Genomic DNA, 72089 nt, shown 5'->3' on the forward strand with positions numbered 1-72089 from the left:
GGTCTTGGTATACCTGTTGGGTTCATCTCCAGCCTAGGTACGGCAAGTCTTGAGTCATTTGGTGCAGGGAGTGCCAATTAGGCTCCCCTCCCAAAGAAATTGGGTGGTTTATTACCTAAGTACGGAGGATTGTACTGCTGTGCATATGGGAATCTCCTCGGCATCCTACAATGCAATGCATCATGCCCGAATCTACCACAATTTGAGCATGGCCTAGATCTAGGATCTTGGCATTCAGATGGGAGGTGATTGCCGCCATAGTATATACAATGTACATGCGATCGTACAGGCTTCCTTATCAGTTCCTGCGGTCCTGCAATCTCCATTCTCATCTCCACCATCTCCTGGCCTTGGTCCATACCCTTTCCCTTTTCCTGCACACTAGCGGTTGCTTTTTCTCCCAAAATAGTTTATCTCCCTAGATCCCTCTGATTTGCACTTTCTCGACTGGTAGTCCTCATGCTTCGTTCCCTAACCTGATCATCTACACGTATTGCCTCTTCGAAAACTCTAGCTAGCACGTCTCGTTGCAAGGTAGAGTTACTGGCCAAAGCCTTGTAGAGCTCCTCACTCCGAATTCTGTTCATGAATACTGTAGACAGTGTCCTCTCAGTAGGTCGTTCATTGGCAGGGATCCTTTTGAAGAGGCTACGCACATGAGTGACATAGTCCCTGACGTCTTCCTTCTCCCTTTGGCTGATATTTATCAACCGGACGATGACGTTGTCAGAATACCCTGCCTCCGAGAATCTCTTGATGAAGAGGCCCTTAAGGCAAGCAAAGTTTGTACGTTCTGCATCATCGAGGCTAGAATACCAGATTCTCCCCTTATCGCCTAAGCACAGGCCAAAAGCTTGAGAGTGTTGCGCAAGGTCAGTAAGACCATTTGCTTCGCATACTTGCTCGAACTGCTCCATGAAGCTGTATGGGTCACTGCTAGGCTCCTACTTCGCTAGCTGTTTTGCTACGATAGGGATTCTAGCCTGCCCTTTAGCCCCTTGCGTGACTCCCAATCCCGAGAGTAGTGTGGTGACTAGGGCTGTAGCACTCTACTCAACGGACGCATTGTCCATGAGTCGCTTGGCTACAAGTTCGCTCAATGTCATGTCAGCCTCTGCTGCCCGTTCCCTCTCTTCATTCGGTCCAGATTTGGCTGCCCCAGCTAGGTCTAGCACCCTTCTAGCCTCATACATATCTACGTCTTGCTGTAGCTTTCTAGCCCTTTGCTCATGGTTGTAGGCAATTATGCCTTCTAACGCTCTCCTGATTGCTCTTCTCTCTTCTTCGAGGCTTGCTACCACTTCTTCTACACGTCTGCCCTGGATCACGGTCCTAGTAAGTAAATCGTAGTCATGGACTAGTTCCTGTACTGAGACTAGGAATTCTCCTAGGTCTAGCCGGTCCTCTCCTCGGTCGCCTCTTGATCCTGACATTATTTCTGCCTCCAATTCCACAAGGCCGTCGATCAGTTCGAGTAGTTCTAGCAGCGCCCGATCCTCTATGTTGTCGTCTTCTGGATCCTCGCGTCCACTTAACGTCCTCCTGGGTCCTAACCCTGTTTCTCTGTTAAGTCTTGGGATTCACTCCTATTGGTGGGTTCCTTGAATGATTATGTTCGAGTGTATTCCTTGTTATTATAACCAACCCTCAAATTATGTACACTTAGTGTGGTGTCTGTGCGTTCGGTGCGAAATCAGGCTTTCTGCTCTTTCAGTGCACAACCAATGTGGCCTACTGTGTGTGCGGGATTACGGCACTCAAGTGCGATGCCAATGCTACCTTCAGCTCTTGGACACTGGGTATGAGGTCAGTACATGCCTTCCTGGTTAAAATCTGGGTCTCTGCTGCGTCTCTCAGGTATGTGGGGGTCTGATGTCTCGTCTGCTGTTGCGACTAGGCTGCGACAACACACTCTACTAGGTTTCCTAGCCACACAGCCAAGTTTTCTATGATTTTCTCGCACCTGCAGGGCGCACTAGTGTCGACAACACGGGTCTGGGCTTAAATTATTAAAGTAATATCAAAAAATGCATTTGGCCAAAATTGGCCCGAATGGCAAGGTCCGAATCCCAGAATCGGCGTCCGAACCGCCAAGTTCGAATGTCTCGTTCGGCTGGGCAGAATGCCGAATGGCCGAGTCCAAGGGCCGAAGCCTGAATGGCTGAGTCCGAGGGCCTTGGGCCAAATGGCCGGGTTCGGGCGGGCCGATTCGGCTGTCCGAACACCGAATGGCCGAATCCCGAATTCGGAGGGGCCGAACCGCCGAAGCCCGAATGATAAGGTCCGAATGGCTAGATGGCCCGAAGGCCGAACTTCGAAGCCCGAAGGCCTTCGTTCGGGCGGCCGAAGCCCGAAGCCCGAACGACACGTGGCCGAATGCCCGAAGCCCGAATGCCAAACCCTAGGTTCGGGGCAGCCAATTGCCCCATTCTGGGGTTCGAACGTCCGAACGCGTCAGGGTCGACGCACTTCTGATAATGAAAATGGTGACGAATCTAGTGTTATGTTGATGATTAGCTATTCTAGGCTGTTAAATACACACAGGGGCATGCCGGGGAAGAGATTTGTATACCTGTAGCACCCCGGAAGTGTGATCAAAGGGCGTCCGCTCCTATCCTGTGCCTGTAGCTCTCTCACTCTCTCTTGCTCTCTCTCAACTAAGTCAGAATGCAGATGAGCTATTTTCCCCTTACCCCAGCCTTACATAGCATTGCCCAACCACTCTCTAACCTTAGAGCCTTTCCCCGTTGCGATTTCCCCCTTAAAAACACGATTTTTGCCTTCTTTTTCTGATTGCAACCAGATTTACAGCAACAAAAACCCTACCTTGATCCCATGGGAAAGGTGGGTGTCCATGTATCTCGAACGAACAATAAATCCATCATCTGTAGTATGGAGGAAATGCTGGCGGTAGAAAGCCATCTTTGTCCCTAGCTCCTACCCTAGCATCAACCATGTCCTAATGTCCAACTGGGTAAGATCCATATCCTGATGATCTTGCGAATCTCAGACCTACTCAGATCAAAAGACGGTGCATCGAGGGAGTACTGGAAGGGGGGTAACTTGTCCATGTAGCTCAAACCCGGGCGACATCTGTGCATATCAACATGAAGTATCACCCTCTCTGGAAAGCTACCTAGAGGACTCAAGGGCCAACCATGCATATCTGTGCTTGGGTAAGTCCCATAGGCTATGTATGTATGCTATCGATCGGGTGAGGGCCTCTACCACAATCGATGTAGCTGCTAGCTCGGCTTTGATGATCTCATGTGGCACTGAGGCCTTACATCTGATCATCCTGGATATCACGGACACTAGGGGTTTCTCCATCGAACTCCATCCGTCATAAGTGCGCCCTGATCTGCTATGGTGGCCAAGACTAGGCCCCCATATCTGTACTCCATAAAGTAGTGTGGATGTGACCAGTGTATCGAAGAGCCATAGCTTGGTGCGGGGCTCTTGAGCACATCCTCTCCAAACCACCTAGTGCTGTGTATCCACAAGTTAGTCTAGTGTCTGCTGCCTCTCGCATAGAAAAGGTGGGCTTGTGAATAAGACTCCCAGGTATGTATAAGAATCCACATACTCCACTCCTTAGATCCATATGTGAATTTAGGTGTTGATCTCTTGACCCATTGTGGTGTAGTATTAAATACCATCACCTTGGTTTTACGGAGGTTCACTAAAAGCCCACTGTCCAAAGTATAGGAGTGTAATGCATCCAAGTGTCTCTGTAGACCCTCTAGAGAGTCAGCTATCAATACAATGTCATCTACATACAATAGGAGAGGTATCCAAGTGCCAGTAGTGGAGCTCTTCTATCTCCTTCCTGTGAAATATAATCAGCAATCCCATCAATGCACAGGCCAAATAATGTCGGAGAGAGGGGGCATCCCTGCTTCACCCCAATGGTGGAGTAAATAGGTGCCAAAAGGCCCTCAGGTGTCCGGACTCTGCCCACAACTCTCTCATATAGTGCCAAAATGTCCCAATTGAGCTCTTTTGGTACTTCCATGGCACGCAATCTGTGTATCAGCATGTCTCTCGGTACTATGTCAAAAGCTTTGCAGAAGTCCACAAAGCAGCAGTAGGTCTATCGACCATGGGCCCTTCCCTTCTCAATGATCGCTCTAAGTGTGAGGATGTGGTCCAATGTGAAGAAGCCTCTCCTAAAGCCAACCTGCCCCTGTGCTCTAAAACCCCACATATCTGCCCACCTGCTTAACTCATGCTCAAGGATGGAAGCATATAACTTAGCCAATGTATGCCCAACCATGATAGTCTGATATTTACTGGGTAGAGTAGGGTCCCTTGACTTGAGGATAGGCACAATAGTGTTTGTGCTCCAGCTTTCTGGTAGGCCTTCACACATGGCTCTGTTAAACATGTAAGCTAGGAATCATGCCACCAAATCTCTAGCATGGATCAAGTGCTCGGCTACTAATCCATCATGATCTTGTGCCTTTCCTCTGCTAAGTCTGTTAATGGCCTCTCAAACCCTACTTTTTGTAAAGAAAGTGGTGGTCTCTAGACGAGGCTCAAGTGGGTCAGGAAGAGGTGGGTGACCCTCCATAGTATAAAGACTAGCTGCATACTCCTCCCATACAGCAGTGGACGTAATAGGTGTGGTCGGGCAATGCTCTCTGAAAAGCCTCCAAGCCTCTCTAGAGTCCTCGCTCAACAATAACTGATATAGGTCTCACTCTAGCTGGGTTAAGAATGTTCTCTTATTCCACCATGTGAGGCGTCTAAAGAGTATCTGTCCATGTCTATGGGTAGTGGACCCCAGTGCTATCTCTCTCTGTAGCCATGCTCTGGTCTCACGACACTCATCATCATACTAGCTATTCTGAGGTGTCACCCTAGTGGAGGCTCTGTGTGTGGGTCATGAGTGTGGGAAGGCTACACCTACAATGATGTGTAGGGACTCACTGAATTGCTGAGTCAGCTCCTGTAATGGAATGTCGAGGTCTCCATCGTGTAACAATCTAAGGATCTCTGCCTCATAGATATCCTATGTCTCTTTGGAAAAGAGGTATCTTAGGTGTCGGTGAGCTGCATGATGGGTCTGCGTGTCAGTGAATTGGAGGTCAATGGTGAATGATAGGTAGGCATGATCCACTGCAACTCCGAGGAGGCGTGGGGATATTGAGAGGTCCTGGAAGTGAGATATCAGCATCGGTGGGGCTAGAACATAGTCTATTGTGTTGGCACCATGTCAATGAGGATAACATGTGAAGGTGTTGGATAGGGGGTATCTAGCCAGGCCATTGAGAATGGCCAACCTGTGTGTTGTGCCCATCTCCACAAGGTATCTCCCATATTCGGTGACTTCCCCCATATCCTGAGATGTCCTCTCTAGCTGTAGCTCTAACACATCCTGCTCATGTAGCATCTCCTCAGATACATCAAAGAAAGACACCTGATGGGAGGCTATCTTGGCATTAAAGTCTCCTAGTAAGATAACCTCTCCCTCCTTTGAGAACTCCCAAATATCCTCATCCAAAGTCACATTTGGTGATTGCCCCTTGGGTGGGGCATATTGGGACGTCATAGGGGAGACATAGCATATGGCAACATACAAAGTGCATTCCTCACCATGCAGTCTCACCAACATGTATCTGGCTTGCTCATCTCTAAGGACTACCTGGATCATCTGTTGTAGCTCCTCCTTGAATAACACTACCACTCCTCCCGATGTGCGATTACTGTGGTATGTGCGTGTCTCCTTCCTGCAAGCTAACTCCCACCTGTAGCCTGTCACCCGTGGAAGTGTAGTATGTGTTCCCTGATGTGTCTCAGATTAGAACACTATATCTCTCCCTCTGAATGTCTCCTCAAAAGCTCCCACATCTAATCAGAGGGCTCCATTACAGTTCCAAATTGCCACTGCAAGGCTGGTCCCATAGGTCTCACACCGTCATTTGTGGCGCCTCTCCATGACTACCACTCTCCCTGCTTTGTAGAAGGTGAGTCTGCCGTCCTCCCTGGCTACCTTAATATTTGGCATGCACTCTCTCATGTGGGCTAGTTGGGTTGGTGTGAGATCGTCATCCAAAAAACACACCGGTCCCCTTCAATGTACGGTGTTGAGCTAGGAAGTCTCTCCTAGCCTCCGTGGTGGGGAAGCGGAGAATGAGTGCATGCTCTTTTGAGCTCTCCCCTTCTGTGCTTTTCTTGCTCACTCTCCAAGCGGAGACATGCATGTCTTTCTTAATATTCATTAACGTGTATAGCACCTTGGTGTCCTCATCCACTTTTTCATGCATCTTCAGCCTCGTCACCCAAACATGGAGTGCTCTCATTTTCCTTTTTTGTTCCTCCTCCAATGTGTCATTGATTATGGTTGTTGTAGGTGCGTGTGCTAGGTGTTTCCCCTTCTTTGCAATTTGAATCCATTGCTTCGCCTCCTCTACTTACTGTTGGGTTTTCTTGAGCATCTCTACCCAAGAAAAACCCTCCGTTGTCTCCTCCTCCTTTTTTTTGGAGTTGTTGTACTTCCTCTTTGATGTGGGTGAGCTCCTTGGTCATGCTAGGTTGAATTTCTCCTTCCTCTAGCTTAGGGCTGAGTTGAATGTCAGTCAGTAGCTACCTAAGTGATTGAATCTCCCCATTTTGGGCTTCTATCTTCAATTCCAGCTTTTTAATCTTATCGTTCAGCCTGCCTATTCACTATGCTCAGTCTATTGTCATACTCCTTCTTGATAGCGATGCATGGCTATTTCATATTAATAGTTGCTAGTGTATAGTGTGATCTTCTTGCAATGGATGATTGTGAGTAGGTGGACAAAATATAGCACAAGGTACTTCTGTATGGGTCAATGCAAAATTTTAGTTGGAGAAGCACAGTTTATTAGATTTTAACAGAAGAGTGCGCTTTGATTTTTCGGTAGGGGGATCAAGACTATCTTTATGCTAAAGATGCAACTTGAAATCATGGTTTGTTGAAATCTTTAGGAAGAGCACTCAAAATTTCTTACAAGTGGAGTAAAATTGTCTATCTTGCGAGTAGGTCATGTATGATCAATTGATAACCCCCTAAATGCAGATGTCTTTGAATGAACAAAGGCAAAGATTTGATCAAATCCAACAACTAACCCATTTGATTGCGTGCCATATTTATGCGTGTGTGTGTTTCATAAGCTTGAGATAAATCAAACCAACAACTTTTATCCTACCTTGTCTTCATTGTCTCTATTTCACAAGCTTCAAATCATTCCAATCAACTATCTCTTTCCTACCTTCTCTTCCCTTTGTTCATGTAAGTCAGATTGCTCTCCTTCAGAGGGCACTTGTGTGCTTCCTTGTCATGCCCTTTCCTCCCTCTAGACATCTTGTACACCTTTCTCCCTCTACTGACTCATCTAGCACACAGACCCAACCTTTAACAACAGGCTCTGTCATAACAATCTATGTTCATATAGACCAACAACTTGGCGCATTTGGGCATGGTTGCAACAATGTATCCACACACAGATAAAATTGGAGATGAATTAAACCCTACCCAAACCTTAGGTCTTTGAAATCATGTTTTGTGAAATCATCATGCCATGAGGAGACTTCCACATCATGGCTAAATTTCTCAATGTCCTCATTTTCTTGCAACTAATTTTCCTTATAATCATCACCTCAGATTAATTTATGTTTTCATGCATCAATATATAACAATATCTTAAATTGGTTCAAAATTTACATGGCATTGCGCAACACAATAAACATTGCCTAAAGCCACTTAACCCATTTTTCAGTTCGATTTCCTCATTATTTGCTACAAGTTTCTATCTAATCACTTGTTTGTGAAGGCTTTTACAATGAGAGCAAGTTGTGCTTCAACAATCTTTGTTGGCATCTCTCTTGGCTTGAAGTCACATTAATCACTCCTCACCTGGAATGTTCGCTGGAGTGCTATTCACCAAACATTTCCTCTATATATCACGTGTATATGACAAGTATATTTATTTCTCATCTTCCCCTATGGTCCACTTGCTTCTATTCTCTTTTGTGTTATGTTCATATTTAATGATCTTGCAAGCATGATCATGTATATTGGATCTATTTCTTAACGCTTGCACTTACTAGCATAGGCTTCTTCCTTGTTATGGACTAGATGAAGCAATGGCATCCCATAAGGTTGGTTTGTCTACCCTCCTCTCGAAGTTTTGTTATTGCCTTATGGTATGTAGTATAACATAAACATCTTACATGGGCTTATTATCAAATACTTGCCATGAGATGCCTTCGAAGATTTCACTCTTAAGAAAACCTAAGTGCATTCAAAAGATCATAAAAGACACATTTTTCTGTAAAATTGAGTTTAATAAAATGACCTCTTTGCTTTAGAAGCTTATGTTTGAAAAAAAAAGTGCTTAAAAAATCCCATTGTGAAAGCGTATGCCTTTTTTATAAATTTTTCTCAAATTGTTGATTTAATAAACCTCTCTTACTGAACTCTCATAGAGTACTTACATACCTCTTGGTGATCTCCGCCAAGAGCTTGCCTGCCCCTGCAAGTGCACCAAGAAAGCAAAAGAGGAGGTAGGCTAAGAAGAGGAAGAGATGTAGCCAACACATGCTCTAATGTGACTACCATGGCTTGCATTGTTGCCATCAAGGGGCACTATTGTTAATAAAGGGAATCGTAGCACTGAGGAAGAAGAAGAATATGCCATTTCAAGAAATGTAAACATGTCAAAAAGGGATAACCATACGGGTTATTGCATGGCCACATGCCATAGGTCAAAGTCCTAGCAAATGATTTTGAAATGGTGTGATTTTGGCAGAGGTACCATCTTATGAGCATTGCCCTAACTGGCAATATCAACAAACATGTCCTTAGGGGCAATTCTAATAAGGAGTGTTCGTGAAAAACATTTTTGGTAGTAGAACTCAAAGTTTGGAAGGATTTTTGAACAAGATACACAATTTGCCATTTTCATGACTAATTTTTAAATAAACCCTTGTTTTTTTAAAAGTTTAGGTTTTTTTTGGGAAATTATTACAATTAACGTTACATCAAAGCTTTCTTGTTTTTGTGAACTAATACGTTACAAGGTATTCGAGTTTTGGCAATTTCCACTTACAGAAAAGAGAATTCCGGTAATTTTCTGCGAAGACGCAATGCCAGAGTTGATTGGTTCCATTAATCAGCAGCAAGCAGCAACAACACAGTTTCAAGTGCAACTGTCAAAGAAGCGAACAAAGCCATGGAGCTGCAGAGAAAGGAGAGTTACACGGGGACATAAAGCCGCTGCAGAGACAGCAGGATTACACGGGACTAATTCATCGAGCTGCAGGTGTGAATCATATAATCAAAAGCTGAACTGAGTGCAAAAAACCACGATTCTTTTTATGCAGGTAGGTTGCTGTTTATCCATGATTACAAGTATGGTTGCGATTAGGATCTGCAGGCCATAGGTTGCAAACCTGAAAGTCCTATCTAGGTCCTCATCATCATCATCATCATCATCATCATCATCAAAATTCCTCTCTAGGTCCTCATCATCATCACCTAAATTCACTTAATATATGCAGGTTAGTTGCTGTTCATTCATGACTAGATGGAGGCCATTGGAGCAAACCTGAAAGTCTTTCTCAAGATCCTCATCATTTTCACCTAATTCACTCATTCATTAGATGTAAGGTTGCATAGGATATGGATGCCATTGGTGCAAACCTGAAAGTCCTCTCAAGATCCTCACCATTTTCACCTAATCCAGTCACTGAGCCTTCCTCCTCCTCCTCCTCCTCCTCCTCCTCAGCATCTTCCACTCCTTTGTCTTCTGCATCTCTCCCCTTCACGCCTCCATCATCGAATTTCAATTTCCCCCCGCCTTCACCTCCCCCCCCTCATAGCATTCCTCCTCCTCCTCCCCCTTCCCCTTCCCCATCTCTACTGTCTTCCTCTCTTCTCAGTTCGTCCATTCCTGCAAGAACATTCCCAGCTAGCAATCCCATTCCTGCCAGCACAAAGGTCACTATCCTCACTTCTTCTGCATCATCATTGCCACCGACCTCGCCTGGCACTTCTTTGTCAAGCCTCCCGTTAAATGTCCCTACTTCTGATGCTACTTACACCGTGGCCACCTCTGGTGGTCAAGGGCATGGAATGTTATCTGGAACAGAGACATCTGTGAACACTGCTGCTTCTAAGGGAGTGGTGGTCGTGGGAGTGGTTGGGCGATCAGAGGAGGATGTTTCCCAGCTTTTGAATCGTATTCTTGATGCCCAAGTATTCGGATCCTCATGTGCACTGAGTCAGGAGTACCCGGAGGTCAGGGATTCCAAGCAACTTGGTACTGATTCAAGCGTTTCTGATACTCACAAGCTTTCAAGACACATGGAATGGATCAAAAAACAGTTCAAGTGTCATCATGATGAAGATAAAGGTGTAGTGTATGTTCAATTTGCATGGGGATCTTTGCCCAAGCAGTTGCTGAACCAGGATCCTGGTACGGAGGGGTTGCATTCTTTGCTGGAAGAATCTGAAGGATTGTCTTTGCGGGGCCTCTTGTTCATGTTCTCAGTAAGATCAAATCTTTGCTTAGATTTCAATAATTAGGCATGTCCCTCATGTGCACGTTTTACAAAATCTGGCACAAGTGTATCTTGATCGGAAAGCATGTAGTATTCTGCTGATTTTTATGGTGTTAACAGGTTTGTCATATTGTCCTGCTTGTTCAAGAAAGCGCACGAGTTGACACACACCTGTTAAGGACCTTGCGCCTTTTGCAGAATGCAAAACATCTTCTGGCTCCATTTGTGAAAACACATGTTCTTCCTGGTTTGTACCCTACTCCAACTGCTATAGGCAGGGGTCCTGTGAGACCTCCATCTCGCTCAACAGGTCACTCCCCTGGAAGAAGTGGGCCAGGAGGAAGAACTGCTTCCACCATAGGGCTGATGTCTGGTTCAGCTCCATCTCTATTTCCAGGACAGTGCACGCCTGTGCTTCTTTTTGTGTTTCTTGAAGACTTCTTGGATATAACAGCAAGTTCTGTTCATGCCGCTGCTCAGAACAATGATAACAGCGAGCCCCATACTTCTGGAACTTCTCAGACAATGGGACCATTAATTACATCAAGACAAGCCCCTCAAGGAAAGGCATCAAATGCTGTAGTGATGCTGGCTAGATCAACCAACAGGTCGGAAGGAGGTCTGCGCAAGAAGCTGCATTCATCACTTGAGGCTCAGATTCGTTACCTGGTGAAAAAGTGCAAAGTTTTAGCAGGTTCTGGTGATAACATATCTGGCACAGGCTCAAATATGGGACCAAGGCTTCCAGGAAGTAGCATGGGTTCTGTGTCGGGTGTAGTAGGGGGCTCGGCACTTTTCGTATTGGATACCATGCGGGTAGCTTGTTTGCTGGACAAGGGTTCAAATCTAAACGGAGAAGCATTAGAAGCTGCATTAGTAGTGATGAATGATATACTTAGGGGAAAAGAAGTAGCAGAGAATGCCCTTACAGAGTTAACAAGTAACCTGGGGGAAGATGTACAGGTGATAAGAGATTTTCTCTGGAGGCAAGCAGAAATTTTAAGAGGGCGTGGTGGAGTTTTGAGCAATTCAACTGGTGGTTCCATGGGGGTTGGGATGGTTGCAGCTGCAGCAGCTGCTGCAGCCGCTTCAGCTGCAGCCGGAGCATTTGCAGGTTCAGGTGGACAGTTGAAACCTTTAGGCAACCCCCCCGAGCTTCCAAGCATTTCAAACTGGACTTCTGCTTGTCAGATAATGCTCGAGGCGCTTGTGGCTGGTGGAGGTCATCTGTATGGTGATGCCAGCAAACTTCCCGTAAAGGCTGTCCAAAATTCTCGAAGCTCACGTAAGGGAGCTTTGCAGCCTGCTGATGTCTCTACTCAAGGTAAAGATGCATTGGCAATGACACTGGCAATGTTACAGCACGGCATGGGACTTGAAATGAAGTTTTCAGCTGATTGGTGCAAGCGTACACTTCCAGTGGCAATTGCTGCTTATTCAAAGGGCTTACCTGCTTGTTATCCAACTGTTGTTCATCTAACTCACCTGGAGAAGGCATTGAGCATTTTCCAATCAATGGTCAGGGGTCCAGCAGTAGCTTTGTATACAGGGAAGCTCAAAGATGAGTGTATGGCCATTTGGAAGTCTGGAAGGCAGCTCTGTGATGCCATAAGCCTTACTGGAAAACACTGTATTCATAAAGTCCATGATGATGTGCGAAAAGACCAATCAGAAACAACTGGTGACAGTGATGCAAAGACACATTCAAGTGGCATGGTTTTTTTGCATGCTTGTGCATGTGGAAGAACGAGAAAGTTACGGGATGATCCTTTTGATTATGAGAGTGCTAATGTGACATTCTTTAGATTTCCGAACTGTGAAGACCTCTTGCCCTCACTTGAAATCCCTGATTGTGAAGGTAACAAGCCTCTTGGTGGTTCAGCCTGGAGTTTGGTGCGATTAGGTGGTGCAAAGTATTATCAACCTAGTACAGGTTTGCTCCAAAGTGGATTTGTTCACAGTAAGAAGTTCCTCTCCCCATGGAATATTCCTTACATCTGTGATTATCAAGCACAAGCTACTAGTGCCCGTGAACAACAAGCTAATGAACTTCCAAAAGCTTCACATTCATTGGTCAGGACCATGAGCTTTTTGGATGCTCTAGAACACGGCAAGATGATTGCCTCCAATGAAACTGATATTTATTCGTGTGTAGATGGGAAGAGTGTGACAACTGACAAGAAAAACAAATCATTGGTAAAGCCTCAAACAAACGAAAGGAAGCAGGTGTTACTGGCTGGTTCTACTTTGCAGGGAGATGAAAGAAGGCTTTTTGCAGATGTTGTGGCGAGAACTATACATGATGAAGACTTGGCCTTTCCTCCACTGCAGCAAAAGCAGATGCATTATTTTGGCCAAAGAAATGTTTGGCAGGATGGGCTTAAGGAGAAGAAAGTTAGTACACAATCTGTGCAACCAGGGCCTCGCATTTTGAGAAAAGATGGGCAGATGGCTTCTTTTGAGGGTAGTGAAGCTGTTTCAGAATTTAAGCCTAGAACAACTATCCCTGTTGCTTTTGGTGAAAATTCTTTATCTCACAGTATGAGTGAAAAAAGGGAAGATCTTGGTGTTGAAGAAGCAATTAGTTATATTGGATTTGAGCATGAGTGCCCTCGTGGCCATCGCTTTTTGTTATCTCTATCTCAGGTAGAAGCATTGGGCTTACCAGCAGGTGGAGATCCCTTGTCTGCAAAGTTGCAGAAAAGCAAAGACTTAGAAGCAAATGCAAAAGGTCCAAAGCACCAGGAGACTGAAGTTTCAAATGTGCACAATGGAGTGCCCTTAGAACATAGCTATCTGAAAAAATCTACTGGCACTCCAGGTTTTAATCTCGAAGCGCTCCATAAGACCCATTTCCGAGTTTTGAATGGTGGGACTGGGGAGGGTTACACGTTGCTCAATATGAATCTGCCTCTCTACATGACTTGCCCACACTGTAGCAAAACACCTGAGAAAAAGAAGAAAAATGCACCAACTTTTGCAGGAAACATTTCACAGCTGCAACGTGTATTCATGGTAATATCTTGACACATTCTGAATTGGTTTTCCATATGTCAGAATTATGACTAATGTTTTTCTTTGGGAATTTTCTCAGGTGACTCCAAAACTTCCTCTGTTGATTTCCACTTGTCCAACTGTCCAATTTGACAAGTCATGTATTCCTTCAGCATTTCAGCAACCAGGAGTGGAGTTCAGCTTAGGATGCAGTGTAGTGCTCCCCCCTGAGAGTTTTGTGGTTCTTCGGTTACCTTTTGTATACTTTCTAGAAATGGATGATGGGTCTAGATATCCTCTTAAATGTAAAGAATTTCAACCTGAGAGTTCTGCATGGCTGTTGAAAGGAAGCACTTTCAAAATCATATCAAATGATGAAGGCGGTATAAATGTGTGATTGTGAAACTTATCACTTCCGTCTCATGTTGAAAGAGGGATGCCTGTCCAAGGTTCCTCACAAGAATGGAGCAGGAGCATGCTAAACACAGCTTCTTGACTACTTCTCATAAGGTATTGTTACACTGCTTGGGTTCCTCTGCTTAATGTCTGAACTGGTTGAGATTGTTTTGAATAAATTTAGAATACAGATTTCAGATATTAATTCTTGTTTGGGCCTGTCTCATTTTACCAGTTTCTTTTTACATAACGTGACTGCAATGTTTTGCGTCAAATCAAGGCTTTCATTTGCACAGCATATAGACGAGCAGAAAACAAGGATACGGCACTTATAAATTCAATCATGTCTTCTATGTTACGGAATAGCATCTGTGAGGATACACTAGGGTTTACCGAGAAAACACAGACTGTACGAACACAATTAACACAATGAACTCAGACAAAATGCAAATCAAGAAGATGTGAAGAATGAATGCTGAATAAATGAGGTAAAGGTACAACTGTATGCTCAAGGAGCAGAGGCTGTCCAACAGCCACTCTTTTGTGGAAGCAGGTTAAGGGAGATTGTCAAACAATGCCATCCTCCTTGATAGCTTCCAAGTGTAGCAAACCACTACTTGTGATGTAGAAATCTGTAGACGATGAGTATCATTACATCCTTGGACATTTTGATGGGTGCTAGTAGCAATGGTCATAGTGGTTATTGTCAGGGCGGCCGAATCCTATGTATAGGACTCGAGGCCCTATTGTGCACACCATTGTGTGATCACCACTCTTGGACTCTTGGCCCATCGACAGACGCATCCGTAGATTGGGATGTTGTGGACTGGTGGTATGGGACATGAGCTCTTGGGATGTCGTTGTAACTCGGTTGCAATGGCCTCACAATGGTTATTAAAGTGACCTAGTGCAAGTGCACTAGGGGTACTCTATGGTTAGTATAGCCAAATCCTATTTATAGGACTAAAGGCCCTATTGTGCATATCATTGTGTGATCACTACTCTTGGACTCTTGGACTATGACCGATGCACCCATAGATTGGGATGGTGTGGGCTAGTGATATGGGACACCGGCTCTTGGGATGTGGTAATGACCCGGTTGTAGTTGGATCCTAGGCTTGAAAGTGATATGGGACACCGGCTCTTGGGACGTGGTTATGATTTGGTTGTAGTTGGATCCTAGGCTTGAAGGTGAGCTCGTTTGGCTCTATGGTTGGGAGATGAGTCTAATCTCCATTCCTTTTATATTCTTTGTAGTGGGTATGGCTTGTATCATGTCTTGTGTGGAGGTTGGATCCTAGGGGAATGTTTTATTTGTATGTAGTCCATAGTCGACTTTTTGCATGATATGGAGGAGATGATGAGGATTATAAGGGAAAGCATTAAAACGGCCCAGGATTATGCTACGTTCTATGCTAACTATACTTGTACTCCTTGAGAGCTCTAGGAGGGCATGCGGTTTTACTTTAAAGTCCCAAAGGACTCTGATTCAATAACACTATCGACAAGTGCTACATGTTATCTTCAAGGTATTGTGGTCCTTTCTAGATTACCAAGAAGATAAGTAGCATGTCTTGCAAGTTGGATTTATCATTGAATATCTAAGTTCACCCAGTGTCCCATGTGAGTCGTTTGAAAGAATGATTGGGGCAAGATGAATTGATATTGTGGATTGAGGAAGTTTTTCAACTCGAGGACACAACTCGTTATATTCAGACTTTGTTGGGTTTCACTCACGCTTGCTCTCACAGAGGAGTGTCGGTGATCAGTAGGACACAGGGGCACTTTTTACTCTCGGTACGAGAGGTTTTTTCCCCTAGACTTAGTCTTCTTTCGTATGTGCTTATGTCACACACTTATGTTCACTTATCGTGTTCGGGTGTGAGCACCTCCTATAACCCTAAGGTTTAAGGGTTGTACTTTGTACTTTCAGCTTACACTCTTTCAATCTATTGCATTGGGTGTCGTGCTTCACTCTCCACACTGTCTATTGCACTCTCAGCTGAGCTTCGATCCTCTCACCCTCTCACATTTGGTATCAGAGCTGAGTACAGCTGTCTGCTCTTTGTGTTCAGCTCAGACTGCACTTCCTTTGCTCAATAATAACCAGCAGCCTGTCTCAGAGGTGGCCACCCACTCAAGGTGTATCTATCAGCTGGAACAGCCAGTGATGTGCAACAGTCAGCGACCTGCAGCCTGTACCAGCGCCAGTGCCAGTGCCAGCTGCCCCTGACCAACGCAACCCGCCTCTGCCCTGCGACGCCCAGCTCGCCTGTGCCTGAACCTTCCACTTGTGCAGCTCCCCTGCGCCCTGCGTTGCCTGCCACTGCCCCTGCAGCCCGTTTGTACTCCCGCCCGCCTATGGCCAGTGCTGCCCCTGCAGCCTCAATGCCTAGACCACCAGTCGACCACCAGTCCGTCACCCGCTCAGGCCGCCCGCCACCAATTTGACTGGTTTTTGTGCCAGGTACAAAAATTTTCAATTAAAAATTACTTTTTTATTCCAGATTCATCTCTGGGGAAGGGGCTTTTGCCCGGGCAGGCACAAGCAGTCTTGATATGTGTTTGGGACAATTTATACAGAAATTTCTTGGCAAATAAGTCAAGAATTTTGGGGCTTTTGGGTTTTGTGAAGACATTGGTACATGTTTCAGTCTGAAATAGACAGTTTTTGAGCATTTTGGGACAATAAAATTTGGGGTTTTTGCTTCTACAGTGTTGCTGAGCATTTATTGCACCTTGGACTGCGTGTATTACAGAAGTTTTGATAGTGTACCTCAGTGTACTAATTGCTACAAGCTATTTGCTGTAATTTCTGGAAATTTTGGAGATTTCCAGGTTATTCCAGCTTGGACATTGCTCTTTTGCCTTCTCTTGGTATCATGGCAAATTAGGGAGGAGATGTATTTACCTATGTATCCAAGAAGGACAGATTGGATGGTAACAACTACTCAATTTGGTCCTTCATGATGAAGAATGTGCTTGTTGCGAAAAATCTTTGGTTCTACGTCAGTGGAGAAGAAGTTAGGCCTGGAGTTGTGGCTCCTGCTATTCCTCCTCTAGGAGGACATGGACAACGGGCACCTTAACCTGCTTAGCCTGCTCCACTTCAGCCACTTCCCCAAAGATTAGCAGCTCAAAAAGCATGGGATACATGGGATACACAGGCTTTGTCGCTGATTACATTGGCAGTTCAACGGTCCATCATTCCTCACATTCGATCTGCAACTTCTTCACGAGAAGCTTGGCTAACTTTGGAGCAGATGTATGCTGGTAAGAATGAGACTCGCATCTCTTTCTTAAAGAAACCGCTTGAAACATTAAAAATGGATGAGGGTGATTCTATGCAAGATCACTTGAATAAAATTCAGGATGCACTCATTACCTCCTTCGTATTTGGCTTTTCATATGGCCCTAAACCTCACCATGAGGATTGCCCTATAGCCTATTTCCTTTCTTTAGTTAGTCAGTTTGCTTCTAGAGGAGGAGCAAACAAGAAGAAATAGTGGTGTGGATGTCATAGCCTCTGAGTAGGCTTTTATGGCTAGATAGAAGGGCAAAGGCAGCCAAGTAAAGAATGCTCCGCAGAGCTCTGGGACTTTAGACACTTTAGAGGGTAATAAAGAACAAGGGGGCACGTAAGCCAAGAAAGGCAAATGCCATTATTGCAAGAAGCCAGGCCACTACATCACTGAGTGTAGAAAGCACAACACCAAGGAGAAGAAAAAGGAATCATGGATGTTTGTTTCTGATGCTCCTTCCATTGCTATTGAGTCAGCGTTCTTTGTTGCAGATAGGGACTATTGTTTTTACACATGTAGTTATGACTCTTCTTGGGTTGATAGAGCATTTAGCTCTACTGAGGATGCAGACACTTGGTTTTTTGACAGTGGTGCTTCTAGGCACATTACATCTCACAGAGATTTATTTGCTTTTGTTGGTGCAGCTCGAGTTGGCAAGTCTGTACAGTGTGCCAACAATGCATCATACCCTGTTCGAGGTATTGGGGAGATTGTGCTCACAGCCATTGATGGCTCTATTCTCCGCCTATAGGATGCTTTGTTTGTGCCAAGTGTATAAGGAAGAATCTGCTCTCTATTTCTTCTTTGGCACATTGTGGATTGCAAGTCACCTTTGACGATAACAGATGCATGGTGAGAGACAAGGAACACATGACTTTGGTCTTGAGTGGCACTTTATGCCATGGGTTATATGAGTTGGATGCTCTTTCAGTTGATTAGTCAACGTACTTGTTTGGCATCCACTCTTACTCTTGCTATGATACAGGCAGAGTTATGGCATGCTCGGATGGGGCATGTGAACTATGGTATCTTAATGCTCTTACAACGTACATAGATGCTAGATGGATTACCTCTTCTAGAGAGACCTCCTGAGCACTTGTGTGAATGATGCATTTTGGGGAAAATGCATTGGTTTTCGTTTCCTCGTGATGTTACTTTTAGAGCCACAGCCAGGTTGTACCATGATGACGCAGCAAATGGATATCTCCAAACAGTAAGGCGATGGTTGAAAATAGGCTGCCTAGGGCTGAATAGTGATGGGGTGCAGTTGGTGATAGTTGGACAGCAGATGGTAGGTGGTTGATAGATGAAATCTGCACGGTAGAGGGAGAAACATGCCCAAAAGGATGAGGTTGTTGTTGGGTAGCCTGTCTATTTATAGATTTAAATATTACTTTTAATGTCACATTAATGTCACACAAGTGTTTGCTGAAAATGACAAGTGTAGAGGTAGTTGTCTTCTCAAAATGACACATGTCCTCTTCTAGATGTCACATGTTACTTTTCTAGACAAAAAAGCTTTCAAACCTTCTACTCTAAAAATATTCCAAATGGTTAAGAATTTGAGGTAGTTGCTAAAGATAAAATTGTTCCTTGTGAAATTCCGGAGCATTTGCCATGAACAGATTTTCCATCTGAATAACTTTTAAAAATAGTAATCTCCTAAATTTTAGGAGTCACCAAATTTAGCTTTTGGAGAGTTTCATTATATAGGTTTACCGATCGTGGTTTATTTCTTTGATTATGAGCATTTGGTTTCACTTTTTGAAACCACTTATTATATGAGCTTCTAGTCAATGTGACTATTTGAGTGTAAAAGTCAGTCATTTGAGCTTTCTGATCAATCAGATCGCCCGTCTAAACTTTTAATTTCTCTTGGGCATCTCATCAATGATGACCCAAGTATAATTATAGGGCATTTTGGCCATTGGCCAATCTTAAATAGAAAGATGAATATTTAATCGTATTTTGAAACACTTAAATAATACAAATTGCCTTTCAAAGTACATGAGCATCAAATTAATTTGGAATCACCGAGCCAAAATGTCTTGATAAGAATTGATATACAAAAGATTTGTTACAGTCTTCCTCTTGCTAGCGCTTACTTCTCTACTGTTGTCTATGTCCCTCTTTGGTGGATACCTCAGTTCATGGTGGTGACCGGCATCCATCAGCACCTGGCGATCAATCCATAGCCCTCCAAACCTTATGTTTGTTGCTGGTGACAGTGTCCACATGTTGGCAACTGTCCAAATCTTATGTTTGCTGCTGGCGACAGTGTCCACATGTTAGTAGCAGTTTTCAGCCATCACCATTTGATAGAGGAGCTTTAGGACGGCGTTTGCTGTCACTGATCACATTTGGAGGCTGCATGCTTTGATTTGGGATCCGTATAGAGTATGAGGCTCTCGATTGGAAAGTTTATCATCATCATAATTAATAACTCTCAAAGGAAGGATGACTTCAAACACTTCCTCACTGTGAAGTTGATATATCATCATTTCCATTATCATCTACTTTTCAATTTGCACAAAATCCTGCATTTTCACTTGCAACAACTCTTTGAACTCCACAGTTTCCAATCCTACTCATCGCATCCTTCTCTTTTGCTACATCTCACTCTATATTTACAACATTTTCCAGATTCCTATTCACTGTTCCAGTTGTCCAAACTCACCACACTAGTGGGATTTTTAACATAGGCACATCCTATTCGTTTAGGTCCTTTGCTTTTGTAGTCAGGTGGTGGAGATGTACTGGTGGTGGGGGTTTATTTGCAAAACCAAGCTTCTATGGAAACCTATATGCAAGGGTATCCCATCCACGTGCCTCAAGCTCCACCCTGCTCTCCCATTTCCCAAGTGGCCATACAGTTTGCCAACATGACAATACTAATTGGGCCATTCTACATCTTTTCGGCATTTGGACCATCCACAACTCAGTCACCTTCTTGGGAATATCTCTAGAGTCACTATGCCAATCACTTTGATGCCTCATTTAGCACCTAGTTATCCCCATTGCTATCCTATGCCACCCACCTATCGCCCTTCTTAAGCCATCCATCCATTTGCATTAGCTAAGCACATGCTCATGGATAAGACTTGCTTTAATGGGTCTAACTTTATCACTTGGTGTAATTTGATGTGGCATGCCTTGGATTCCCAAGGCTTGTGGAAACTTATGTAGGGGCAGGAACCCCAGCCTAACCCTCCATGGTTTTCATATGAGGTAGTTTATTCTTGGAAGAGTAGAAACGCCATAGCTATAGTCAAGTTGATGCAGGGTCTTATGCTTTAATTTTACTCTCAACTCCAACACTTTGACGTTGCATTTGAGTGTTAGATGCATCTAGTTGATCGCTATAGGGCTCGCGATTCAATCGGCAATTGCTTGCTCAATTTACCACCATTGGCTTACCCAAGTAGGCTGATGATTGAGTCACTTTGTTTATGAACAAATGACTACCAAAATATTTCAATTTGATCCTACAAGTTATCTCAAAGTCCCAGTTACCTATCTTCTATGAGTTTAACTGTCAACTCATTAATTTCATAAGAAATCCCAATTTTCATATTCAGAGGGGGCTTTGACTTTTCGGAAGGTGAAGCAGAGTGTTGGAAAGAACAACACCAAGACTAAGTTTGATAGTGAGGAGCAAAGTAACTCCCCTCTAGGATTGAAACTAGATTGACAAAATGCCCCCAAAAGAATAGATATTGTTAACATTGCCAAAATGCCATTCACTTTGATGATGAGTGCCACTCAAAGGCCAAGGGGAGTTCGCCTAGACGATCCTTTTTTCCACCTAGGAACTCAAGTATATCAGGCAATGACACTTTAGTGCCACCTTCACACCCAAGAGGGGGCCCTCCACCCAAGGAGGGTAGATCTGTTGCGCACATCGCAGCAGGACCATTTGCCCCTCGTTACACCCGAGGGGTTGTTTGATTGTTCTGCCAATGCCACTCCTATGGACTTCGGTCCTCAGGCACTCTACCCAAATCCAACACACCACATTGACAAGCACTTTTCATTGAAGTTGAGATTTGTGTGTTTCATGGTCTTGTGTGGGTTTTTTTTGCTCCTAATGTGTCTATCAAGTTGACACTAACCCCTATAGGACCTACTTGTTGAACGGAGTAGAGACTTGATTGTTTGGCACTCCTTATCTTGGTTTCCTTTATTCGATGGAGCTCGACACTTTGGACCAGCAGGGAGTCTTTTCCTCTTGAGGCCAAGTTCTTGCCTTCCTTGAGGTGACCTTGGAGGCTTCATTTCATAGGTTTTCAGCTGGACATGCATCTCACTCTTCTTATTTGGGTCCTTGTCTTTCCCCACATTGACATTGATATCTTGGGGAGAGATAGGGTGCTTACTTCTCCTTCCACTATCTAGTGGTGAGAGGAGGCGGCATTCTTCTCTTGGTGGTTACAAGATCTTAGTTTTGCATACCATCTTGATGATCATGATTGTAAGAGGACGCTTGGGAAAGTGAATAATTCCCTTGCGAGGCCACTGCCTAAGTGGCACCATTACATACCATTTTGCTTGAGCATGACATTGTGCATTGTCCTTTGCATTATCCCATGCATTAACATTTTGTTCTTATAAACACATGGGTATGCATATTTATCCCTTCTTTGTCAAAGAGTGGTCGAATTTGGATCCACCATATTTGTGGCAGCTCACATGGTAGTTTTCTAGGGTAGACTCTTGGCAATATTCCACACATACCTTCCATATTATCTTGTTCATTGATACCCATGGGTGGAGGGGATTGCTTTCTGTTTTATGATGTGTTAGATATGACCATTCTTTTTATTTTTCCCTTGGGGCACAAATCCTTCATAGAATCAAAACAAACCCAAAGAAAAAAAAAAGAACAAAGTAGTTTCATTGCCTTTGCAGATCTTGGTAGGCCAATGGGTAGTGGCTGAGCACCCTTTGTCCAATGCCATGACCTCTTTGGGGTGGCCCTTTGGGATACTAAGGTAAGATAACCATCACCTCTATAGCCTTGGTCGATGCTTTGGCTGCTTTATGGTGGGGTGTCTTGGGGTGATTATGGGCTGAACTATGCTTTGTAGTCCTTTCCTGGTTCGAAAGAGGGTATTGAGCTAAAATATGCATTATAACTTATATATTGATTAGCTCTTTATTAAGGCCCCAAAACTTAACTATTACAAACTTTCCTAGAGTGTTTGTGTCCTAAATCCTAATTTGGGAGATCCACACATCTATAAATAGGAGGCAGCCTGTCCACTCAGCCTTAATTTCGTTTTCAGGTCTTCCTCTTGTTGATGCTTGCTTCTCCATTGCTGTCTACATCCCTCCTTGGCGGATACTTCAATTCATGGTGATGACCAGCATCCATCAGCACCTGCGATCAGTCTACAACCCTCCAGACCTTGTGTTTGCTGCTGGCAACAGTGTCCAGCCTGCTGATGGCAGTTTTCAGCCATTGCCATTTGACAAAGGAGCTGCAGGACTTTGCTTTTGCTGCTTCTAGGTCATTTGCTGTCTGCATTTGCAGCATACCAGCTGGCGCCATCATCATCAGGGGGAGTATGTGTCAGAGTGCAGCGGTGCGGAAGCGTAGGACTGAGAGAGAGAGAACGCAGAGAGAAGAGAGAGAAAGAGACAGTGGAAGATGAAGATCTGCTGTATAAAGTGTGCTGTATACAAAGATATGCAGATATATACACGGGCGCAGTGCGCTGGACTGTGTGTCTCCACCTCGACGATGCAACCTACTATTCACCTCGAAGTCCGTTGCAGTCTGCATGATCTCCTGTCTGAAATCTGCAAACAGAGACGGAATCTGCGCGAGCCTCCAACCTGTAATCTGCGAGCAGAAGAGTGTGTGGAGATTGCAAAAAACTCGGCTATAAATAGCCAAAATCTGGGTGCCAAATAACTGCAGGTCGGTTGCATTAAATGCAGCCGACTGTACTGAAGCAGGTCGGACTGCCACGTGGCAGTCCGACTGGACTGTGGACTACAGTCCGACCAGGTGACTGATCTCTAACACCCCCTCTCAGAGCCTGGGCGGGGCAGAAGCCTGAGGGATTTGGCATGTCTCCGAAGTAGAGCCTGGGGAAGCGCCTTCGTAAACAAATCTGCAAGATTGTCCTCCGTCTTGCAGTACTCCACAGTGATGGTCTCATCCAGAAGCTTCTCTTTGATAAAGTGGTACTGGATCTCTATGTGCTTAGTCCGGGCATAAAAAACAGGATTCCGTGCCAAGGCAATGCAACTCTCATTGTCGCATTGTAGCAAAGTAGGACGAGTCTGGGTGCAGCCAAGCTCCTCCAACAATCTCCGAAGCCACACAGCCTCACATGTGGTGGAAGACGCGGCCCGATACTCCGCCTCAGTAGACGAAAGGGCTATTGTGGGCTGCTTCTTGCTACTCCATGAGATAACACCTGCATCCAAGGTAAAATAGTAACCTGTAGTAGACCGCCTGTGGTCCACATCACCAGCCCAATCCGAGTCGCTCCAACCTGCAAGTACAAGATCTGAACCACCTGTGCCTGCTGGATAGTGAATCCCTAAATCAGATGTCCCCCTCAAATACCGAAGTATCCTCTGGGCAGCCTGCCAATGCACCGTCTGAGGTTCACTCATGAACCCCGCCAAGAGCCCAACAGCAAAACAAAGATCAACACGAGTGTTGAGGAGCCAAATCAATGATTCAATCAACTGACGATAGCGGGAAGCATCCGCCATGGGAGAAGCTGAATGGGAAGTGGCCTTCCAGTTCGGATCCATAGGAGTAGAAAGGGGCCGACAATCCTCCATCGCAAAAGAAACCAAGAGCTCTTGTACATATCTCTGCTGAGAGATGAAGATCCCCCTCTGAGACTGATAAATCTCATGGCCCAAAAAGAAATGGAGTAGACCCAAGTCCGTCATCTCGAACGTCCGATGTAAAGCTGCCTTCGTCTCTTTGACCTTCTGTGCATGATCACCTGTGACAATCAAATCATCAACATACAACACAAAAAGCACACAACTAGCCTCGGAAGTGTGTATATAAAGCTGCGGATCGGCCTTGGAACACCGATATCCCAACTGTGACTGAAGGAACGAATCAATCTTCTCGTTCCATGTACGCGGAGCCTGCTTGAGGCCATACAAGGCCTTCTTCAACCTGTAGACTTTCCCATCTGAAGATCCAAAGCCAGGAGGCTGCTCTACATAGATCTCCTCCTTCAAATCACCATTGAGGAAGGCCGACTTCACATCCAACTGGTAGACAGGCCATCTCCTATGGCCAGCCAAGGCAAGAACAGCTCGAATAGTCGCCATACGAGCAGTGGGGGCAAAAGTGTCATGACAATCAATCCTTGGGCGCTGTGCAAAACCTTTAGCAACAAGGCGAGCCTTGTGCTTGTCCAAAGAACCATCGCTAAGGTACTTGGTCTTGAAGACCCATTTGACGCCAATCACCTTCTTATTCGGGGGGCGAGGGACGAGTGACCAAGTGCCATTCCTCTCAATAGTCTCCAACTCGGCTTTCATAGCTTTCTTCCATGGTGCGGATAGTAAAGCCTCCTTCACGGAGGTGGGCTCTCGATCCTGCATAACACGGGTCATCAAACAATAGTTAGAGCAAACAAGCTCCGTAGAATGTGCCTGGTGCCTCCGTGACTGCCGCGGACCATCCTGCGGTCCCCACTCCTCAGGGACCCCCTCGGTCCTTGAATCACGGAGTGTGTCACGGGCCCAACGAGAAGGAGGCCGGGGACCTCTCCTCGTCTCTCTCCGTCAGCGGAAGACTCTGGGATATCCACCGGTGGTAACTCCTCGGGGGTGACCGGTGGAACAGTAGACTCTGTATTAGAAACAGAATCGGAATCAAAAGGCGCGGGCTCCAAAGGAACTGTCTCGAGAGCCCAACTCTCCCCTGGATCTCCAAGAACGGGATGCTCCTCACCCGCTGCTATGGCTGGAACCTCCACGAACCATACATCTCGACTGGTGTACACATCCCGCTTGACGGGATCATACAAACGATAGCCTTGGGACTGAGAGCTGTAGCCAACAAACACCTATCTTCGGGAAGCTGCTTCAAATTTATCACGATGAGTCTTGGGAATGTGAACATAGGCATCACACCCAAAGACCCTAAAATAAGAAACATCGGGCTTAGTCCCAAAGTAAGCCTCAAAAGGTGTCATCCCATCAACGGCCGAAGTGGGGGATTGGTTAAGGATGTGGACTGCAATAGCCACAGCCTCGGCCCACAGAAAGTGAGGTGTCTGTCGGTGCTCCATCATGGTGCGCGCCATCTCGATCACACTTCGGTTCTTCCGTTCAAGAATGCCATTTTCTTGAGGAGTGTTGGTGTTAGCAAACTCCTGGTGAATACCTTTATCTGCACAAAACCGAGCAAACTCATTAGAAACAAATTCACCACCCTTGTCGGATCGCAAGGTCTTCAATCTCCGGCCCGATCGGTTCTCCTCAAAGAGAAGCCAATCCTTGAAGTGGGAGAAAGCTTCTGACTTCAACGCCAAGAAATAGGCCCATGTCATCCTGCTGTAGTCATCTACGATCAACATGAAGTACGAGCTTCCTCTCAAGGACTCGTTCCTCATAGGGCCACAAAGATCTGTAGATACAAGCTCCATCGGTGAAATAGACTGCCGTGAAGCTTTGTTGGGAATCGCATCCCTATGCTGTTTCCCACGAATGTAGGAGACGCATGGCTGCTGGCTCACCACTATGTCCGGCAACCCTCGAACAAGTTGTCCACGTGACATCCTCCGAAGATAATCATAGTTGAGGTGACCAAATCGAGCATGCCAGAGCTCTGACTGTGTCTAAGAGGTAAGAAGAAGAGTAGAGAGGGCGGTAGAAGACTTCAATTTGTAGATGCCGTTCTCCTCATATCCTGATGAGAGAACCTTCCTTGACCCACGATCAAGGACTCGCACTAAATCACTGTCAAACTCCACCATAAGTCCAAGGGAACAAATCTTATGAACTGACAGTAGATGATACCCTAAACCTGGTACATGCAAGACCTCTGAGGTATGGGTACCACCACGTCCATCTGGAATAAGCTGCATCTCACCCGGTCCTGCAATAGACACCGAAGAGCTATCTCCAATGAGAATCTGCCCACGCGAAGGTCGCAATTGGGCAACACCATCTGATGAAGGAGTCATGTGCCGAGAGGCACCACTGTCTACGATCCACTCTCGAGCCTGGGGAGCTGTCATCGCAACATCAGAAGCATTCGGTGTAGAGTCCTTAATGACAGCTAGATGAAGAAATGCAGCTGATGAGGCTGCAGCCACCGCTCCAGAATCCTTCCTGTCCTTCTTGTTGGTGTCCTCCTTGTCTTTGTCAGGGCAATCCTTCTTCCAATGGCCGGTCTTTCCACAAATATGGCATGTGGATTCTTTGTCCTTGTCCTTGTCCTTCTTTGACTTGTTATCCCCCTTCTTCTTTTGGTCCTTCCCCTTCTTCTGAGAGGCTTGACCTGTCAGTGCCTCCAACTTGGAAGCATTCTGTCCCTTCAATTGTTCCTCTTGGTCCAAGACCATAGGAACCAACTCTTCCCACCGAAGAGTGGACTCTCGCCCCGAAGCAATAAGGGCAGAGTAAAAAGCACCGAATCGTGGCGGCAACTGGGACAAGAGTGTGATCGCCATGTCTTCGGAGGAAATCGGCTTCCCCGCATTCTGAACCTACATCTGAAGCTGTCTAAGCTTGTTGATGTGCTCCTGCAACGAAGAAGACTTGTTCACGGACAAGGTCCGCATCTGCACCTCCAAAGAAACCCGCTTCATAAGGGTCATTTGGTTATACATCTGATCAAGCTCCAGCCATATCTCTCGAGTCACCGTCAAGTGCTCGATGTGAGCTATCACGGTTGTAGTACAAGACAGAAAAAGAAAGGAACGAATCCGGGCATTCAGTTTGTCCTAGTGAGACTGTGCCTTGGCCAACTCCGCATGAGCATTGGAAGAGAGTTTGGACTCATCTCTCACCGAGGGCCGGTCGATCTCCTCCTGTACAAGCTCCGCCAAATCGTAGGACTCAAGGATGGCCAACATCATCAGGCGCCAGATGCGGTAATTATCGCCATCGAGCTTCTGATCTGCGGGAAGAGCTGGTAAGACAGGCACCTTCCGCATGATCGTTTGGAACTCCAAGTCAATCTTTGTAGACATCTGTACCTGTAATGCCTTCACAAACGCAAAAGCAGCCCCCTCTGATTGTGAAAACGCAGCTTGCTAGGGCTCTTCCGCGTCCTGAAACTTCTTCACCCGCCGGAGGCGATGAAAAAGCAAAACCTGCACTTGAAAGCTGAAAACTCAAACTTCCTCCTCGTCAAACAGCAGTAAACAGCAGCAAATCCACCACCTGGACTCCTTTCCCGAGGCCTACACTCGCTTCAGCCTTGTTCCGAGGCGCAGCCCTCCTGCTTGCCCTCAAACGCTGAAAACGCAGCCTTGTGTCGCGATGGAAACTCCTCTTCAGGTTGGTTCTTCACTCAGTCAGCCCTTCTACACTGCTCTGATAACATGTCAGAGTGCAGCGGTGCGGAAGCGTAGGATTGAGAGAGAGAGAATGCAGAGAGAAGAGAGAGAAAGAGATAGTGAAAGATGAAGATCTGCTGTATAAAGTGTGCTGTATACAAAGATATGCAGATATATACACGGGCGCAGTGCGCTGGACTGCGTGTCTCCACCTTGACGATGCAACCTGCTGTTCACCTCGAAGTCTGCTGCAGTCTGCACGATCTCCTGTCTGAAATCTGCGAACAGAGACGGAATCTGCGCGAGCCTCCAACCTGTAATCTGCAAGCAGAAGAGTGTGTGGAGACTGCAGAAAACTCGGCTATAAATAGCCAAAATCTGGGTGCCAAATAACTGTAGGTCGGCTGTCGGACTGCCACGTGGCAGTCCGACTGTACAGTCCGACCAGGTGACTGATCTCTAACAATATGCTGCTGCAATTTCCAGCTGTTGCCTGCATCTTGTAGACATTCTCGGCCTGCTACCCACTATTTATGCTGGTCGAGTCGTGTTCAGCCGATCCAGGCTCTCCATGTCACGAGGACGTGAAAATTTGATGCTTTGCTTATGTTTAATTGACATTTGATTAAAGGATTAATCAAATGTGCAATTAAAAGATGCACATGTGTTGCACATGTGAGGTGCAAGCTACTTTCTCACAGTTGAAGACCGAAGGACCCTGTGAAAAAGATGGGTGTCAAAGGCAAAATTTGTAACAAGTTACACTTGTTAGATTCTAGGTGAATTTTGGTGTCAGTTTGCCCCTAGGACCATTAATTGGCCTAAGTGTTAGTGGTGACACTAGGGACTAGGCATTAATTAATGGATTAATGCTTGTCCAAGGGTCAATTAATGCATGGGACCACTTTTGGTTGCAAATGGCCTAGCCAATTAATTTTTGGATGGGCAAGGTCAATTTTCTGGGCATGGATTAAGGGTTGAATTAATTTTAAGAATTAATTAATTCTGAAAATTAATTAAATGACTGGAAATTGCTGAAAATGGATTAAGAAAGCTGCCACTTGGCAAAACTTTCCCATGCAAGTGAGGGAAAGGCTAAATAGGGCTGAAGGGAGAGGGAAATCTCGTTTTTTCATTTTGGAGCTGTTGGAAAGAGGTGTTGGACTGTTGCTGCCAGCTTTTGGGGCCAATTCCCAGCCATTGGAGACCATTTTGGCGATGGAGATTGCATATTCTTGACCTTGGGAAACTGACAATTGCTGCTGATGCACTTTCTCCTGAAGATCACAGTCTTTGATGCTCCTATTATTGTTGGTGCATCCGTTTGGGGCTGGTACAGCAGGGCAGCAGCTGATTTTGATCAGTTCTTCGTGACAAATCTCAAAATTTTCTCTCTCTATAGCATTCTCTCATCTCCTTCAACCTATGCTCAGCCATTCTCAGCAATTCTCAGCCATTCAGAGGAGGTCTCAGCCATTTTTGGTGGGCTAATCTGTAATTTCTGCAGTAAACCCTAATTCACAGCAGAAATTAGGGTTTAGCAGCCACCTTGGGATCCGTGCCAGAGATTGAAGGCTCAAGGGACTGAAATCAGCAGCTGATAATTGAAGATTATCAAGGGATTTCAGGAGCCAACCCATCCCGAATTGATTTGGGGCAGCATTTGGCCAGCCAAGGGTCAAATTGGAGAAGAAGTTCTAGGTGAAACAAGGGGCAAATGACCTAAAAGGTTTGTTGGACATTTATGACAGCAAGAGCAATTGGTTAGCAGGAGGAGATTGAAGAATCTCAAGTTGTACTCCTTCCAATTGAATGAAAGCTAAAGAAATACGCAAGGGGCGCCAATTTTGGGGCCAACAGGGTGTCTACTGTTCAAGAATGTTATGGTAAAGTGTGTATTTCATTTTATGTGCATTTATTTATTGTTGTAATTAACTCTTAAATCAGGTCATCACCACCCATTCCAAGAAGGAAGGCTGGTTACATGGTTCCATTGCCGGGATACATAAAATCTCTTGATTTGGTGGGCCCGAGGCACCTGATTGCAAGCCAAAGCTTTGTGCTAGTGTTAATTTTTGTGCTCAGCTGAGAAATTACACCAACATGTCTTCATACAGTGAGATGGAATCAAGCAGTGATGATGCCTCTCAGTATGGACATTCTCATGGGAATGAAGGAAATGCAATGCCTAATCTTGGACAAGGCTCTCATGATGGACAACAAGCTGAAAATGTTGCTGTTGAGCAAGATGCAGGGCCTTCAAGCCGTCATGAGGTAGATGACCAGCAAAGTGAAGAGGAATTTGATGACCACTTCAAGAATCGGATGAGGACAGCAACAAATCTCTTTGCTGAATTGGCAAAGGATCCTTAGTTCACCCGATTTTGAATGCTCCGAAGAAGGACAGCAAGGGCAAGAAGAAGAAGTCAACTTCTACACCTTCGGGACAGCAAGGGTAGTGCCAAATCCTTCACTTGAAGCTCCTAAAGAGGCAAAGCTAAACAGTTGGTACCTATGGGGCAAGGAATGCAAATGCGAGGCCATTATGGAAGTGCCAATCCAATAGATTTTGGACAGCCGGGCATGCATGCTATGATGGGGCAGCCAGGATACTTTGGTGGTAGTACGATTTTTCATGCAATGGTTGGCCAAGGGCCGCATACAGGAATGCATGACACAAATCCCTATGGTATGCAGCAGCCAATGCATGGTGTGCAAGGCCCATTGTATTCGGGTATGGCTGGAAATGTGCAAAACCCTATGTATGGTAGCATTGGCTTGATGCCTGGGGCACAAAGTTGAATGTTTGGCAATGCATCTGCATCCCCGAATGCTTATGGGGCTCAAGGAATTACTACTGGTCATCCAAATGCTTCATTTGGGCTTGGTCATGATGTAAATACAGTAAATGCACCCTTTTTGCAGCAGCCAGTGTATGACAACTTGACTCCCAAAGGGGAAGCAAAAGACTATGATAAGGGTGGAAAAGCAGTGAAGTTTGAGTCCTTCAGTGGTGCACAAGATAGGCTGAAAGCTTTGACCTTCATTCAGCAGTTTGATGTAGCCTATTCAGGGAGAAACTTCACCGAATCCTCTAAGATTCGAAAGGCAGCCACTTTCTTGAAGGGGAATGCATTGCAGTGGTGGTCCACGCTCTTGATGCAAGGTAGAGCACCGTCAACATGGATACAATTCAAGAAAATGTTTGCATCGAATCGGTTGACTAGTACATTTGAGGTGGACATCATGACCGCTTGGAACAAGCTTGATGCAAATGAATGCAAGAATTTAGAGCAATACAATAAGAAGTTTTGGGATGCATTGCTGCCCGTCACTTCTTATCGCGCCGTACCCCTTCATGAGCAAGTGGAAAAATATGTATGTGGGCTGCCCAAAGGAATCAGGGATTTTTGCATAAAATCCACCGTGTCTAGCATGTCTTAGCTCATAGAGACTGCTGCTACAGCCGATGCTTTGCTATGTGGAAAGGATTCGGGCTTCCAAGAGAGCGGGGAGAAGCCGAATAAAAAGTTGTTTAAGGCAGAGAAAAGGGGCATATCTGAAAACCAGCCTGAAAAGAGGCCAAAACAGCAAAGAAAGGGCTCGAAAACATTGGCACAACGTAGGGAATTGATGGCTGTAAATAAATGCTTTATTTGTGAACAAGAGGGTCATATTGCAAAGAACTGTCCCAATAGGCAGCAAGCTACAAAATCAGAAAATCAGGGAGATCCTAAGGGTAAAAGGCCCAAAACATCAATGGAATTGATGTCCGATGTTGTTAGTAATCAGCCCAATGATGATGCTACTGAGTTGTGCAGAGCACGGGGCAAAATTAGTGATCAGCATGCATTGATCTTCTTTGATAATGGTGCATGAGCCAACTTTATCTCTACTGACATGGCATCCCGTCTAGGCATCAAAGAGGATGAGCTGGGAGCCATGGGGGAAGTTGGAATGACATGTAAGGGTCATGCAGAACCTGTCACACCACTCATTGGAAAGCTTTGGTTGCACATACAGGGATATGTGGACAGCGAAGAGTTTTACATTGCTCCACTTGAGGGTTGTGATGTGTTGCTTGGTATGCCATGGTGCCACCGTATGCATGCAATGATTGATTTATATGCAAAAGAGATCACTATTCAACATAAGGGAAAGACACTCACACTTGATGTAAAGTTGAAGGGGGAATCTGTCCCTGTTGTATTTGCAGCTGCTATTTCTAAAGTAATGAAAAATCATCTTTCAACGTATTTAGTTTTTGCTAAGGATAAGGATGATAGTGAGAATGTCGGGAATATGTCTAAATTAGAAAATGATTGCATGTCATTTCTGAAAATGTATGCTGATTGCTTTTCTCAGTCACTTCCAGGGCAGCTACCACCTGAAAGACCCGAAGATCATGGCAGATGAAAATTGATAGTCTCTTTGATTTTGAGTGGAAAAAAACGAGTGGAGATGGGATACAATAAAGAAAAATGTTGAGTTTTAGTTCCAATGATTAGTCATCAGAAAAAAACCAAAAATACATATTTTCTATTAAAAATAAATAGAAAAAATAGAGAAAATGGGAAAAATGGGTTTCTTGCGTTCGAAACAAAAGAAAAAATGAGACCTATGTATGTGAATGTTTGACAGGGCCGAAGCATGAGAAAAAGAAGAAAAAATGAGACCAATGTATGTGAATGTTTGACAGGGCCGAAGCATGAGGTTAAGCCTCAGTTTGGCCCTTGTCCTTTGTGTTAAAGTGTGTATTTATTGCTTTTACATACAAAAAAATGACATAGAGGACTCTCTTGCCAACATTTCTTCTACTTCCTCCTTTTCAACGTCTTTGAATTTAGCTTGCATTCCACTATAGAGGGGAAGATATTCAGTTCTGAAAGCATCAAAATTCAATCTTCTGAGGATCGCCATAGTGCCATCGTCCTGATAAGAAGCTATGTAAGACTCTGCAAGCAATACATTACTTCATGGTTGAATTGGCCACAATTTATGCAAGATCGAAGTGGCTAGGGACATGCTGCTTTAATGCGATAATGCCTAGGAACAGTTTGTAATTTCAATTCTTTCACTAACTTTGTAGAAATAAAATCATGTGTACTACCATCATCATGCAAAATAATATTTTCTTTTCCATGCACTATAGACCTTATCCCTGGAAGTAGCCCTCCTAATAAGCCACCCTATAGAGTCAGTGCAGCCCAACAGGAGGAGATTATGAGTCAGGTAAATGAGCTGTTAGGAAAAGGGCTGATTCAGCCCAGCTCATCTCCTTTCTGCTCCAGTGCTTTTGGTGCAGAAAAAGGATGGTTCATGGCGTATGTGCATTGACTATCGTGCTCTGAACAAGATCACGATAAAAAACCGCTTTCCGATCCCTCGGATCGATGATGTTATGGATCGATTGTAGGGGGAAGCAATATTCAGCCGTATAGATTTGAAAAGTGGGTATCATTAGATACGCATTAGACCGGAGGATGTGCCTAAGACAGCTTTTATGATATCTTTTGGGTTATATGAATTTCTTGTCATGCCTTTTGGACTTGATGACATGATTGTCTATTCAAAGAATGAGACAGAGCATAGAAAGCACTTGGACATTGTTTTCAATGAGCTATGCAAGCAAGGGTGGTTATCAATGACAAAAAGAGTGAATTCTTTTTGCATGAAATCCACTTCTTGGGACATATTGTATCGGCTGATAGTATTCGTATGGACCCTGCTAAGGTTGAAGCAATACGTTCATGGCCAGCTTTGAAGAATGTTCATGAGATCCGTAGCTTCTTGGGTTTATGTTCTTACTATAGGAAGTATGTACGCGGGTTTGCTGAAATTGTATCTCCATTGCATGCTTTGCAAAAGAAAGATGTGCCATTTAGATGGACAACATTGAAAATTTTAGCATTTGAAAAGTTGAAGGAAAAGATGACTTCAGATTCTGTGCTTGTGTTGCTTGATCTAAGGAAGTCATTTGTGGTTCAGTGTGATGCATGTGGTAATAGCATTGGAACTGTCCTTATGCAAGATGGCCGAGTTATGGCTTATGAGAGCCGAATTCTCCACGGTGCAGAGAGGAATTTACAGGTTTATGATGTTCATTTTCAGATTGTACACATTGATGGTAAAAAGAATGTTGTGGCTGATGCACTGTCATGTAAGGCACAAATTTCAGCTGTCACTATGGTTTATCACGATGAGTTGGATGCCATGAAAGAGCAATATGCTGCTGATTCGGACTTTGCTAATGTTTATGATCAGCTTTGCAATGGCCAAAGGCATAAGCATTTTATGCTAAGAGATGGATTTTTGTTGATGCATGGATGACTGTGTGTCACAAAGCAGTTGAGGCCTAGAGTGATCATTGAAAGTCATGCCTCTCCGTATGGAGGACACGGAGGTATTGATGCCACAGTCAAGGCAGTGGAGCATTTCTTTTATTGGCCAGCTTTGAGGCATGATGTAGAGCAGTATGTTAGGGCATGTATCATATGTCAGAAGGTAAAGCATGATAGGCAAAAGATGTTGGGCTTGTTGCAGCCCTTGCCTATTCTAGATAGGCCTTGGTAGAGCATTGCTATGGACTTTATTTTTGAGCTTTCTAAGACACCTATAGGGAATGATGGGATATGGACTATTATTTGCAGGTTTAGCAAACAAGCCCATTTTATGGTGAGGAAGAAGATAAAGGCTGATCATATGGCACAATTATTTATGTAGCACATTTTTAAGTATCATGGTATGCTTGAGTCGATCATCAATGATCGAGACCCTCGGATGACCAGTCTATTCTGGAAGGGGTTGTTTGAGAATATGGGTACCACGCTGAAATTCTCATCATCCTTCCATCCGCAGACAGATGGTCAGTCTGAGGAAGCAAATTCCACAGTGTTAGATCTTTTGAGGTGCTATGTTTCAGACCACAAGACACAGTGGGAGCAGTATTTGCCATTGGTTGAGTTTGCATACAATAATACGGTGCATAGTTCCACTGGCAAGGCTCCATTTGAGGTGGTTGAGGGTGGCAAGAAGGTTCCACCTATTTTGCACACTAAGGATAAGATCTTTGAGGCTGATCGCTTTGTGGAAAGCTTGGATACAGCCTATGCAAAGATAAAGTATGCACTTCAGAGATTATAGGACAAGCAAAAGCGGGCAGCTGATCGCCATAGACGTGCTTTGCAGTTTGCAGAGGGCGATTGGTCTGCCACGAGGACGTGAAAATTTGATGCTTTGCTTATGTTTAATTGACATTTGATTAAAGGATTAATCAAATGTGCAATTAAAAGATGCACATGTGTTGCACATGTGAGGTGCAAGCTACTTTCTCACAGTTGAAGACCGAAGGACCCTGCGAAAAAGATGGGTGTTAAAGGCAAAAGTTGTAATAAGTTACACTTGTTAGATTATAGGTGAATTTTGGTGTCAGTTTGCCCCTAGGACCATTAATTGGCCATTAAGTGTCAGTGGTGATACTAGGGACTAGGCATTAATTAATGGATTAATGCTTGTCCAAGGGTCAATTAATGCATGGGACCACTTTGGGTTGCAAATGGCCTAGCCAATTAATTTTTGGATAGGCAAGGTCAATTTTCTGGGCATGGATTAAGGGTTGACTTAATTTTATGAATTAATTAATTCTGAAAATTAATTAAATGACTGGAAATTGCTGAAAATGGATTAAGAAAGCTGCCACTTGGCAAAACTTTCCCATGCAAGTGGGGGAAAGGCTAAATAGGGCTGAAGGGAGAGGGAAATCTCGTTTTTTCATTTTGGAGCTGTTGGAAAGAGGTGTTGGATTGTTGCTGCCAGCTTTTGGGGCCAATTCCCAGCCATTGGAGACCATTTTGGTGATGGAGATTGCATATTCTTGACCTTGGGAAGCTGACAATTGCTGCTGATGCACTTTCTCCTGAAGATCATAGTCTCTGATGCTCCTATTGTTGTTGGTGTATCCGTTTGGGGCTAGTACAGCAGGGCAGCAGCTGATTTTGATCAGTTCTTCGCGACAAATCTCAAAATTTTCTCTCTCTACGGCATTCTCTCATCTCCTTCAGCCTATGCTTAGCCATTCTCAGCAATTCTCAGCCATTCAGAGGAGATCTCAGCCATTTTTGGTGGGCTGATCTGTAATTTTTGCAGTAAACCCTAATTCACAGCAGAAACTAGGGTTTAGCAGCCACCTTGGGATCCGTGCCAGAGATTGAAGGCTCAAGGGACTGAAATCAGCAGCTGATAATTGAAGATTATTAAGGGATTTCAGGAGCGAACCCATCCCGAATTGATTTGGGGTAGCATTTAGCCAGCCAAGGGTCAAATTGGAGAAGAAGTTCTGGGTGAAATAAGGGGCAAATGACCTAAAAGGCTTGCTGGACATTTATGACAGCAAGAGCAATTGGTTAGCAGGAGGAGATTGAAGAATCTCAAGTTTTACTCCTTCCAATTGAATGAAAGCTAAAGAAATACTGCAAGGGGCGTCAATTTTGGGGCCAGCAGGGTGTCTACTGTCAAGTGTGTATTTCATTTTATGTGCATTTATTTATTGTTGTAATTAACTCTTAAATCAGGTTATCACCACCCATTCCAAAAATGAAGGCTGGTTACACTCCAAATCTGCATTTGCTGTTGCTGATCACATCTGGAGGCTACATGGGATTGATACAAAGTATGACACAGTCTCCAGTTTATACGCTTTGCCCTTGTTCTTCACAAACATGGGAGTTTGAGGTTTTGTTTTCACTTTCATAGTGTGTTTATTGCATTGAGCATTGTGTTGTGCTAAGAAATGCACTTAGCCACTTAAACAACCCCAAAACATGCTTATTTTAGGCTTATTTTAGCCAAAACCCTAAAACAGAGAGTGGATCGAGAAAATTAAGTGGGAGAGGATCTAGAACCCTAATTTTCTATAAATTGGCAGCCAGTCCTCCACTCTTTCACAATCTCGTTTTTGCAGGTTTCAGGTGTTACCAGCTTGCTGCCCACACCCCGGTCACGGAGGACATCTCAGCCCTTGCTGTCCATCATTGTTCCCTACAGTCTGATGCTTGTTTTCAGCCCTTCATACGTTGATTGCTGTTGTTTCTGCTTGGCGACTGACTACTGTTCATCTGCACTGCTGTCGTACAGCGTGCCATGCCAGCAAACTGCTGCGTTCATAGGCTCCAATTGCCGCCCTGACAGTTTTCTCTCTTGTCTGCAGTCGCTGCAGTCTTTCTCTCTCCAACAAGCTATCCTGCCTGTGTTTTCAGTCTTTCTCTCTCATGCAGGCTTCGTTTTTAGTATTTCTCTTTCCTGCAGGCTGTCCTGCTTGCGTTTTCAGTCTTTCTCTCTCTTGCAGGTTCCGTTTTTATTCTCTCTCTCCTGCAGGCTGTCCTGTCTGCGTTTTTAGTCTTTCTGTCTCATACAGGCTCCGTTTTTAGTCTCTCTCTCTTCTCACTACTGTCTGCATCAGATCCAGCTTCTCACTGCTGCGTTTGCTGGTGTCCAGGTCCTTGACTCTTTGACTGGTTTAGTGATTGCTCGCGGTGAGGCACAGCCTAATGGCCTATACCACATGACACACTTTCTGATCGAGCCGACCGCCGAAGGCTCCGTGTTCCATAGCTTCTAGGCCTTAGCCACATCTCGGGAGCATACGCACAATGAATGTCTTTGGCATTTTCGCTTAGGGCATCTTGGTTATGACTCACTTTATGAGTTGTCACGCCGTGAGTTGGTTGAGGGCCTTCCACGCCTGAAGCTAGCTCGAGATGTCTGTAAAGCCTGTCAGCTTGGGAAGCAGCACCGTACCCCATTTCCTCAGCAGTCTACACATAGAGCTGAGGAGCCTCTTAGATTGATTCACGTTGATCTTTGTGGGCCGACATCCACTGCTGCTTTGAATGGTGTGCTGTACTTCTTTTTGATAGTGGATGATCATTCTCGATACATGTTGATGTACTTCCTCAAGCATAAGTCAGATGCTTTCACATATTTTTCTGCTTGGGTGTTGCTGGTTGATAACCAGACTAGTCGTCGTGTTGGGTGCATGAGGAGTGATAGCAGTGGCGAGTTTATCTTCCACGAGTTTTCCGAGTTTCTACAGAAGCATGGCATTTCTCGCCAGCTCACCTCTACCAACTCCCCCTCTCAGAATGGAGTCATAGAGCGTATGAACCGCACAATCATGAAAATGGCACGCTCTATGCTGTTCGTAGCAGAGCTTCCTGAGCGCCTTTGGGTTGAGGCTGTTAACACTTCGATGTACATCCTCAACCGGTGCCCGACTGCGGCTCTTCCTCAGAAGACCCCGTACGAGTCATTTTTTGGCTCTCGGCATGTTATTTCCTATTTCAGAGTCTTTGGGTGTTGTGCGTACACACACACGCCTGATGACAAGATAGGAAAGCTTACTCCCCGAGTTGATCTTCTTATTTTTGTGGGATATTCCTCTGAAGCGAAAGCCTATCGTTTGTTTGATCCTTGGACAAACAAGGTGATCGTTAGGCGGGATGTCGTCTTTGACGAGAGGGATATTGTGCAGTCTTCTGCACCGGATTCCGATCCGCTTCCTTCTTCCACATCATTAGAGATCGTGCCTACTGAGCCTGGTCTACTTCCCGCTCCTGACATTCCCGCAGTTTCTTTACCTCCCAGGCCCCCTTCGCGAGATCCGTTATCTCGCTGGTACCAGCAAACCATGCGGGATTGGGGGATCCTACCACCGGATTCCACTTCGGAGGGACCTAAAAGATCTGCCCGGCTTGCTCCTCAAGCATCATTTGCATTGCTGTTTACAGCTGATTACGTAGCGCATTCTGAGCCGAATACCTGGCAGGAGGCTCTTCAGCACCCTCAATGGCAAGAGGCTATGGAAAGGGAGCTAGAGAGTATTGACCGAAATGAGACTTGGACATTGGTGGATTGCCTGAGCCACAAGAAAGTTATCGGGACAAAGTGGATTTTTTGGACAAAGCTAAAAGCTGATGGGACTTTAGACAAGTACAAGGCTCGCCTTGTAGTGCAAGGGTTTCGACTGAAGCACGGCATTGATTATGAAGAGATCTTTGCCCCTTCTGCACGGTTGACTTCCTTTCGGTTGCTACTCGCGCTCACCGCTCACCATGGCTGGTCGATACATCAGATGGATGTCAAGAGTGCCTTCCTGAATGGATACTTGGAGGAGGAAGTCTATGTGGAGCAACCACCGGGCTTTCCCTTAGGGAATCCTAGGGTTACGGTATCCTGCTTGCAGAAAGCTCTTTATGGGCTGAATCAAGCGCCGCGGTCTTGGTTCCATAGAATGGATGAGTTCTTACAGACTCATGGATACCATTCTACTCCTTATGACCCGAACTTATATGTTCGATCCACTTCAGAGGGGGTTAGCTATATCCTGCTATATGTTGATGACTTACTCATCACAAGTTCAGATTCTGTTGTCATAGTGGAAATTAAGGCTAAACTTAAAGCTACATTTGAAATGACAGACCTTGGTTTGTTGTCTTATTTTTTGGGGATGGAGGTAGTTCGTTCTGGAGGATGTATTTTTATGTCACAGCAGAAGTACGCACTTCAACTTGTGGAACAGTACACTTCGGATCAGACACGGCCAGTGGCCACGCCTATTGATCCTACTGTCCACTTGTCGAAGGATACCCTAGGACAGCCCTTCGATGCACACACCTATCGTTCTGTTGTAGGAAAACTTCTTTGGTTAATTCATACTAGGCCAGATTTAGCTTACTCAGTTAGCATACTCAGTCAGTATTTCACAGCACCTAGGATGTCACATTGGATTGCATGTCTTCGTGTGTTGCGTTATTTGTGGTGTACTTTTTCTTATGGCTCGACATATGGTTCTGGTTTATGTTTGCAGGGGTACACTGATTCTGATTGGACAGGAGATTCTGACACCTGGCGTTCCTATGGCGGCTACCTCTTTATCTTGGGTATGGCTTCCATTTCTTGGTCCAGCTGTAAGCAAGAGACGGTGGTGACTTCCACGGCCAAGGCTGAGTACCGAGCTCTCTTCGATGGCACCACCGAGGCCATCTATCTGAGGAGTTTACTGGCGGCGCTTCATTTTTCATGTGACTCTCCCACAGTTATCTACTGTGACAACCAGAGTGCCATTGCCCTTACGAGCAATCCGATCATCACACCATGGACACGGCATGTGGGAGTCCACTTTCACTTTTCCAGAGAGCAGGTTGAGCTAGGCACTATTCACCTAGAGTTTGTATCTTCATCAGATAATTTTGCAGATATCTTGACCAAAGCGGTCAACCGGCCGGTTCTTTAGTACCTGCTACCCAGGATCGGCTTGGGTACACCCTCCCCTACTTCTTCAGCTTGACGGGGAGAGGGTGCTTCCCTCTTGCTTTCCCTTCCAGTTTGAGAGGGGGCAGCTCCTACTCTTGATCGTGACAGTGATGATGCTTACAGTTTTTTAGACATTACATTTACTTATTCTTTTGTATTGTATTATGGGCATTTGTAACTTCATCTGCACTATCAAGATGACCTGATTGTAAAAGGGCACTTAGACAAGTGAATACTTCCCCTGCAAGGGCACTGTCCCAGTGGCACCATTGCATAGCATATTGCATGAGCATGACATCTTGCATCTCTCTTTGCATTACCCTATACATTAGCATTCTGTTCATGTAAACATGCATCTGTGCGTATTTATTCCTTTTCGGTCTTTTGGAGTGGTCGATTCTAGATGAATTAAGTTTAGCTAAAGGCTTTTTGATGTATTTCTGTTAACCCTCTATTGACCATCTGTAGAGCCTCTGTCTCTGTTTTGTTTTGTTTTGTATGTCTTTATAAGTGTGACGATGGATGAATGTGTAGCTTGGGGAAGTTTTCCAACCTTGGGAAGAGATGAATATAAGTTCAAAATAGCTTGAAGAAGTGGAAGAAGTAGCTACCGAAGACTTGAAGTAAAGACTGAAGTGACAATGATAGTAATGAGCTCTCAAAGGACACTATAGTGGTCCTGGTGACCTTTCATACTAGACATACCTCTTGGGAGGGTTATCCACGACCTAAGAGAAGTTATCAATGATAATTTTTTATTATCTCATTGTACTATTGAGAGAGAGCATTAGAGAAAGAGAGAGAGAGAGAGTGTGTGTGTGTGCGTTTTTTTTGCCTCTTACATATTCAACACATGATTGGCACATACACTCACTTTTATCATCCTTAGGCACTTATCCTCGTCAGTGCGAGGGATTGACTTACTAGTTTTGTGAATAACTTGGGTTTAAAACTCTCTTTATCTTTTCCTATCTGTTACTTAATCGGCCGCTGCCTCTATATTACTTATGTATTTTCAAAACACTTTAAAAAAAAAAGAAGAAAACAAAACAAACAAGTCCATTGTTGATTCCATCCGCCTTTTTAGGCCTTGGTAGGCCCTTGGACAGCCGACGAGCATCCTTGGTCCGATGCCTTGACCTCTCTGGGGTGATTACTTGGGCTCCCTTGGTAAGATTTCCATCGTCTCTGTATTCTTGGTAGACCACTAGGCAGCCGATGTACATCTTTTATCCGATGCCCTGGCTGCTTTGGGGTGGGACACCTTGGGGTAAATCAAAATTTAGGCTGGCCTACTTTTCTTGCCCTATTTTGGGCTTGAGAGGGGGTGTTGTGCTAAGAAATGCACTTAGCCACTTAAACAGTCCCAAAACATACCAAAAACATGCTTATTTTAGGCTTATTTTAGCCAAAACCCTAAAACGTGGAGCGGATCAAGAAAGTTAAGCGAGAGAATTTAGAACCCTAATTTTCTATAAATTGGCAGCCAGCCCTGCATTCTTTCATAATCTCGTTTTTGCAGGTTTCAGGTGTTACCAGCTTGCTGCCCACACCCCGGCCACGGAGGATATCTTAGCCCTTGCTGTCCATCACTGTTCCCTACAGTCTGGTGCCTGTTTTCAGCCCTCCACACGCTGATTGCTGCTGTTTCTGCCTTGCGACTGACTGTTGTTCATCTGCACTGCTGTCGTGCAGCTTGCCACGCTAGCAAACTGCTGCGTTTGTAGGCTCCAGCTGCCGCCTTGACAGTTTTTTCTCTCCTGTCTACAATCGCTGTAGTCTTTCTCTCTTCTACAAGCTGTCCTGCCTGCGTTTTCAGTCTTGCTCTCTCGTGCAGGCTTCGTTTTTAGTCTTTCTCTCTCCTGCTAGTATTCTGCTTGCGTTTTCAGTCTTTTTCTCGCCTACAGGCTCCGTTTTTAGTCTTTCTCTTTCTTGCAAGTTGTCCTGCTTGCGTTTTTAGTCTTTCTCTCTTCTCACTACTGTGTGCATCAGATCCAGCTTCTCACTGCTGCGTTTGCTGGTGTTTGACATCCGGAGGCTGCCTTGTTGCGATTCGGGATCCGTTTGGAGTACGACACACTCTCCAGCTCATTACCCCTGCCCTGATCCTAGAGATACAGGAGTTCGAGGTTCAGTATTTATTCATTGCATAGTGTGTTTGCTGCATGAGTATCGTATTATTAGTAGTCATATCATTTCATTTATTCACTGTGTTCATTGTCTCTGAGTTACTCTAACTCTAACCCTAACTGTGTTCTTTTTATCAGTCTGTGCTTTGTCGTACGGTTTCTGTTTATGTTTCTGTGTTAAGGTATTTTTCTTTACACATTGTATCTATTCATTCATTCATTCATCTTTAGTGTTCATTCCTAACCCTGCTGAGTTCTATTATCAGTCTGTGCTTTGTCATACGATTGTGTTTGTAGTTTGTGTTTGAGTATTTCTTTACAACCCTATCATCATGAAACACACATACAGAGAAGTAAATTTCATTGTCATAGCCATGAGTGACAACCCTCAAGCTACACAATGCAACCCTATCATCACAGAACACACATAGAGAGAAGTGAATTTCATTGTCATAGCCATGGAGTGGCAACTCTCAAAGCTGCCTTCACGTGTGCAATAGATGGAGGATGGGAGGAAATTCGTGCTGCCTATCAAGCTGCCATGAGGCAACAACCAACATCATTAGCTCAATAAGAAAGACTCACCATATTCATTACTTGCTTACATGCTCCCTATGTCTACTTCTTGTTAGCATTAATGTATTTCATGTGTTTTATGGGTTGCATTTGTGCATTTGGAAGGGTGCTCGAGTGGCAGATTGGGCCGCCTATTTGTGGCGGGCTTGGTTGTGTTAGACCTTGTTTCTTGGCCTATATATACATGTCTCCTTTCCATTCATTGTGTTATTCATTGCATGCTTGCATCCTGCAGAAGAGAGAGGGAGACTGGAGACATTCTGGTGGTCCGCCATAGCTCATATTTATATCATAGTATGGGGGAGTTTCGGAAATGGGGGAAATGGAAACAGAAAAAACCAGAGTTTCGGCCAAATTTTGGAAACGGAGAAACAACGTTTCGGTTTGTACACTAAAATAAATACAGTAATATGTGGGCATGTAAATATATCAATGCGTACAACAATGTGTACCCAAATTTCATATAAAACTTTAAGTCTTCATGTCATATGATTGAAATCATGATTCATTACACATGTCATGTCACAACTCATGAGTGAACTTTGAAGATTGAGAAGTCAAGACTCAAGACTGAGGACTCAATGGTTGAAACTTAAGATAGCTTAACATAATTAAGACTCAAATTTCAAAACTTAAGGCGACAAAATAAATTAAAATTTATGACTCATGAATAATCTATGATCTAAAGAGCAATGAACACTGAAGACTGACATCAAGAACAATGGAACAAGAATCAAAATGCCTAATAGTGAAATCAAGATACAATGATGCATGTAACTATGTCATGTGAATAATTTGTTAAAACTCTAAAATCGAGTGAGGCTATAAGTATAAACATCAATGAACAATTGGCAACTGTAGTCTGGACTTTGAACTCTGCACTGCTAAACTGACTCTTGTATATCACGACTCACGAGTCATGACTCATGACTCATCCGGACTTTTGAGGATTTGTGCACCATCTCCTCGTCCGACTCTGAAGACCTGGATCGAGAAGTTGATGAAGTAGCCGCAGCCTCAGCCTCAGACTTTGGCTCTGACTCTGCCTGTGATGCACGACCAAGTGTGGCCCTCACTTTAACTCTTCTCCGTGCACGAGTCTCATGCACCAGTGCCGATAGCTTCTCATAGAGTATGGAGTAGATATTCCGCTACTCTTGTGCTATCTATGGGATGTCACTCGCACCTTCTCCATATCAATCTTGTTAACATTCACTTGTAAAGGTAAACGAGACAAAGATATATCATATGAGAGAAGATTCAACATGTTCAATATTCATACGTATCACAATTTACAATCCGACTTCATACAATATATCATATGAGAGAAGATTCAACATGTTCAATATTCATACATATCACAATTTAAAATCCAACTTGTAAGCCAATTAGCAATGTCAAGTGTCAAGGACTCGAGGTTAAAAAGTTAATTATACATAGTACTAATCATTACTAATTTACATGTGAAGGCTTAGGGACAGAGCGGTCCTCTCAAGAAGTTGGAGATTGCAATGGCAAAACACTAAATGCTCCAGCTGAGCAGTTGTGAGCTTGTTTCTCTTTTTGGTGTGAAACACGGCCCATGTGTTTTTTTGGTATCAACCTAGGTATTATGCAACCTTTTTGGTATAGATTATAGAATCTATTACCTAGGTACCAAAAACGACTCCTTGTTTTTGCAAAATCAATATTTGAGTGGGCAATAGATTATAGAACCTGTTACCTAAGTACAAAAAATGACTCCTTCATGATTCTCTTTTGGTATCAACCTCTCCAATACAATAAACATATAAGCAAATCTAGTGCTAGAGGGCTTTAATAGCTCAAGTGTGCTATCGGCTCGAAACATGCTTGTGACGGATAGCCTCTTCTTCACAAATCTTACCATGCTTGTTGTCGTTTTGAAAATGTCATCCACCCAAGATATTTGCCCAATATCTTCAATAAGTAAGTCAAGGCAATGGAATGCACATAGAGTCCATACTATGCTAGGAAACTCCTCCTCAAGCATACGTCCCATAGAGACAATTGCTTCCATTATTTGTTACCACATGCACCACATTTTGGACTCCTACGTCTATGATGACTTGTCGCATGTGCTCCCAAATGAAAGCTCCTGTGATGGTAAGACTTGACGTAGAGGCATTGATGTCCTTAATGAACATGGTGCCTTTACATGAAGACACCAAAACATTGTAAGCATTCCTTCGGTGCATATCTGACCATCCATTGCATAATATTGTGTATCCATATTTCACCCATGTCTCCTTCAAGGGATCCAATTGAGCCTCTATGGATGCTTTTTCCTTTCAAAGCTCCCGTGTGTATAATGCATCTGCGGATGGGCCTTTCCACTCACACCCTATGCGGCTTACTGCCCTGATTGTCTTTTTCCATTGATGTATAGTGGCCACATTGAAAGAGAGAGCACACCGAATAAATAAGCGTGTGAGTTTTCTAGTTGTCTCCACAATTGCATGCCTCTGAAGTCCTGCATGGACACTTGCACCATGCAAGGAGCCCTTTTGTCCACCACTAGAAGATGGCAACGAGATCCATTTTGCACTTGAATCTGATACGGATATAGATGCACTTTTTTTTGATGGGCTATTGGCACCTCCAATTTGGCTAGCGCCACTAGGCCCACTAGCCTCTCCTTGCTCCACATGTGCTTCATTAGCTCGATGTGGTGTTGGATGAGAGGATTCATCCTCTTCTAACTCAATACCCATATGCTTTCGGCGCCAAAGATGGAGACTTACCGTTTCTTCTACCGGCACATTTGTGCAAGGCTCGATGTCTTTGTTGGGAACGCATGCCAAGTGGTCTTTCACGCGCGTTACGCTCCCCAATTTCTCCAATCCACAATAGTTGCACTGCCACTTCTTTGATCCGCTAGAGCCCTCGTATCCCTTGATTGGAGTGACGTGCCTCCAATATGGATCCGGCGCCATGATATGATGATTAGCCTTTAGGTAATGGATTATGGGAAGAAGAAGAAGAAGAAGAAGAAGAAGGTAATGGATTATGGGAAGAAGAGGAGAAGAAGAGGAGGAGGAGGAGGAGGCGGCGGCGGCAAGAGCTGGAGGAGGAGGACTCATCATTCAAGAGACAGGAGCTGGAGACTCTCGGGAGCTGGAGTGATTCGTGAATGCGCTGACCGGACCCAAATGACGAATCCGCGCATTGGAAAACCAGCACCGAAACGGGCCTCAGGATCGCGAAATGGCGGTCTGCCGTTTCCGTTCCGCTCTGAAACAGCCGGTCCGCTTCGGAGGTGCCGAAACAACGTTTCGGGATACTATGGTTATAGTATCTTCTCATGCTTTGATGCCTGATTCCATGGCATGTTTCCCCATACATTGAGTTCATGTATTCTTGCTTTCTTATTCATCTCTTTCAATGTGCAGCAGTTGTTTCTATTGCTTCTGCTTGCTTATCTCATTCTCAGATGGTATCAGACCACCAAGTTTTGGTTCTGGTGTGCTTCTGGCTGCCGCTTACGCTGTGACAGATCCGCTACAGGTTGCGTTTCCTCAGTTCTGGTCAAGGTGCTGCTGTTCTCTGCAGTTGGCTGCTGTTAGTCTCCATGTCAGCTGGGTGACACTCATTCAGGTTGGGCAACCTGCTGTACATGCTGTATCACTCTGCGTTTAGCTGCAAACTGTTATCATGTGGGCTGCCTGACTTGTTCTACACCCTGTGATTGGTTCATGACCTGCATTTTCAGCCTATTCAGCTTCATCTATCTTCTCCTTCACATGTACTAGTGCTATCTCATTGATTCTCAGCTTGTCAACCTTTTGATTGGACTTCTACAACTGTCGCATCATTGATCATAACCCTGTCGAGCTTGCTTATCAGCTCATCGTCATTGCGTTATCCAGCCCATGGTAAATCTGCTTCATATTTTTGTGTAAGATAGGGTTTGCATGTTTGCTTGTTGTATTTTTGCTACAATCTCTTCACTTTAATGTATTGCTTGTATTTGTTTTGAACTGTTAAACCTTTAATGCATTGGACATATTGACCATAAGTGCGATAGGTACTCTCTCATACCCATTACTGTAGTTCTACCTTCATTTTGTCATTCAATGGCTCCTTTGATTGATAGACCTTAGTACGTTCTTTTATTTGTTGACCAAATACTTTTAATTGATCAAATAGTTGGTCATATTTCAAGTCTGTCTGTCCCCTATGCATAAATGGACCCCATAGATGTTGTTTTTGAGCCCGCTTACACAGGTTGTTTCAGAAAACCATTTTATATGGCATCTGTTCTTTAAAAAAAGCCTCTTTTAATGGATTGGGTATGCTCTTAAGTCAAATGATTAAATGGTCTAACTTGTTTTTTAATGGATTGGGTATGCTTTTAAGTCGAGCGATTAAACAATCTAAATTGTCGGATTGAATCTCATCTTGATAGGTGTATTATTTATTATTTTCCTGAAAGGTAAGTTCAAAGGCCTTGACTATCTAACTTGGACTGCGGTTATGAAAAAGCTTAGTTTGTATAGAAGCGATTATGGTATCTCGTTTTGGGATGGACTCCTCATCCTCCACAATTGTCTTCTCTACCATTTGTTTGGGATGGACACTTTTGAGGAAGCAATCCTTGATTGTGACATAAATGATGCCAAAGCATATTTGATGATTCTCTGATGTATCTTGAACAAAGTCGTGCCTCTTCCATAGTCTTCGATGCTTCATCACATGCACCTCCTAGGCTTGTAGATACTCCCAAGATCTGAGAGGGGGTGTTAGCATTTGGTTTTTCATACATGTCATCTCCTGGTAGTGAGCTCATTAGAGTTTGACAGAGACGGAGGAGCTTTGGCACTTTGTTCGTGTTATGCATATGTGCATTGTGCTGTCCATCAGTTGGTGGTCATTTCCAGTCAGATCATGGTCATTTTCTCTCCAGTTTTGTGGTGCATTTCCAGCCTGCCATGTGACAGTGGGTTGGACTGATCAGCATTTCACCATCATTAGCAGCAGCTCAGCCAGTCTTGGGATTCATGCCTAGGCTGCTGCTGTTTTTTGGGCTGGATACTGGGCAGATTCAGTCTCCTCCATTCTCTCTTTCATGACGTGCATTCTTTGAGTTCTACTGCATTCCGATGCCCTCATCCAGCAGTGTATAGGGGCTGACCACCATTCTAAAAGCTCTTTGCTAATGCTGCCCTCTGCAATTTCATGTATCCAATATACATTTCCTGTCATATTTGTCCAAAACCCACTTTGGAGAATTAATTGCTCAATAAAGTTCAGTGTCTCAATGTAAAATCTTTGGCAATCTCAATGTCCACTTGCATTAAAGCACATCCTTCTTCACATACTCAGTCCCCAGAAGCATATTGGCAAATATATTAGCTTCATGTTATATTGGCATGGATGTAATTGCACATGAAGCTCCCTGGAGCAGGCCTTGAAGATCAAATTTGCATGAAGATGAGTTAGAGAACTGAAGATTCAAGTGTGTTGTGGTTGCTTCTGTGACTGATGGTGACCTAAGTCTAGAAACTGACTAGAGACTGAGAACCAAGACTGAGCCAACTCCTAAGTTGAAACCTAATTTGAACTATTTAACAAAGCATTCTACTCTGCTTACTATGTTTATATGTAACCAGCTGACTGTAAGGTGATGCAGTGTAGGCAGGAGAACTGGAGAAGTCAAGTGTGGGATTATGGCTGTTCATGCTTAACAAAGGAGATCCCTGCTTCCGTGAAGTAGTGGTTAAAATTATTACCTGGTTAATGTCTCTGACAAGAATATGTCAATGCACTGCGTTGGAAGCTTGCAAAATTTTGGTGCATACAAGATCATCCAGTTGCTCTGCTATTTGGACAGGTGTTTCAGATTTTCATGCTTGTACACACTGGCAAGCCTGGTAAGCTCTAAATCAGGAAGGGTTATATTGATATCCAATTTCATGATTTCATTGATACAGCTCTTTTAAAATCAAATAATAGAAGGGGTGGAATTTAAAACTTCTTTTGTGTGCAGGAGATGGTTCTTTTTTATGGCTGTCCTAAAGAAATTTACACGATTCCCCTTCAAAGGGGCAACTTGTTGAGCCTTAACAGGGTATATGTTGTTTGTGGAAACTTCGCTGGATCATTATTTCATGCTGGATTTAAAAAGTTTCAGATATTTCTACTGTCATAGTCCTGTGAGGAAAGCATGCATACATATTGAAGGTGCTAACTACTGGCTACGACTATTTTATAAATTAGTGATTGATGAACAGACTTTTATTGTGATGTTGATGGCCCTTTTAGATTTGCATGCAATCTAAATCATGTGTGCATCTGGACCTTGTATTGTTACTCCTTTCACTTGCATATTGAAGTCTTCCAGGAAATGTGGGTAGGGTGAGTGAGTGCATGCATATGTGGGAGGCTGTACACAAAGTATTAGCACCAACTTGTCTTGTCTGTGGTCATTGCTTGCTTTTTATTTTGTGACAGCCAGCAGTGCAGGTGCTACTCAAGTTTGCTCAGTTTGATGTTGCCTCGTAGTGGTTTTTTTAATCGATTGTTGATGCTCAGATGGGGAAATGCTTTGACATCTGGTTTGTCCTAGAGAACTAAAATATGTTTGCTGTGGGCTACTTATGTGCCTTAACTGCTTTCTATTGCAGTCAAGTGGATCAGTCTAGTGCAGGGCAGGAATGTCGTAAGTCACAGTGGGGTCCGATGTGACAAGATAATGATGTGCTTATGCCTCTTTCTATGGAAATTGAGTGGATGATTCTACTCAAGAGTCTTCAGGGAGCGAGCCAGTGTTGGGGCCCTCAGCAACAAGATGCAATACATAGGGCATATGTTTATTGCAGGGTGATGGGATTTGACTCTTAATTCAATATCCCGTAATGTTGAATTAGGATTGAGGTTCCAGCTTAAAGGCGTCCCATTATATCTGTGGTGTCTAAAGATCATAACAGATTTGATTGTTTGATAGAAAAATTGTAAAGTGGCTAAATATAGTATCTGATGCAAAAGCTAATTGAAAATGCTACAAACTAGATAGAGCTGTCTAGATTACATCATAATGCTATATCATAGTACAATTCGATAGGTGCTATGTGAGTTATCTTGCTTGTGGAACTTTCTCCTTGCTTAGTGGGGATTCTATTTTATTTGCATACTCTACATGTGTAATGTGTCTAATGGGCTGAAAGAAATGGCAGTTTTGTTTAAATCCTCCATATAGGAAAGTTGAAAGATCTTGATATTGCTTGATACCACTTTATGGCTCTAGGATGGTCTGTAATACTTGCATATAGTTGATGGTATGTGCCAAAAAGTTTCAAGTTGGATATGTGGAAAAGTTGTATCCAAGTGGTGGTCTTGACTATTTTGGCAACATAGCCACATGGAATTAGAAACATGGAATTGAATGGCCGGGGAATACGATCGGAATGGGGAGGCCCCATTTTGGGTAAATGGGGAATTAAAGGCTATGTAATTTAGGACTTGGAATGGGGAGGTCCCATTTTTGGGAAATGGGAAATTAAAGGGTATATAATGTAGGACTTTTTCATAGTTCTGCAATAAACAACTTTGCAACTATTCAAAGACACTCTAAAAGCACAATCTGAACAGCATATTGCAAATTTACCCCACAATGAGAGAGAGAGAGAGAGAGAGAGAGAGAGAGAGAGAGAGAGTATTAACGTCTCTAAAAGGCCAATGTGGCCTATGAGACCAAAGCAGTACATACAATGATGGTGTGTTTCTCATCTGGAATGAGAAAAAAAGATGAAAAACATGCCTATAAGACTGAAAAGGAAATGAAATAGTGTCCTATAAAAGGGAAACATGTCAGTGATCTGAAAGTGAGAGTAGAGAAAGGAAAACTCTCCATCAATGATATGTCTGTTCTCTAGGGAGATGTATCTCTGCATGGCTGAGGCGTCTCGGCATCTGTCTCTTGTGGCGCTCAATGATGGCTTTAATTTGTCTGTGGTGTGGATGTCTAGGCCTTCGTCCAGGTGGACGTGGGCGCCTAGACCGGCTAAGTGCCACTGCTCTATCCAAAGGGACACCTACAGAAGATGAGGTCCAATGATGATGTACTCCTGTAGGCTGTGTGGCAGTAGTAGTGGTATTTGCCATACTCTGTCGTGTATCAGTGAAAAAGTCAGTGACTGCTCTTTGTCTATGTGAGCCGAGCTGTGGGGACCTCCTACTTCGTAGAATTGTTGCTCTGCGCCTTCGGAGCTCCAAGGGGAATAATCCCAAGCATCTCTGATCCTCAAACTGCATGATCCGTCTCAGGGATCCAAAACCCTCTCGAAACAGACAGTGGTATCTACCTCGTATATCATAATATACAGTGCATCGGTAGATGTAGTGTTCTTGTGTCTTTGGCTCTCTGTTGTATAGTGGGCATATGCGTTCTTCTGTTTGTATACCCTCCGATCTGCCTGTCTCAATCCTCAGGTGGTGGGATGAGGTGCGGATCTGACCAATAACTGTGCGTAGTCCATGAGGCAGCTGTGTGTCCATGTAATTGGATCGGGTGATGAAACCATCCTCAGATACCTGAAGGAAGTGGGTCTGGTAGTGTGCCATCCTCGTGCCATGGGGGGAGGGGGGTCGGATCCAGGTCTTCTCTGTATCTAACTTCAGTATGTCTGCTCTGATCACATGGTTTAGCTCTGATCGGCTTAGGTCAAGTGTAGGGCAATCCAGGCTATAGTCAAAGGGGGGTAGTCTGTCAATCTGCAGCCCATGTAGACTCGTCCATGTACTCATCTGAGCATACCAACAGTGTCTGTCACCGTCTGCTGCTAGTTGTCTAGAAGAGGCCAGGGCTAGCCGTGGGTATCTATCTTGGGGGAGCTCCCATAGTCTATGTATGAAAGTCACTGCTTGAACCAAGGCCTCAGCCACCATGGGTGATGCTCCCAACTCAGCTCTAATAATCTCATGCGGGGTCGAGCTCTTCGCTCGTATCATGCGTGAGATCATCATGACCAATGGTCTTTCCATATGCTCCCATCCGTCATAGTATTTCTTCTTTGGTCCATCCTAGTCTCCCAAAGGCTGTCTCTTCGTGTGAAAGAGACTCGGATCCCAAATAGCTGCCCCATATAGGGGTGTGGGTGTAACCAGGGTGTCAAAAAGCCACAGTTTGGTGTGCGGCTCATGAAATTGTATGTGAGCACATTGCCTCTCCAATGCACCTAAGACTGCATATGCTTTTGCCAAACGAGCCTCTGATGTCTCTCTTCAAGAGAACTGTGGTCCCTTCAATGTGACCCCCAAATAAACATACTGCCTGACCATCTCCACTGGCTCTCCGTCAAAAGTAAATTGGTGCTCAGCTCTTGTCACCCAAGCAGCTGAAGTGTTAAATACCGTAACTTTAGTTTTCCCAAGGTTCACCTTAAGATCTCTATCTTTGCAAAAAGCTCATAATGCATCCAAGTGTCTATTTAGTCCCTCAGGTGAGTCAGATATAAGTACAATATTATCGACATAAAAGCAGTAATGGTATCAGCACTCCAGCTAGAGAGAGAGAGAGAGAGAGAGAGAGAGAGAGAGAGAGAGAGAGAGAGAGAGAGAGAGAGAGAGAGAGAGAGAGAGAGAGAGAGAGAGAGAGAGAGAGAGAGAGAGAGAGAGAGAGAGAGAGAGAGAGAGAGAGAGAGAGAGAGAGAGAGAGATGAAATGATATATTAATGTTTGCAAAAGGCCAAAATGACGTATGAGACCATGAGTTACAATCATTTGTGTGACGATACAATTGTTTGAAAAAGGGACAATAAATGGGAATGTAATAAGCAATACAAGTAGACTAAGGGCTATAAGTAAAGAGAGCTCTAGCTGACAAATAAAGAGTTCCAGTTGATATGATCTCATGGAGACATAGAAGGCTTGGCTTTGGTACATGTAATAATCTATTGTATCTGTTTGTGGAAGTGTCTTTGGGAGTTGTATTGGGGTCTCAGATGCTTGGATTGACCAAGTTGGATGACTTGATCAATAAATAGGCCTTGTGTATGCATAAAGGCTCAGGTTGTAGTTGCATTGAAACCTCTTGAGTCTCTCTTGTGAAGAAAGTCGTAAGCTGCCTTTGAAGAATGGAGCTTCATTGTCTTGAAAGCTATAAAAGTTGCTAAATAGATTGTGGCCCAAAAGGCAAGTTAGTGCTTGGGCTTTTAGAACTTTGGAATGATGATTTTGCTATCTTGTAATGAAAATTTTGTTCACGAGTGTAGCCAAAGTTATAGGTGCATTTGTTAAACCAAAGGGCAACTTGATTTGTATAGAAATCATGTTGCAATAAAAGTCCATCCTAATGTGATGATATCTTTTTTATTTTCTAGTACTTAGGCTTTTTATTAAAATCTATACTAAAATTTGTAGTTATTAGGTTTTTAAAACTTTTTTATGATGGTTTTGCCATCAAATTTAAAGTCATGTCAAATAATATCGAAAGACAATAAAAAAGCTACTCGAGTTTTCATGCTTTTTTTTGTATAAATCCATAGTTATTTTCAATTCTTTTATTTCTCATGTATCATTATATCAAATTCCTTAAAATTCAAAATTCATCTTATCTAAATGAGTGGTCTCTAAATGTAATCTTTTAATAAACTTTTTGGAAATGAATTGTGGCAACTACTATCATATGTTGAGAAATAGGACACATGTTAAGTTTATATCTTATGTATGTATAAATAAAAGAGAGTTGTATAAAGAGACAAAGGTTAAAATATATCTATCACTTTATAGAGATTGTGTGTGTAGATTGTTGACAATGGAAGAAAGATAAGAATAAGGACAATGATGATGATGATGACGACGACGATAATAATATAGCCTGAGCCTTCATATTTTGTGTAATTTTTTAATTGTGTGTTTATATTGATTTTTTTCAATTGGTATTAGAGTGGGAGTGCAAGAGTGAAAGGTTGGATTAAGGAGTGCAATAAACCAAGGTTTATATCAAATTGAAAGCTTATTTTCTACCATTAAATCATGTACAAATTCTCATCTAATTCAATTGAAAGTAGTTACATGGATTTAAAAGCCATTGTAGCTCGGATTTGGAAGTTATTGAGCTCGTTTTGAATGCATTTTGAGAAGCCAAAGGGGGTTGGATATGATGTATGATAACAAGGTTTGATTATCTTTGGTTTTAGATTGGCTCATGTTTGATTGTTAGAAATATGGGGGTTGCTTAAGCTCGAGGTCTTCTTGCAAATCAAAGCATAAGACTTGCTTGTTTCATAAGTAAGGGCCTTATCATGCCAGTAATTTTTTGACAATTTTGTGATAGTGGTTAATGGGACCTCATTACAAGTGAAGATATATGCCTTGAACTTCCTTATGAGCCCACGGAGAAATAAAAGAAAGCATATAAGGAGTGGATATTAAAAAGATGAAGGTCTTGTACTAGATATTTATATGCATCTAAAAGACATTAATTTCGCATATTAAAAAGGCTAGTATATACAAAGCTGCTTGGGAGATTATTGAGAACATATATCGCATTTCAAAACTTGGAGAATCAACTAGCAGTAGAGAGGTTTGTTTAATGAGAGATAGTTGAAGCATTTATCACTCGGATCAAGAATCTACGCTACCAAATGTCTAGCGTTGGGATACAAAAGACTAGTGAGGAGCTAGCTCGGAGGTGTCTTCGAATTTATCCACCAAAGTTTGATGGATTGGTAACTGCTCTAAACACATAGGTGAGACCCCAAGCTTTGATGTTTGAGGAATTTTGTGCACTACTAAGTTGCGGCTTAAAGCTTGAGAAGGTAGTGACAGTGGAGATGCTGCATTCTTTGCTAATGCAAAAGGTAAAGGTGGTTTCTCTACCAACAATGACAAGAAAGAGAAGAGTAGTAAGAAAAAGTATCGAGGAGAGTGCTTCTACTACAAGAAGAAAGGGCATGCAATTGTAGATTGTTGTATCAAGAAGGGAGATGAAGAGAATGGCACTGTGATGACTAAAGGAAAGGAAATAGCCAATGTGGTTGAAGTAAAGTTGGAGTTATTCATGGTGACCATTGAGAAAGTGTGTTCCTCGACACAAGAAATATCTAGCACTAACTCATGGGTATTGGATAGTGGTGTCTCCCGTCACATGACCAACAAGAAAGGTCTATATAGTTCTATGAAGCCTCTAGAAGAATCCATCGCTATGATAGTTGGGAATGATGCAAAATGATCTACTAAGGGCATATGTACTATTTTCTTTGTCGTTGCAAATGGTGAACTAAAAAATCTTTCAAATGTGTTGTATGTTCTAGAGATTAAGAGAAATCTGCTATCAGTTGCTTCTATAACTAATCTTGGCCATGACATGAGGTTCACCAAGACATGTAGAAATTATCGACAGTGTTGGCAAAGTTGCCAACAAAGGAAAAAGAAGGAGCAACTTGTACGAGCTAAGTGCTCTGACGGCCACCTCCCTAGTGTGGGCACATGTAAACTTTGGCATGAAAGATTTGATCACGTTGGTTTTGTAGTGTTCAAGGAGATGCATAAGTAAGGTATGGTCGCTGACCTACCTGCTAGTAACTGAAATGAAAGAACCATGTGAAGCTTGTATGATAGGCAAGCAATAGAGAAAGGCATTTCCACAAGAAAGTAAGAACAGAGCGAAGGCTCCTTTAGAGTTGGTGCATGCTGACTTATGTGGTAAAATGCCGATACAAGCCTTGGGAGGATCTTCTTATTTTATGTTGATTGTGGATGACTACAATAGGAAGATGTAAGTGTACTTTCTTTATAAAAGGGATCAAGTTGTTGATAAGTTTAAAGCATGGCTAAAACTTGTTGAGAACGAAACATGGCAAAGTATGAAGAAGTTTAGAATAGATGGTGATAGTGAGTTCAACTCAAAGGAATTTGAAGACTTTTACAAGAGCAAAGGGATTAAGTGTCAATTGATGACGTCTCATATATCTTAGCAGCACCATTGTGGAAATGGCAAGGTGCATGTTTAAGGGCAAGAGCTAATCAACTTTGGGAAAAGCTATTAATACTGCAGTCTATATTTTCAATCAGAGTTACACAAAGGTTGTTAAGTTGATGGCTGTGATTTCGAGAGAATTAAAGGAGTTAGTAAACTTGGAGGAAGCACTTATTGATCCAGCATCGAGAGCAACTATGCAAACTGAGTATGATAATATAATGAAAAATGATACTTGGGAGCTAGTGGATCAACCAGAAAAGAGAAAGATTATTGGCACCAAGTGGATCTAAAAGGTAAAGTACAAGGCTAATGAAAGCTTAGAAAAGTACAAAGCCAGATTATTTACACAATACTTGTAGTGGCCACTCATAAGAAGTTGCCACTTTACCAAATGGATGTTAAATCAATGTTCTCGAATGGTGACATCAAGGAGGAGGTATACGTGGCTCGGCCCCCACCAAGGTTGAGGGCTCCCATTCTGAGAACAAAGTTTGTAAGCTAAAGAAGACATTGTATTGGCTGATTACCTACTCTTGACAGACTTGGAAAACACATTTGTGAAGGTTCTATACTAGGTAAAATGTAGTGTACTTCATTTCCAAAAGGTGGTTCTCTAATAGTTGTTCGCAAAGCATGTCTTGTACATAATGGTGTTTGTGGTCCAATGCAAACAACATAGTTTTGCAACCACCTATACTTCATGACTATTATTGATGTATCTGCTTTAGGCACGCATGGGTATATGGTTTGAAAACCAAGTTGGAAATTTTTCTATGCTTCAAGAAGTTTGTTAGCATGGCTAAAAACTTGTCAAGATGTAAAGTGGAAACTCTCTATCTATTTTTTTTTGGGGGGGGGGGGGGATATATATCTAACAAAATGGCATAGTTGAGAGGAAAAACAAATCACTTAGAGATATGGCATGATGCACGATTAAGAGTCAAGCTTTGCCACACTTGAGACTATTTTATGTGCAGCCTATATACTTAACACTAGTTCTGTAATTTGTCAGCAAAAGTGGCTACAACCCACTTAAGTGGCTCAAGTCGTATTTCACTATATTTGAAATATATGTATATGATATCAAAATTATATGGGACTTTATCAATATCATTAGATAATAGAATAGAAGGTTTAAAACAAGTTTCAAGTAGAATTTTTTAAAATACAAAAATTAGATTTTCAAAAGTGCATGAAAATTAGTCAAAACAGGACTCAACAACACTATTTGGAGCTCTTGGATGAGTTGTCAATTTTTATTTACTTCCAATTCTCCTAATGAGAATACATGTCATACATATCAAAGTGTTTTTCATGAAACTTTTAGTTTTTTTTTTTTGAGATGGTTTTGATTAGAAGTACTAAACATTTTCAAATTTTTATGATAATGATCTCAAAGATGGATATAAAAATATACATTTCCTAGATTGTTTTGACTCTTTCTATTTTTTTTCAACCATTATCTTGTGTTCTGACCACATATCCCTAAAACTTTTTATTCTTAATCTTTCTCATTGAGGAGAAATAGAATTTTTCGTAGAGGGTCTAAATTGCCACAAAAGTGGCTTTTCTACTACAAGACTAGTGTTAATTAATAGGCGTCCCACTAAGGCTTTACAGTCTATCACTTCATAATATGAGACTTGGTATGGTAAAAAGGCATTTGTGACTCACTTGCATGTCTTTAGTTGCTTTGCATATGCTATGGTACTAGTGCAACAATGCAAGAAGTTGGATAACAAGGTTGTAAAATGCATTTTGGTTGGGTACAATAATAAAAGCAAAGATTATAGGTTATGCCAGAGATATATGCTCATAGGATATCTACGATACTTTGTTGCCTCTTTTTAGTGGTGTGCAATTGCATGTAGTATTGAATGAGGCAATTTTTAGCCTATCTAGGTTTCTCATGAGAATGTAGATCGACCTATTTTTGATGTAGATATGAGTGATATACCTCTTAATGAGAGAGTAGAGATTAAGCAATCTAGAACTATGCTAAAATGGCTAGCACAAACATTGCATGATAGTAAGTTGGATGTATCAATTTGCTAGTCATACAGCTCTGATAGTTCCTCTTATGCATTAGATTATTATACATTGGTTGTTTCTAGTTTGTGTGATGAGGATGAGTCTATGTCTTTTTTTGAAGAGATTCAAAATTCATAAAATTGGATGGCTACTATGTAATCTAAGTATGATGCTATTGTCAAAAATGGTACTTCGTTCTTATGTGATTATGTAATGTTTCTCTCCTCCCCCTCCGTGCGAAGAGGCAGTTAGGAGAAGGGGTGACATTTAAACTACTTAACCTTAGAAAAAAATTGGTTAAAAGAAAAGGCGTGAGATCAATCGAACTACACTGTTGCCATTGGAATGAATGCCACCACCTTTTCTTGAGCTTGATGCTATAGAAATTGACGTGCTAAGTGTTCGATTAGGAAACGATCATCATCGGATTGTTAACAGTGAAATTGAAGCCACCATGCCACCGCTCGTCTTCTCAAAGATATTAGTCTAACTAAGTGTGAGAAGGGAATGATAACCACATAATTATTAGCCTTAGCTTAGGCTATAAAAGCCTTAGCTAAGGCTTGTAGAGGCTAGTTTTTCTCAGGCAACACTAGTTGTTGCTGGTATTACATCCAGAGAGAGAGAGAGAGAGAGAGAGAGAGAGAGAGAGAGAGAGAGAGAGAGAGAGAGAGAGAGAGAGAGAGAGAGAGAGAGAGAGAGAGAGAGAGAGAGAGAGAGAGAGAGAGAGAGAGAGAGAGAGAGAGGAGGGAGGGAAGAGTAAATAAGAAGGATATAAGAAAAAGAGGAGAAGAAGGAGGAGGTAGGAAGAAAGAAGAAGAAGGGAGAAGAAGGAGAGATAAGAAGAGAGGGGGTCTTGGAGTATATGCCATTTGTCATATCTTTCAACACCCCCCTAAAATGATGAGTTCCTACACTTGCTGGCTTTTGCTCCTCTACATGATAACATGACCCGGGAGACTAGCTCATAGGTAGCCTAGTCAAGTTAAAGCTTGAAACTTTATATCTTTGGCAAGGGTTTTTTTACAAAGAAAATCCACTAAGTGAAACAAAATCCACCATGGGAAAGATATAATGAAAATTTCTTCAAAACAAATTGTCAAAGTTATTGTCGATAGTAGCGGAAGCATCTTCTTGATCTTCTTCATTCATGAACTGATTTTGATGGTTACCATTCTACAACTGTTGTGCTGTTTTCCTGTGTGAACATTCAGTAGCCATGTGCCCAGTCTTGCCACAATAATGACATGTGACCCAATCCTTATTGTATTGGTGTTGGTGAATCCTTGTCCACGTCCTTTTGCTCCATAAGTTCCCTTGGTGTACAAGAGATTGTCCTTGGAGATGGTTTCTTTTGCATCCTTGTTTTTAAGATTACTTTCTCCATCAAGTAGAGAATGCTTAATGTCTTTGAGTGAGAGATTAGGAACATTACTTAGGGTAGACACAAGGCTCTCATATGGTTCTTGATTTACACTTGCTAGTAACACCACTATGGTTTCATCCTTATCTATGTTCTTTAAAGTTGCAAGTTGAGTTTTTAGGCTTTTAAACTTGTTAATGTGCATGGTCATAGAAGAACTATCCTCTACATCTAGCTTATAGAATTGCATGAGTAATTGTACTTTTGAGTTGTTAGCTTGAGTTCCAAAGATCCTGTCAAGCTCATCCCATGCCTTTTTTGCATCTTTGATGCTAGAGATATAGTGCAATACATCAACATCAGAAGATAGTCCCTAGGCAATGATGCATAGAGCCTTGTTGTTCATCTTTTTCCACTCTTTTGTCTTGAGTCGGGACTTCTTCAACAAACCCATCTTCATCATCTTCCTTCTTTCCATCTACATATCCTATATCATCCTTAAATAGATCCCAAAGGTCTTTCTTCATGAGATGGTACATTGTCTTTTCTTTCCATGCGTGAAAGCCTTCACTGTTGAATTTGGCTATTTACTCAAGTTTAAACGTTTTGAAGGAGGCCTTACCACGAGTATACTTGGCCAGTGTCTATCCTTTTATAATGAGATTAAGGCTTACAAGGGATTTAGTCAATTGGGCATTCCACATTAAAAATATTCGTGTTTGTCATTGCAAGAATTGGAGTAAAACCAACAACTGAGTTGTTCTTAAATGTGCTAAGAACACAAGTGCCATGAAGCACTAGGTTAGTATCAAGAGATATTAGCTTGACGTTAGGCTTTATGATGGTTGATTTCAAGTGGTCTTCTTGATCTTTAGGTGGACTGCTTGAGTTCAGGTGGGTTGCTCTCCAAATACTTTGTACTTGCTAGAAATTGAACATATCTAAATGACAGAGGGTCACTTGAGTTGGGAACAATGAGAAATTGGAGTAGAAAAGAGCTTGAGCTTGGTGGCTATGGAGTCTCTATTAGGGTTTGCAGAGGTAGGTTGATTGTTTTTTTAAAAATTTCACATGCAGAAGCAATCATTGCAAGAGATATCTCGTGGATAGAAGGCCTGTGAGGTGGGCTTCAAAAGCCCTATGGTCGCAGGTTGAATTGTGCCTCTCGTATTAGGAGAGTTGGGAGCGTACAACCAACGCAAGCACAAATCTAGACAGTGATGACAAAATCATGTAATGTTGGCTGTTCGTGCATCAATCGGCTCGATTTTTATGATAGGGTGAAGTGTCCTAGACTGTAAAAAAAATTTCCAGAAGAAATTGGTTGAGATATGGCATGTAGAGAGAGTTAGGAAAGCTCCAAGTGCTGATGGTTCAATTTGGCTATGGTAGACAAGAAGGTAAAGTGGAGATGGAGGTGAGAAATGAGATCATGAGCTAACAATGAATTGATCAAAGGTAAAGAGAGACTGAAGGAGTAGAGTAGAACTAAGTCATGAACTCAGATAAGCTTGATACCATGTCACAAATATAGATCTAGAGCATGGCAGGAGCTATGGAGGTTGGAAGATGAATACAAGACTCATGATGATATAGACAATGGACTGACTATTACACAAGTGAATTAGGTTCCAAGATGGAAGCTTGGACTCATAAACACAATCTTGTGTAAGAGATTGACAATGACAATGACACTAAATTGAAAGAAGAAAGCATCATGATATATTGCATTCAACTCTGAAAAGTGATAGTCAAGTACAATGCTTTATAATAGTTGGATAGTAGCATTCTGCCTCACTATGCATATGGGATTCAGTGCATCTCTTCCTGGATCATACATCATTTGTCATATCTTTCAACAATTTTTGAGTTCAAGGGAAATCTAAAATCCAAGAGGGAGACAAACCAAGTTGGAAATAATTGCTACTAGGTTAAAATCTTACTTTGATTGCCTCCCTATTTGTGTAAAAATATTGTTGAAAAGAATGCTTATAATGGTGTATACAAGTTTACTTGATGTAGTAAGGAGGTTTGATTGAACTAGTCAAAACCCTAGTGTATCAACTTTACAATAGGATAAAAGGAAATCATGCTAGACCTCCCCCAAGGCTAGTTGTGAATCCCTTCATTAAGAGGGTTTGGTTTTTATCGCCTTGAAGAGTTTGAACCAGCCCCGATGGCAAGAGGTCACTCTATAGGGTACCCTTGGTGGGTAGGAAGAGTTGAGGGTGCCTAGGAGGATATGGCTAGTAAACTATTAGGCTCCTAGGAACAACCTAAATCCTTGTGTGACTCAGGATGGGGACTTCCTGAGGGCCCTATTACTAGTTAGAGGCAAAATCATGGTAAAATAATGGCCTTCGAGTCATTCTTCCGTACGGAGGACAGAAGGTGGACACTTGTAAAATACTCTTTAATAAATAAAGAAATTGTATTTCAAATTATCGTTTTTCATTATTTGTGTGTTGTGACATAAGTTACGTGAATGAACATTGACTTAAAAGGGTAATTGAAGAAGCTAATTTTATTTGTATAACACAAATGTATTAGATAATTAGTTAACTAAACTATCTAATTGAGAGAAGTAGAAGGGCAAGATTCTCGACAAATTTGCACTAAGGCAAGGTGGTTTTAGTAAGCCAATAGCTTCTCCACAATTCGATGCATTATAGTATATTAGGGGACATTGACCACATAGAATTAGTTAGCACCTTGATTTCGTATCATTTTAGGGGAATGGAGTGAGACTTTGCCCTACAAGAAGAGGGATCGACGTGCCCTTACTCCCCCTTGTTTCTCACTCTCCTTGAACCAAGTGTGTTATGAGTCAGCTTCGGTTTGAGTGATCTACCACAAGCAGATACTTCAAGAACAACACTAATGAATCTAATAGGTGAGAACCCAAAATTCAAGTCGATCCTTGTGAGAATGACCAAGAATTTCCATTGTTGCAAAGTGGACTCAAGAGAGTCTAGATATCAAACCTCGTGTTATTCGAAAGAGTACCGAGCGGTATTGCCTAGGAAAACATCTCAATGGACCACTAAATTGTACTATTAAGGATATCTCAATCAGGCATGTCACAGATTTGCATCTTGGCAAGAAGTCCATTAATACCACCCAAGTTTGCAATCTAAAGTACAAGTTAGATGGTAATGTTGATTACTATAAAGGTGTTTACCGTGTTTACCGCAGCACAGAGGAGCGGGAAAATGGAAAAAAGGAAATAGCAAAAAAGGCGCAGGATAAAAGAAGGAAAAGGCGCCTTGACCGGTAACCAGACCTTGAAAAATTTAAATGTTCGGGCACGACCCCAAGAAAGTCTCAGTGTCGCCTCGAGAAAGCAAAAGAGTAAAAAGCGCACCATTAAATGTGGAAGCACTCCCAAATCCTTGTAAAAGAGTGCCAGGCTCGCTCCTGTGCAAATTGTATGCATTAGTTGGGAATAGGATAAATTAGAATGGTGGAAAATGAGAAATGGGCTTAGGCCAATGGCCGGCCATGTAAAAAAGGAGATGACCACCCAAAGAAGGGATGGCATGTATATAAAGTTCAAAAGTGAATGAGAAGCTCATTCTTGTGTGTGGCTAAAGCTTCTTCTTCTTCTTCTCTTGTTTCTTGCCTCCTTGCTTGTGCTTGAGAAAGGGAGTGAGGGAGTGTGAGAGGGTGAGGGAGTGAGTGTGTGAGAGTGAGGGATCGTGGAGAAGAAGCTCTCCATCTCCTCTCTCCATCTTCTTCTCTTCTCTTCTATTCTCTTCCCTTGTCTTGCACGTGGCTATGGAGGATGGAGCTCATGGGAGAGGGATTGAGGTTGCTTGAGCTTGCCACAAGGATCGTGGAGCTACCGATGTGCAAGAGAGAGGAGGGTACTCGATCAAACATCAAGGTAAGCTCACTACACTCGTAGGGTAGGCATGGCGCGTCGGCTATGTGAGAGGTAGCCATGGCTGCTCTGCTTGAAATGCTTGATCAATAAGCGGTCTGTAGGTCTCGGGGTAGAGCTTGTAGGTCCCCTTCATTTTGGTTCCGTTGCATGGATCGACGGAATCGAGCCTTGAGCGCGCGTGTATCAAATCGAGCATAGGAGTAGGGCTTTGCTCGAAACGGTGCTTCAGATAGATAGGAGATTTAGGAGGTTTATTTGTTGGAACAAGTAAGTATTTTGAGTTTTTTGATGAGTGCTTGAGAAGGTAAATACAACCCATGCTTGGTTTTGCGATTTTTTGTTAGCATTAGGTAGGATAGGATTAAGATTCGAAACTGAAATGATAGGGTTTTTGCTGCTGTAAATCTGGTTGCAATAAGAAAAAGAAGGCAAAAATCGTGTTTTTTAAGGGGGAAATCGCAATGGGGAAAGGCTCTAAGGTTAGAGAGTGGTTGGGCAATGCTATGTAAGGCTGGGGTAAGGGGAGAAGAGCTCATTTGCATTCTGACTTAGTTAAGAGAGAGCAAGAGAGAGTGAGAGAGCTACAGGCATAGGAGAGGAGTGGACGCCCTTCGATCACACTTTCTGGGTGCTACAAATATACAAATCTCTTCCCTGGCATGCCCTTGTGTGTACTTAATAGCCTAGAATAGCTAATCATCAACATAACACTAGATTTGTCACCATTTTCATTGTCGGAAGTGCGTCGACCCCGACGTGTTCGGATGTCCGAACCCCAGAATTGGGCAATTGGTTGTCTCGAACCTAGGGTTCGGCGTTTGGCCTTCGAGCATTCGGCCACGTGCTGTTCGGGCTTCGCGCTTCGGCCGCCCGAACGAAGGCCTTCGGGCGTTCAGCCACGTGCCATTCGGGCTTCAGGCTTCGACCGCCCGAACGAAGGCCTTCGGGCTTCGGAGTTTGGCCTTCGGGCCATCTAGCCATTCGGACCTTATCATTCAAGCTTCGGCGGTTCTGTCCCTCCGAATTCGGGATTCGGCCATTCGGTGTTCGGATGGCCGAATCGGCCCGCTCGAACCCGGCCATTCAACCCAATTCGAGTTCTGCCATCGGACTCGGCCATTCAGGCTTCGGCCCTCGGACTCGGCCAATTTGAGTTCGGCCCTCGGACTCGGCCATTCGGCCCTGCAGAACGAGACATTCGGACTTCGGAGGTTCGAACGCCGATTCTGGGATTCGGACCCTGCCATTTGGGCCAAATTTAGCCGAATGCATTTTTGACATTATTTTAATAATGTAAGCCCAGACCCGCGTTGCCGACATTAGTGCGACTCTATAGGTGCGAGAAAATCATAGAAAACTTGGCCTTCTGGCTAGGAAGCCTAGCAGAGTGTGTTGTCACAGCCTAGTCGCAACAGCAGACCAGACATCAGACCCCCACATACTTGAGAGATGCAGCAGAGACCCAGATTTTAACCAGGCAGCTGTGTGCTGACCTCATATCCAGTGGCCAAGAGCTGAAGGTAGCATTGACATCGCACTTGAGTGCCGTAATCCCGCACACACAGTAGGCCACATTGGTTGTGCACTGAAAGAGCAAAAAGCCTGATTTCGCACTGAATGCACAAACACCACACTGAGCGTACATAATTTGAGGATTTGTTGTAATAACAAGGAATACACTCGAACATAATCATTCAAGGAACCCACCCATAGGAGTGAACCCGAAGACTTAGCAGACAAACAGGGTTAGGACCCAGGAGGATGTTAAGTGGACGCGAGGATCCAGAAGACGACAACATAGAGGATCGGGCGCTACCAGAACTACTCGAACTGATCGACGGCCTTGTGGAATTGGAGGCAGAAACAATGTCAGGATCAAGAGGCGATCGAGGAGAGGACCAGCTAGACCTAGGAGAATTCCCAGTCTCAGTACAGGAACTAGTCCATGACTACCATTTACTTACTAGGACCGTGATCTAGGGCAGACCTGTAGAAGAAGTGGTAGCAAGCCTCGAAGAAGAGAGAAGAGCAATTAGGAGAGCGCTAGAAGGCATAATTGCCTACAACCACGAGCAAAGGGCTAGAAAGCTACAGCAAGACGTAGATATGTACAAGGCTAGAAGGGTGCTAGACCTAGTTGGGGTAGCCAAATCTAGACCGAATGAAGAGAGGGAACGGGCAGCAAAGGCTGACATGACATTGAGCGAACTTGTAGCCAAGCGACTCCTGGACAATACGTCTGTTGAGCAGAGTGATACAACCCTAGCCACCGCACTACTCTCGGGATTGGGAGTCATGCAAGGGGCTAAAGGGCAGGTTAGAATCCCTATCGTAGCAAAACAGCTAGCAAAGTACGAGCCTAGCAGTGACCCATACAGCTTCATGGAGTAGTTCGAGCAAGTATGCGAAGCAAACGGTCTCACTGACCTTGCGCAATGCTCTCAAGCTTTTGGCCTGTGCTTAGGCGATAAGGGGAGAATCTGGTATTCTAGCCTCGATGACGCAGAACGTACAAACTTTGCTTGCCTTAAGGACCTCTTCATCAAGAGATTCTCGGAGGCAACGTATTCTAACAACCTCATCGTCCGGTTGATGAATATCAGCCAAAGGGAGAATGAAGATGTCAGGGACTACGTCATTCATGTGCATAGCCTCTTCAAAAGGATCCCTGCCAATGAACGACCTACTGAGAGGGCAATGTCTACAGTATTCATGAATTGAATTCGGAGTGAGGAGCTCTACAAGGCTTTGGCCAGTAACTCTACCTTGCAACGAGACGTGCTCTCTTCATCAAGAGATTCTCGGAGGCAACGTATTCTAACAACCTCATCGTCCGGTTGATGAATATCAGCCAAAGGGAGAATGAAGATGTCAGGGACTACGTCATTCATGTGCATAGCCTCTTCAAAAGGATCCCTGCCAATGAACGACCTACTGAGAGGGCAATGTCTACAGTATTCATGAATTGAATTCGGAGTGAGGAGCTCTACAAGGCTTTGGCCAGTAACTCTACCTTGCAACGAGACGTGCTAGCTAGAGTTTTCGAAGAGGCAATATGTGTAGATGATCAGCTTAGGGAACGAAGCATGAGGACTACCAGCCGAGAAAGTGCAAATCAGAGGGATCCAGAGAGATCAACTATTTCGGGAGAAAAAACAACCGCTAGTGTGTAGGAAAAGGGAAAGAGTATGGACCAAGGCTAGGAGATGGCGGAGATGAGAATGGAGATTGCACGACTGCAGGAACTGAGAAGGAAGCCTGCGCGATCGCATGTACAGTGTATGTTGAGATATCGAGCTCCACTCGTGATATGCCAGGGTGACCGTTGTGCATTTATGTCACCGACGTGTCAATTGTTACAGATGCGGTTGGTACACCGCCCATGAATAATAGCTACATGACAGCTATCCTTATCTACTCTAGTTCATGGCTCAGTTTGTATGCCACCTTAGTTAGTTGAGTTTGGTTTGAGACCCATATATAGGGTTCTTCTATTTCTTTGTAAGAGAGTTCTTTTGGCTTACACAACTAAGAAGAGAAAAAACTGTTTTCAGCCTCCACCTTTGTGTGTATTCCCCCATTGTGCAAGCAAGAAAGCTACAAGTGAGACTCCTTCCTTCTCTCCCACAATCTTGACATGGTATCAGAGCCTCGTTCATGGTAAGGAGCTCAAGAAAGCAAGCCAAGCTCGCGGTGTTCTGGTAAGAGGAGCAGTGTTGCTTTCATTTTCTGTTTTGGGAGCAGATCTCTGCAGGTAGCACAGCCGGAAATTGCAAGAATGCATTGTCTCAGGTTGAGACGCCCTTCGCGGTGAAGCAAGAGGGCAGTATATGCTGCGGGAGAGGGCTTTAGCATTTGGCGACCCTGTTTTTTTGATTTGAGGCCATTTCAGGGCCTGTTTTGGAGGCGGAAGTTTTCTGCACGCACTCAGGAAAAGACCCAGTTTTATGCTGTGCGACCACTGTTCTACAGGTCGGTGAAAAGTTACTATAGAAATTGCAACGTATGCCTGTGCGCAGAGACATTGGAAGTTACAGAATCATCCTTGTTGCCTGTTGATGCAAAATCATCACTAGGAAGTGACTGTGTGGTCAAATACCACTTTCGTCAGTTTTGCAGATTAGCCCTTGTGACGCTGAAGCTGTGTTCTTTGTAGTGACAGAACTTTTCGCAGTGTTCTGTAATGGCGTCTGATTCTCTTTCACAGATTGTAACTGAAAAGCTTAACAAGAACAACTTTCAAGCATGGAAGTTTAGAATGACGAATTTCCTTATGGGAAAAGGATATTGGGAATTTGTTGCAGGAAATGAAGAAGAATCAGTTCTTCCTGATGTTCCCAATCAACAGCAAATGCATGCATTCAAAGCATGGCATGAGAGAGCCAGGAAAGTTATGTACTGGCTATCTATCAGTATTTCAGACTCTATGATTGTGCATATTCAGGAAAGTTATGCAAGTACGCCAAAGGAGGCACGTGATACTTTGTCAAAAATGTATAGCATAAATACGCAAGCTAGGAAAATGCAGCTCAAGCAAGAGTTGCATAATATGCAAAGAGAAAGTATGAGCATCAATGACTACCACATGAAGGTGAAGAAGATTGCAGATGCACTTGCTTCCATTGGGTCGCCAAGTGGAAGATGATGATTTAGTTTCTGTGACCTTGAATGGTCTAGGAAAGGATTATGCACAATTTTGGACATCCATTTCAGTTCGTGAAAGATTTCCTGATTTTGAGGAGTTGATTGCTCTTCTAATTTCTGAGGAGCAGAGAAATGGTGGTGCATCTTCTTCAGGAGGAACTTCAAAAGAAACTGTCTTCTACTCAAATGCTGGAAGAGGTAGAGGCAGAGGTAGAGGAGGCCGATCTGGAGGCCGTGGTAGAAATCAGAATATGCAGCAGACTCAAGAAAACCAGTCCTATGGAGGAGGACGTGGTAACTCTAGAGGCAGGGGGAGCCAAAGAGGTCGTGGTAGATGGCAAAGAGGCCAAAATGCAAACAGCAATGTTGAATGCTACTACTGTGGTAAAATGGGTCATATGGCTAAGGACTGCTATAAAAAGCAGAATGACATCATGAATGGTAAATTGCAACAAGGGAATTATGCATCTTCTAGTAGACAGGGTGATGACAGAAATGAGCATTTGTTTATGGTGCAGCACATGAACAATTCTGTGACAAGTGCAGAAGAAAGCAACGATGTATGGTATGTTGACTCAAGTGCATCAAACCACATGACAGGTCATGCAGAATGGATGGAGGATGCAAGGAAAATGAAAAAACCAGGATTTGTGGAAATTGGTGATGATACTGCACATCCTATTGTGCAGATTGGAAAAATTCCTTTGTCTATGCAGGATGGGAAAAAGAAATACCTATCCGACGTATTTCATGTCTCGAATATCACCAAGAATCTAGTTTCTGTTGGTCAAATGGTTGAACAGGGCTTGCAGGTCAGATTTAATCCTCATGGATGCTTTGTTGAGGATATGAAAAATAAAGGTCGCTTGATAGCAAAAGGAAAGAAGAAGGGAAGAATGTTTACATTGGATGCAGACATGTCTGAATTGAGTGCAGCAATGTTTGCACATGGGACCAGTGTAGTTGCAGATATTGATATCTGGCATAAACGCATTGGTCATATTAATGTACAACGACTTAAATCAATGCAGGCCCAAAATATTGTTGCAGGATTGCCTAAATTCAAGGTTGCAGAAATGCATAAGGTATGTGAAGCCTGCCAATTTGGAAAACAGGCAAGGAAACCATTTCCTAGACATGTTCAAGAGAGTAAGAAGCCATTGGAATTAATCCACTCTGATGTGTGGACTACTAAAGCTGCATCTCTTGGAGGCTGTCATTATTTTGTAACTTATATTGATGACTATAGCAGAAAATTTTGGGTGTATTTTATGAAAAAGAAAAGTGAAGTTTTTGGGGATTTCAAAACTCTTAAAGCTATGGTTGAAAAAGAAACATGCCTGCAAATAAAATGCCTAAGGTCAGATGGAGGGGGAGAGTACCTCTCAAATGAGTTTGCAATGTTCTTGCAGGAGCATGGCATAAAGCAGTAATATTCATGCATTCATACCCCACAACAAAATGGAATTGCAGAAAGGAAAAACAAGCATATTGGAGAGGTATCTCGTGCCATGCTCAACAAAAAAGACTTGCCAGTTTTTTACTGGGCTGAAGCAGTTGCTACAGCAGTCTATATAATGAACAGGACTCCCACTGCAGCAATACATGGGATGACTCCAGAGGAGAGGTATACTGGTAGGAAACCAGATATTTCTCATTTGAAAATTTTTGGTTGCATTGCCTATGTACATGTGCCAGATGAGTTGAGATCCAAGTTGGATCCAAAAGTTGAGAAGTGCATCTTTATTGGTTACTCTCTGTAGAAAAAAGGGTATAGATGCTATAACCCTTCTACTCGTAAGTTTACAGTGAGCAGAGATGTTGTTTTTGATGAAATGAGTAGCTGGTATAAACCAGTAAATGTGATTGATGATGTAGATGCACAAAATGGTAATGCTGCACAGAATTCACAGCAGCAGTCACAAAATATTAGTGGACCTGGAGCGTCCTCTAGCAGTGGTTCACATTCTTCGCCATGGACAGGCGGATTGAGATCAGGAGAATCTTCTCAAAGTAATGCAGATAGTGGTATGCAGGTATCACGAAAAGGAAAAGAGAAGGTTGATCAGCCCATGTTTGATGTGAATGCAGGTCACTCTTATGTGGATGGTGAATCCAGTGGCTCAGAACAGAGCATTGATGATGAGTTGGGTATTCCTTCTATTGTTACACCTGGAGTAAGGAAGACCAGGGATGTTTTGAGAGCACCTGGGAGTGAACCCACTTTGCGCAGGTCTACCAGAGTTAGGTATCCTGTGGATAGGCTGAAATATGATGGATTTACAGCCATTCACTATGCATATATGGTCAAGGTGATACAGGAACCAGAACCCACTTCTTTTGAGCAAGCCATGGGAAAAGAAAAATGGGAGAAAGCTATGGATGAAGAAATGGATGCCTTGGAAGCAAATGCTACATGGGAATTGGTACCTTTGCCTAAAGGTAAGAATGCAATTGGCTGTAAGTGGGTTTATAAGGTGAAGCACAATGCAGATGGTTCTGTGAACAGATACAAGGCAAGATTAGTAGTCAAGGGGTATGCACAAACATATGGCATTGACTATGAAGAAACATTCAGTCCGGTTGCAAGGATGGCAACCGTAAGAGCAGTCATTGTTATGGCTGCATCAAAGGGATGGTCTTTATATCAGATGGATGTAAAGAATGCCTTCTTGCATGGTGATTTGCAAGAAGAGGTCTATATGGAGCAGCCACCAGGTTATGTGCATGCTGTTCATCCTGAGTTTGTTTGCAGGTTGAAGAAAGCCTTGTATGGCTTGAAGCAAGCACCTAGAGCATGGTCTGACAAGATAGGACAGTATCTTGTCACTATTGGCTTTCAGATTTCCAAGGCAGATTTCTCACTTTATGTGAGAAAAACAGAGAAAGGTATTATGCTACTTGTCATTTATGTTGATGATTTGATTATGACAGGTGACAGTGATGAAGATATCCTTCATGTGAAAATGCTATTGAAGCAGAAGTTTGAGATAAAGGATTTGGGAGAGTTGCGTTATTTCTTGGGCATTGAGGTGATTAGATCACCAAGTGGGATACAGCTCTTGCAGAGGCAGTATGGATTGGACATGCTGTCCAAATATGGGATGACAGGCTGTAAGCCTATTTCAGTTCCTTTGGAGCAGAATGTGAAGCTGAGCGCAGATGCAGGTGAGCTTCTGGAAGACCCTACTATGTACAGACGCATAGTAGGAAGCTTGATTTATATGACTATTACCAGGCTAGATTTGAGCTATGCTGTTGGGTTGGTAAGTCAGTTTATGCAGGCTCTAAGGAAACCGCATTTGGATGCGGCTAGACGCATACTCAGGTATGTGAAGTCCACATTGCAGTATGGACTATTTTATGAGACTGGGGTTCAGATACAGCTACATGGATACACTGATGCTGATTGGGCTGGTAGTATTTCTGATAGACGATCTACCAGTGGATATGTGTTCTCTTTTGGGAGTGCTGCAGTCACTTGGAGCAGCAAGAAACAACCTACAGTTGCCTTGTCGAGCACAGAGGCCGAGTACAGGGGTGCAGCAATGGCTGCATGTGAGGTAGCTTGGTTGCATAAGCTACTTTATGATATGCATCAGCCTAAGGATGGGCCAGTTGTCCTTTATTGTGACAACATGAGTAGTATACACTTGGCAAATAACCCAGTCTATCATGCTAGAACAAAGCACATTGAGGTGCATTATCACTATGTGCGGGAGAGGGTTTTACTAGGTCTTATTGATCTAGTTTATGTCAGCACAGAGGATCAGGTAGCTGACATATTCACGAAGGCATTGGGCGCAGAGAAGCTACGCAAGTTCAGAGACCTGCTTGGTGTGCAGGAATTGGGATTGAGCTCAAGGGGGAGTGTTGAGATATCGAGCTCCACTCGTGATATGCCAGGGTGACCGTTGTGCATTTATATCACCGACATGTCAGTTGTTGCAGATGCGGTTGGTACACCGCCCATGAATAATAGCTACATGAAAGCTATCCTTATCTACTCTAGTTCGTGGCTCAGTTTGTATGCCACCTTAGTTAGTTGAGTTTGGTTTGAGACCCATATATAGGGTTCTTCTATTTCTTTGTAAGAGAGTTCTTTTGGCTTACACAACTAAGAAGAGAAAAAATTGTTTTCAGCCTCCACCTTTGTGTGTATTCCCCCATTGTGCAAGCAAGAAAGCTACAAGTGAGACTCCTTCCTTCTCTCCCACAATCTTGACAGTGTATATACTGTGGCAGCAATCACCTACCGGCTGAATGCCAAGATCCTAGATCTAGGCCATGCTCAAATTGTGGTAGATTCGCGCATGATGCATTGCATTGCAGGATGCCGAGGAGATTCCCATATGCACAACTATACAATCCTCCGTACTTAGGTAATAGACCACCTAATTTCTTTGGGAGGGGAGCCCAATTGGCACTCCCTATACCAAATGACTCAAGATCTGCCGTACCTAGGCTGGAGATGAACCCAACAGGTA

At 43.4% G+C, this 72089-nt stretch overlaps 1 protein-coding gene across 8 annotated transcripts; it reads left to right on the forward strand.

Moving 5' to 3' along the window:
• The first annotated feature begins 9042 nt into the window (after nucleotides 1-9042).
• Nucleotides 9043-49797, forward strand: LOC148040960 (uncharacterized). 8 transcript variants are annotated; one of them, XM_087675174.1, is made up of 7 exons: nucleotides 9043-9354; nucleotides 9532-10522; nucleotides 10654-13548; nucleotides 13628-14037; nucleotides 48389-48629; nucleotides 48746-48939; nucleotides 49383-49797. In XM_087675174.1, the coding sequence occupies exons 2-4, from the start codon at nucleotides 9653-9655 to the stop codon at nucleotides 13922-13924; spliced, it is 4062 nt and encodes a 1353-aa protein (XP_087531300.1). In that variant the 5' UTR covers nucleotides 9043-9354; nucleotides 9532-9652; the 3' UTR covers nucleotides 13925-14037; nucleotides 48389-48629; nucleotides 48746-48939; nucleotides 49383-49797. The 8 variants fall into 8 exon arrangements, with proteins under 8 accessions (XP_087531300.1, XP_087531309.1, XP_087531278.1 ...); XM_087675183.1 differs by having other exon boundaries at nucleotides 48746-48826; XM_087675152.1 differs by lacking the exon at nucleotides 49383-49797 and having other exon boundaries at nucleotides 9043-9440; nucleotides 48746-49355.
• Nucleotides 49798-72089: the final 22292 nt, after the last annotated feature.

Source organism: Lygodium microphyllum, chromosome 1 (assembly GCF_053477565.2).
Source record: "Lygodium microphyllum isolate KBCC chromosome 1, Lygodium_microphyllum_v1.1.10, whole genome shotgun sequence".
NCBI lineage: Eukaryota > Viridiplantae > Streptophyta > Polypodiopsida > Schizaeales > Lygodiaceae > Lygodium > Lygodium microphyllum.

Excerpts from the sequence above, each read along its gene's own strand:
- LOC148040960 (XM_087675174.1), top strand. The coding sequence starts at position 9,653 with ATGGATGCCATTGGTGCAAACCTGAAAGTCCTCTCAAGATCCTCACCA. Across the intron at positions 10,523-10,653 it reads GCCTCTTGTTCATGTTCTCA|GTTTGTCATATTGTCCTGCT; the intron begins GTAAGATCAAAT and ends TGGTGTTAACAG. Across the intron at positions 13,549-13,627 it reads AGCTGCAACGTGTATTCATG|GTGACTCCAAAACTTCCTCT; the intron begins GTAATATCTTGA and ends GAATTTTCTCAG.